Source organism: Mesocricetus auratus, unplaced genomic scaffold (genome assembly GCF_017639785.1).
Source record: "Mesocricetus auratus isolate SY011 unplaced genomic scaffold, BCM_Maur_2.0 Super-Scaffold_100026, whole genome shotgun sequence".
Classification (NCBI taxonomy): Eukaryota; Metazoa; Chordata; class Mammalia; order Rodentia; family Cricetidae; genus Mesocricetus; species Mesocricetus auratus.
This window is the reverse complement of record NW_024429207.1, coordinates 2,024,646-2,096,734: the sequence shown is the minus strand read 5'-3', so window position 1 is coordinate 2,096,734 and position 72,089 is coordinate 2,024,646.

Genomic DNA, 72,089 nt, shown 5'->3' with positions numbered 1-72,089 from the left:
ATTCAAGGAATTCTCATGGTATAGGAATTATACAACTTGATTGGTGCTCAATGTTCCATTTGCCAGGTTACAAGCTATACATAGGAAAATCATAACAAGTTAGAAATGCTCAAAAGAAAAAAATGCTTTAAGCTGTGAAACACTACATTCCTTCTTAAAGTAGAAAATTGTATACCTTTTCATTTATAAAGTTAGCATAGTTTTTTGCACAGGTTTTTTGCATTAGCACAATTGCACTGTAAAAAATGAATAAAACAAAATCAAATAGAACATAATGTAAGATTTCTATGCTTATGGCATGTAAGTAAGATCCTTCTTGATTCATGGCATTTAAATACATAAACCAAGGAGAAGAGTTTGGAAACAGCATGGTGACAATGAAAAGAAAATACCAAGTGCAAACTTTTGGAAATATGGCTTGAAATATGTAAAGTAACAGTTTATGCTCTAACTTGTTAGAGCAAAACATTTCTTTTAGTCTCAAAATAAATGACTGAAAAACTAAATCTGAGCTAGAATTTATGAATGAAATCAATACGTTGAAATTAATATGAATACATTTTCTAGCCACATTATATTACTCTGAAAGTACCAATATTTTTTCTTAGGTTGATTTTAATAGGACATTTGCTGTTTAAAAATGGATGGCAATACTACAAGCAATTAATACATTTATATTGTTTTGGTGAATTGAATGATAATGTGACATTGTTTGTGGTTTCATTTAGTATCTGATTTTAAAAAGTGACTTACTGAGTAGTAAATCATAAATACACTGTGTATTAGTTTTAGAATATATATGTCTCCATTAATCATGGGTATAATTCAACTTGCATTATATTTTTGAGTGTGTGTTCGTGTGCATGTGCACACATGCACAAAAGACTATTTTCAAGGACAGTTCTAGGTTCACATCAAGTTAAGTAGAAAACACAGAGATTATTCAAGCCCCATACATTTATAGTCTCCCTATTACCACTATCCTCACCAAGATCTTACATTTGTTTTAGCCAATAAGCCTACATTATCACATTAGTACTACCTAAGGTCCATAATTGTATGAAGATATATTCCAGATACTTTACCTTTTATAGATGAATAAAATGTATAATGATATGTATCCACAATCCAGCATCACAGAGTGTAATTTTTACTTCCATCTCTTAACTTCTATTGATTTGTTTTTAGTGCTTGTTTTACTGTCCCCGCCATATTTTGCTGGATGTAATTTGTTAGAATCTTAGTGTGTAGCTACAAGACTTATGTTTATGTCAATGTGTTACTGTGTTCAAATGAGTGAGAAGCATCTTACAGAAAAATAGCTTTAATTGATGTTATAGTTCAAGCTGGGAGAGTATGGCAGCTGAAACCTCTCAATCCATGGAGATGGGAATTAGTAAAAGAACATATTCTGGAAACAGATAATGAGCCAAGAACTTAGGTGGGAATCATAAAACGTCTAACCCGCCAAGAGCCACCCTTGGTTTCATACTTTAACATTTCCTCTTACCCAATATCAGCAATTCCTCCTCCACAAAAATGTTCTGCCTCTTTTCATACACAGCATCAGGGGAGGACCAAGTATCCCAATACCTTAACTATTAGGGTAATTTTACATCCAAAAGCAGTTGAATTTTCAGATTCCTTCCATCGGTAGGATCCATGTAAGTGGTCTCCATGTCTTTTCATTGTCTGAGAGCTTATGTGTTCATATTCTTGAAGACATTTCCATTGTCAAAAGTGATTGTATTTATCTATTACCACCTAAATACATCATTTGCTAGATTCTTTATGACCCTACACAGATTGTTTTCACAAGAAACACTGTTTAAGTCATTTGGTCAATTCCCAAATGGAATATTTCCTAAATTGTAAGCAAAATATGAAAAACTGTTAAAAGTCTTCCAGACTGGTTGTATGTTTTGACATTCAGATTAGCAATAAATTCAAGAACCTATTCTTCTGCAACCTCATCCTAATTTGAAATTATCAACTTTCTGAATAAAGGATATTGATGGGGGATGTCTTTCTGTATGTTGTGAATATATGTTTCACTTATTGGTAAATTAAGTAAATGCTTATTAGCCAGTAGCCAGACAGGAAGTATAGGTGGGGCTTCCAGATGAGGAGAATTCTGGGAGGAGGAAATGCAGATAGTCAGTCAAGAGAGAGACATCATGTGGCTACTGGGAATGTAGGATGCCTGGGCAGTCTCCAGGAAGTTAAGGCTTTGTGGAAATACATAGATTAATAGTTATAGGTTCACACTTAAGAGAGAGCTAGCCAAAAAGAAGTCTGAGCTATTGACTATACAGTTTATAATTAATATATAAGCCACTATGTGTTTATTTGGAACTAAAGGGCTGTGGAATCAGGCAGAAGAGAAACTCTGTCTTCAGGATACTCTGATGGGTGTGCACTGGTACCTCAATGACATTTTAATTTCCATTTCCCTAAGGATATACAATGTAGAACATCTTTTCACACACTCATTTTAAAGCTGTACATTTGTTTCATGAAGGATATGATAAAGTCATATGACATTTGACAATCAGGTTGTTTATTTGCTCTTGAGTTTTAAAATCATTCATGTAGTTTGAAATAGCATCATGTGTAACATAATTATACACACCTTTTCTCTCATTATGTATTGTGCCTTCTTATTCTCCTGGAAATGTTGCTCACTTATAAATGAACTATTCCTTTGTATATGAAAGTAAAATAAATTATGTTGCACTCAAAAACTTTAGATTTTGATGATTTTGGTAAAATTTTGTGTGACTCATTTCCTCTCTTCTTTTCATGTGAATGTGTATATAATTTACTATATATAATGAAAAAAATTGTACTTGTGCCATCGTATAACTCCTGTTTCTTTCTCAAATATAAATTTACTTTGATTTTGTCTTTCTTTTCTGGGCTTTCTGTCCTAGTACACTGGGCTACTTGCTTTTTTAGTTAGTTAGTTTGTTTTGTTAATACCACTCTGTCTTAATTTGTGTTTATAATAAATATTGAAATTGTGACTGTACTTTGACTTTGTTTTTCTTCTTCAATATTTCATTGGGTCTATTTTTCCTATAAAATTTATATTTAATTTGCTTTCCTATGGCAAGTAATGGATAGGAAGTTTTATTGGTACTATTTTGAATCTTTATATTGAATGGTAATCTGCATTGACACTATTGAGTCTTCTATAATATAAACTATTTCTACAATCATTGATTTCTAGATTTCTTTCATCTGAGTTTCATAGTTTTGCTCACACAAATGTGTATTTTATTATATTCATATAAAACTACTTCATTTGTGATTAATGACATTGTTTTTAACCATGTATCCCATCTTAATTTTATTTTTAAGAGTCGAAGTAATTCATTGGTATCAAATAACTCCTATATTTATGATACCAGTGAAGAAGTCACAAAAGATGACCAGATGTTATGATTACTTAGAAAATTTTAACAAATTGAAAAAGTAGGCATTGGAACACCATATTCTCTGTTCAGAATGAAAAATAGCTGTTTGTAACTTAGAGACAGAAGGAACTGCAACCAAGGACAGTTCATTGATCTGTCCTTAACAAATGTATTACAAAGACAAAAAAAAATGGGAAACGGTTATTTTATAAATATGGTTTGCTAAAGTGCAACAATTAGGTATTATGTATTCTTTTTACTAAATAAACAACAGGATAAAGAGTACAATACAACACAGACATGCTATCTGGTTGGAAGCAATTAAATTTCACAAACAAATTAAAAGCATCCTTTTGTAATCTGCAATTAAATGATAAGCAATTGGTTGACATACTCAGAAAAATGAAAGGAAGAAAACATGCAAATTAGAAATCCTATACGGAATTTATTGGACAAATAAAGAAAACTTTAAAGGGATTAAAGAATATTTTATATAAATTTGAAATCCATTGTGGAGTTAGAGTTTGTTAAAAATTAAAGTATGTCAGAACTCTCAAAGTTATTCATGAAATCTCTGAAGACCAATTATTATAAAATAATTGTTCAAGTTGTCAGAAAGTAAGTACCTAATAAAGATAATGTCCAGAAAATTATAGTTTATCTAATTTTAAATGAATTAAACATTTAAAGTCTATTCAAACTCTTCCAGATAATTTTAAAAAGTTCAAACACTTTTAGAAACCAGAATTACATGGGTTTTATTAACATAAATTTTGTATTTAGATGAAGAAGAAGAATTCTTAAAAGCTGTAGGCCATTTGATTTTTGATGTGGTCTATCTGAGCTTGTATAAATCTAGTTAAAGATAATTCATACACTGAGTAGATAAAAAATACAAATACAATTAATACAGGCAAAATATGAGCAGATGCTCTAGAGCATTAGCGTAGCAGGAGGTCTTGCATAGTAGGTATGCAAGGGACTCTACTGAAATATGGGAATATATAACAAAATAATATATGCAACCAAGTATATAACAATGAGAATATTCAAACAGTATAGCAAAAACACCTAAATAACTATAGAAAACTAATATTTCATCAATAATTAAGGTAACTATATATATATGTATATATTTCTCATCATTATCTAAGGTAACTATATATATATATACATATATTTTTACTTCTGTGACATATAATAACAATTAAAGAAAATCACTGTCGTTCAAAATATCAAGGAACAATTTACAAATATAGGTCTAAGCATGCTTATATCCAAATGAAGATGCTTTATGAAATAAAAACTTGTTGTTTCTTGAGATTACTGTAGAAAAGGTAATTGCCTTGTTTCCTAAGAGGAATTTGATCTCAAATTATGTTTTACAATGTGATCTCTTTTCTCACATAACGTTACCTTCACAAGCATTCATTGAGCTAAACACAGTTTACTCATATAGATGTTTAACAGGAGAAAAGTTATTCTGAAAGTGCCCACTCAGCAAATCACTAATTTATTTTCAGGTGTTACTAGATTTTGAGCAACTTCACAGTCTTGCTCTTTCTCACGTATTTGCCTAGCATCTTATGTTGTGCCCAAATTCTGAACCCCAAAAATCACGAAGAGGCCCATATTGACGCAAAAACAAAGCGACTTTTATTGTAGATGTTTAACGAGCTAAACCCATTAGCTGGGGCCCTTCACCTGGCCAGCATGGCTGATGGCTGGAGAAAAGATGCAGAGCAATGTCAAGGCCGGGATCTTAAAGGGCAGCATAAGGGGAGTGTCTAAGGGTATGAAAGAGTCTCAGGATTGGTGCGCTTCTAAGTTTGGACGACCTTCCCTGTGTTGATTGGTCCACAGGTTGTTATGGCCCATAGGCCCTCCCAGGGCATTAGTTATGCTCAGCAAGTCACTGCCGTGCACTGGCCATAAGCACACCCAGAGCCGTAAAGCACAGCCCTGCCAGCTAACTTCTGATTGGTTCCTTGCCACAAGGAAGTCATCTGACCTCCTAATGACCAGGACAGGAGCCACAAGGTCATGCAAGCACATGGTAGCCTGTCATGGCTGCTAAAACAGGGAGGTTGGTCACTCACTACACTTGTTCCAACAATGTATCTATAACCCTTAACAAATATTTGTGGGAATAGATATAGATTTTTTTCAACTATTGAAGATTTCCATATGCATAGTGAAATATTCTGGAATAAGATGCATGATTCTGTATGCAATTAAGGTGCTTATATAATTCATGAACATAGTCTGGAATTAATTTTATAAAATAATAGTTCTATTCATTAGAATAAGAATTTTTGTCTTTTTTATTTTTAAATTTAAATTTAAATTAGAATCAATGTTTCTTCGCATGTCAATCCCAGGTCCCTCTCCCTCCCTTCCTCCCAAACCCTCCCACCAACCCCCCATCTGCCCTCCCCCAATCCCCACTCCTTTCCCCAGGGAGGTAATCCCTTCCATGGGGAGTGTCATTTCATCCAGGGCAAGGCCTAGGCCCTCCCACAAGAGTCAAAGTTGAGAAAGCATCTCTCATTGGGATGGGAACTCAAAGTTCATTTGTATGCCAGGGATAAATACTGATCTACTACCCAAGGCCCCATAAATTGTCTAGGCCTCCTCACTGACACCCACATTCAGGGATTCTGGATCAGTCCCATGCTAGATTCCCAGTCATCAGTTTGGTGTTTAAGAGGTCCCCCTTGTTCAGGTCAGCTGTTTCTGTAGGTTAAACATGCCCAGTCTTGACCCCTATGCTCATTAGTCCTCCCTCTCTGTCACTGGGTTCCTTGAGTTCAACTTAGTGTGTAGCTGTGGGTGTCTGCCTCTGATATTTTGGTGTGAAATTTTCCAATGTGTAGTGATGTCAGAACCAAATATATTTAGATTGCAGAATTTTCAATTTTCAATTTGGGCATTAAAGGTAATAATAAATAATAAATAACAACTGAACCACCAATGCACTTTTTTTTTACTTTTTACTATTTTCTGTCTTAGACTCATCTTTTTGAATTGTGCTGATAAAAACAGCTCTAGGATTAGAACAAGATAATTTCACATTTAACCACATCTTTTACTAATTCTGAGACACATTTCCTAATCCTTCAGTGTCTCTGTGTCTTTATCTCTAAAAGTGGAGGATATAGAGTTAGGACAGAAGTTAGATGAAAACTTTTATCTTGGGCAAGGTCCATGGTACAGATAGTTGAGGGAGGTGAGTTTCAAGACTGGGGGGAGCAAGTGCACCCCCATTAGGAATGAGCAAGTGAGGAAACTTAGGCCTTAGGCGTTCTTATCTGGAGTCTTTTTGACCTACAAGAGGAAGATGCAAGTTGTCTCCCTGAAACATATGAATTTTTAAGTCTATAGAAAGAAATAGAAGTTTTAGATATATTAGTATACTGAAGTCCATACTGTAGGAAAGGAAGCAGTCTCATGCCTTGGAGTCACAATAAAAGCTTGGGAAGCCAATGATTCTGAGATAAAAGACATTCACATTTTTTGCCAGAGAGCTGGATATACATAATAGACATAATAGATGTTTAATATAATATACATAATAGATGTTTCTTATCGTGATTGGGAAGTATTTTGTCCCTACTTATAAAAAAACCAAAGGAAATTCAAGCTTTTGAGCTTGTAACTGTGATAACAGAGGCAGTCAGTGTTTTACCAACACTAGATTAATGGTTCATCAGAGTCTCATTGATTAATGCCAAAACTCTGAACTTTTGAAGTCTTACTGCATGAACGTCATCTCATCCTACCCTCCTCCTCTTGAGATCCCCCATGCCACCACCCATTCACTCCTCAGAGATTGTGAGACCTCCCATTGGGTAACATCAAAGTCTGTCACATCATTTGGGGGCTGGAACAAGGCCTTCTCCTCTGTATCTAGGCTGAGAGAGTATAGGAAGAAGGGGGGGAGGAGAACATGAGGGATCAGGAAATCTGAGACTTTTTTAAACTTGTTTGGGGGAATTTGTCAGCATGGTAAACTATGTCAGCCTTTATCAGCAGGAGACCTAATACCCTTAGAAAAATGAGGCCTGATTTTAAATATGAAATGAACTGAATAGGCTGCTTCAGTCTTGGGAGGAGCTTTTTGCTTGCTGTTGTTAATAATGAAGCCAAAATTAGTCATCAATATCATCAGAGATCTGAGAAGAATAAATTTTAGCAGGAAGTATTATCCAAATGACACAATGTATACATTAAAATTGCAGAGACTTTATGCTAGTTGGGTAGCCACCCTAGGTTCCTGTCATCTTTATGGCTTTATTGGCGTGCCGAAGTTCCAAGGCTGTGTCAGTTGCCAGCTGCTAGGTCCAGAAGATCTGAGAAAATTTCATGTGGAGAAAGGTGTCTTAGTAAGTGTAGAGTTGCCCACATCGTGGTGCCCTGAAAGTGTAGCAGGCATAGTGGCATCCCTGGAAGCTGTTCTAGGGAGATGCCGGCATGGTGGACACTCTGAAGGGCACAGTAGGAAGATGCCCGCATAGTGCACAATGTGACAGCAACAATAGGGAGATGCCGGCATGGTGGACACTCTGAAGGGCAGATGCCTGCTTAGTGCAAAATTTGACAGCAACAATAGGGAGATTCCCATATGGTTGGACAATCTGAAGGGCAAATTAGGGAGATGCCAAAATGGTCCACACTGTAAAGGGCACAGTAGGGAGATGCCCATATGTTGGCCGCCCTGAAGGGAGTAGCAGGGTCCAGAAGCCAGAGAGAGGACACTTACTGAGTAGGTGTGGAAAGATGGACAGTTAGAGTCAATGCAGGGAAAAAGCAGCTGAAGAGGTGAATTCTAGAGTTGGAAATCCAATGTAGTAGGTGGCAGAAGCCAAAAGCAACACATGATCTGTAATAGCTTAAGAGAGTCAAATTAGCACCTGGGTTTGGAGTGGCAGAGTCTCAAGGAAGGGAGTCCATTCATGCCTTTCCTATGATTTTGGCACCAGATGAATGAAGAAAAAAAGAAATAAAAGAATGAGGAGTTGGCTACTCCTAAAGTATGGAGAAGGATTTTATTATAAATATAAGGGAGAAAGCAGGCCCTGGGAGGAATCCAGACTGAACATGGCTCACAGACTAAATTGGACTACTCTTAGATGAGAGAGAGGGAGCCCAAGAGCAGAGCTGCAGGTCAAGTAGAGTGTCCTGAGCCAAGAAACTGGCCAAGAGAGCAGTATAGCCAAAATGGCTGAGTTACTAGTGACCAAACTGGGAGAAAGGCAGGAGAAACCCAGCCCAAGGGAGGGAGAGTTTTGGCATAGAGGCATGGTGAGAAGTGCTGGGAGGAGCCAAGAGTACTGAGTATAGGCTGTATCTGCTCCGATATGTTTATAGGCAACTCCATTAGTTATTGGTCCTGAGTTTCTGAGCCCTGACAATAGCATGCCTTATTTTAATGCATTTACACATGTGGTAACTACAAAAATAAATTCTGCAATTTACTACTGAGTGGCTTTGTGGAATGAGAGTTGGAGCTGATAGTATAGGATATTCCCTTAACTCTTGTTTCTTTGCTTGATTTTTCTCATGGATTTTCAATTGGAGTGAAAGATTTATATTATTTCAGAATTTTTTTAAAAAATCAGTAATTTGACTTTCTAAAACAAAAACTCCCATGTGCGTCATTTCATGTTTCTTCGAACTGAAAGAGTGCTCTTATAATTGACGCAATTTAATGAGTTTAAAAGTGTATGTGAACACTACATTGATAGTCTGAAAATATATTTTCTTGAGGAGATTCAGCGAACCTGTTGATTTGTAACACTTTTAGGAATTTCTCAAAGACAGTTGTGTGACAGTCTGTGTAACTGCTGTACTTAGAGAATAGCAAAATAAATGTCTAAATATATAGTACAACATACGTTTGATTAAGATGACATTACACCATGCATAGTGTTAGAAATTTAAGTTAACAATTTAAAATATTAGCAAGTAAAATTATGTTAATTAATCAAAAATTATTTTATAAATATTTAAAAGGTGATTAGTCTGTTTTCTCTTCTGTTATTTATCCTATAGCCATTGCTAGGCAATTTGACTATTATAATGTTTTTCAAGGAATTACAATTTAAAATTGCTTTGTTGAATATTTAATTTCCATTATTGTATCATGAAAAAAATAAATACAAAAAATCCACAACTATAATTGTAATAAGTGAAAAATCTCCCGAATCTTGCTAATTTAACTAAAGGTTTAACCTCAATAAAACTAAATTTGTACCTATAAAATGATAGAACATTGAGAAACAGTCTTTAATTAACCAACCCAAAACTGGTTTACTCTTTTTTTTAAAAACTATTGTTCCTCAGATCAAAGAGACTTGCTATATCTTTGATTAAAAAGAGAATACCTCTTCACAGATAACTAGTTTACCTTTTGAAGATTTTTTTAAGATTCAAGTGAATAATTAAAGAAATCTCCATGACAAGTATCAATTCTTCATAAAAAATTCTTAAAATATGAGCACATTAAAACTATGCATGTATAGCAGCTCATATTTATTCTTCATACTGAAATAAATTAAATTATTAAATTAGTGACTTAAGAAAGTACCAATTCCAGTATATATTTTTTTCTTTATACAAAGCAGTCTTTCTCCAAATATTTGTTGGGCATTTTCTTTACCTTAAAATGTTGCAACTCCTATCTTTAGAAACCTAGTATATAAAATAAAAGCTTCAACTTTTTATCATGTTTCCAGAGATAAGTATGTACTAAACTTAAAAGTTTTTCATTCCTGATAATGAACTTGATGTCTATAACCATCCTGGAGCCTTCATCCAGTGACTGATGGAAGCAGAGGCAAACACCCACAGTGAAACACTAAACTGAACCCATGGAACCCAGTGACAGAGAGAGAGGAGCGATGAGCAAATTGGCAAAGAATGGGCTGGCAAAACCAGCAGAGACAGCTGATATGAACATGGGAGAGCTCTTGGATCCCAGACCAACAGCCAGGAGGCCAGCATGGGACTGATGCTGACCCCCTGAATGTGAGAGTCAGTGAGGAGGCCTGGGCAACCTATGGGGCCCTGGGCAGTGGATCAGTGTTTATCAATGGCATACAAATGGATTTCATGCGTCCATAACACAAAGAGGGATGGTCTCTCATCCTGGAATCTTAGGGGAGTGCCTGGACCCTGTCCTGAGTCAAATGACAGACTCTAGATATCCCCTATGGGGAAGGAATTGGCGATAGGGTGGGAGACTGAGGGGAATGGTGAGGGGTGTGAGAGGAGGGGAGGGAGAGGGAACTGGGATTGACATGTGAAGCAAGCTATTTAAAATTAAAATAATAAAAAAGTTTAAGTATATACAACATTATTACTTCATTTATTCAGTTTCTTCTTTCAATACTGGTCTATATGATATCTTTGAATTAAATAGTTTTTACAAGTTAATACATTTCTTGCCAAAAATAGCAAAGCTTTTGCCTACAGTTTACAAAATAACGCCTTTGACACATTCTTTCTTTGTTCTTGCTAACATACAATATATAATAAGTTATACACCATATCGCTAGATGAAAAAATATGAGTTATTTGTACTTAAAGAACTGATTATATGATTCCACAACCTTTTGCATCAATTTGTAGAGTAGAATCTATTTTTGTAGAGAAAGTACACCAATTTATTATAACCATGATAATTCCTATACATGTTACCTTTGGATATGCAGTCTCTAAAGCAATAGTTGGTCTAAGCACATGACCCTTTAGACATCTGTTGTATGTCATTTATAGTTTTTCATTAAAGCAACTTACCTGAGGTTGAGCTAATGCCCCACTTCTGAGATCACTCTCCCTTCTCCAGCTTTATTTTTATCCACAGTAACATATATTTCTCACCTTTTTTATCCTGAGAATTTGACTTTAAAGAAGAACACAGAAGCGGTCAATTTGCAGAGAACAAATAACTTGGGGTAATACAGTCATACAAGGACAATCTACACCACACACTTCTCACCAAAATTTGAGAGTGACCACAATGAAATATTGTTTTCTGCAGACAAAAAGAGAAGTTTCTCATATGAGCTCACAGAGATTGTGACAGCATGCACATGAAATATACAACGTCAAATCAAATGAAATCCAAGCTTGGATGGCACAAGCAAAAAATCTCCCATTAGCGGGGAAGCTATTGGCATTGAAACAAGCTTCAAGAGAGAGAATCAACTTTCTATAAGGGTATTGCACCTGTTAGATTGACAGTACTTCCAGGATTTGGCTTCACACTTAAGATTATTTAGGCGAGACCAATTGGACTCAATGGGAATTTAAAGATAAATAAATAAAAATATTAGAATTCACAAAGGTGCATGGGTAGGAAGGTGGGCATGGATCTATGGAGGAGTTGTAGTAGGGATGATGAATATGATCAAAATAAAATTTATGATATCCTCAAAGAAAAAAATATGAATTTAAAATTTAAAAGTGCCAAGTTTAATTCATCATAGAGATTTATTTCTCATGGTCCTGAAAAGTAGGAAGTCAAAGATCAGCACGCCAAACATGGTTTGTGGTAAGGCATATTCCCTCCTGTGCTGCATCTCCCAGGAAACCAAGAAGTAAAAAAAAATTGATCCAATGTCTTCAAAGGGTAGACAAAGGAAGCATCAAACAAATGTTTATACAATATTTAATAGGAATAATAATCATACAATTTCATAATGCTGGCATATAAATGTTTAATATCAAACATATGAAAAGGAGAAAAACAGAAATTAAAAGCATGGGTAATATAACAATTGAACCATTTTTCTCAATACTCGCAGAAGTGAAGGGAAGGAGAAAGAAGTTCAAACATTTTGCTCCTAACAGCCTTCTCTCTAGTCCCCAAAACAGAGTTAAATATAAATATGACATTTTCACTCATCAGAGCAACTACGTCTTGCAGCAAATACTAACACAGAAATCTATAACTGGACAATGTTCACTGAGTGAGAGATTTTTGAATACTCAGTGTTACTACTGGGAGGCCTCCAGAAATGACCACTCAGACACAATGTAAAATCAACCAGTTAAGTCTTTATTCCAGCCAGTGGGGCTGCATTCAGTTATGCATGTCCTAAATCTAGCACCACTTGTTGAGAGCACAGAGGTTTTGGAAGGCAGAAATCAAGTGCTGGCATCTAGCCTGGCATCTACAAGGGGTGCTTCTTGTAAGCAAGAAGCTTAATAGAAGCTTTGTGTTGTTAGTGAGAGGGTGAGCTTTGTACAAGCAGGTATTTCAACAGAAGCTAAGTTATCTGGGGTATATTAAACTTTAGTTTCTAGCTAACTGGGTAATTTTCCACGTGACTCTGCATCATCAAATTCTAAATCAATCTAAAATGACCTCAGCAGGAATACAAGAAGGAGGAACCACTTCTTTGTCTTGGCCTGTCACACACAGTCCTAAATGGGATGTCTCACCAAACCTCAGCCTTCAGGGTTCAGTGAGCTATGTGGAAGAGGAGGTGGAAAGACCATTTGAGCCACGGGCAATGGATGACTCTGAAGAAACGGTGTCTTTTAAACATGTCAGAATTTTTGTAAATCAGAACATACAAGAGACTATGGCAACATGCATACAGTCTCCACAGGCTCAAATCAAACTAAGTCCCAGAACAGAGGGAGGAAGTTGACAGAAGTCCCCATCCCAAACCCAGAATCAATCTCCAATTATTATCTGCATGCAAAGGAAGAATTACCTCTCTCCAATGGAATCTCACTGGATATTTTAACTACAGAGAAGGAACCTTTTGACTTACATGGCTTTGTTTGCTCACTTTGTTTGTTGACCTTTTGTTTGTATACAAAGTTTCTGATTTTGTGTTTTATAGATTTGTGTATTTTATAGTTTCTGTATTTACAGTTTCTGTTTTATAGTTTCTGTATTTTTCTTGTTTTTTCTTATTATTATATTTGTGGTTGCTGTTTGTTTGCATGTTTGTATTACAAAGAGATAAGAAAGAAATAGAATAGAGTTGGGTGAGTGAGAAGGATCTGGGAGAATGGGTGCAGGAAACTGAGATCAGAATATATTCTATGCAGAAACATTTTTGGAAAGACAAATAAATACACAAATGAACAAAAGACTTATCAGTGTTTAAGGTCTTCAGACAGCCTAGACACCAAATGTAATATTAATAATATCCTTGGTAAGTTACAGAACTTCAGTTGTGCCCACCACCTTAATATCCTTCCTGAGATAAGATCTGTTTTAGAGGTTAAACATATTTTTCATAACCACACAAAGAGTACATTTTGTCCACCAAAATTATAAATACTTATTTATGTTTCTCAAAACTGTCACATTAAACTAACATCTTGTTGGGTGTTTAATCTCCTATATTTGAGCTATTGATCAGGTTCTCAGCTCTTACTGTAAATTTACTTTATGAGTATGGGACAATTCTACCATGTGAACTTTAAGGAATCTTTTTTTTTTTTGGTGAAAGTAAAGTTGTCTACAAAATAAGAGGGAAATTAAGACATGCCATTGAAGCTATTTCAATTGTGAGACACATTTATCATGTATAGTCTTTGGAAATAGAATAAAATGTATTTTAAAATTGATAATAGGTCTTACATTTTAGATTATTATATGCAATCTGTCTTTTACCCAAGTTCATATTGCCTCTCACAAATCCCCATTTAGCTACTAGTTTCTTAAAAGGGCTGTTGCTTCCATATACTATCTCCCCTATTCTTAACATGATATTTTGGGGAAAGCAGGCACATAGACAACATGGTTGAATGTGCAATGACCAAAAATTAATTGTGAATTAAACATAAAATTGATTCTGAGGTTTTCTGAGGAGCTCTAGCCTGTTCTTTGTTGTGCAACTCCATTGCTTCTATTTGTTGTGAACTCCTAACAGCCATACTTTTTTACTGTGCAACCATGATCCCAAGCATCTAACAAATGCTGCCTCAACACCTTCATCCCAGAGTTAAGACTATTCTATGTGAAATTAGTGTACTGACTGTACATGCAAACCTTACACTTTTACCATTTGCTATCAGAAAGCAAATACAATATTTGCCTATTCCCTAACCATCAGATTAGTCTATTATTGAACTGTATTTTGTTACAATATTTTATTTTTAAAAACTGATTAAATTTTTGATTAAGTTTCACGAATAATTGTTAAATGAATTTTGGCTTGAGGCTAGAATAGAATTTCAAAATTTACAGAAATTATCCTAAACAGCCTTTTGTATGATTAATAGTTAGCTTGTGCCTTGGTTAATTTCATAATAAATTTGGTTCATTCATACAATGGTCTTGGAAATAGGACCTTAATAAAAAAGAATTAGACTTAGGGTTTATTCAAGTTATTATACAGCAAATGTCACTAGACTTAATTTATTATTTCCTTAGTAAAAGATAAACATATCATAATTCACATTTCATCTGCAAGCTAAAACCATTAAGTTAACTGTTGTCCATGATACAGTCTAGATCTAAGCAGTAGCCAATTATTAGGGTGATATAGTGCTTGTATATAGGACTAGAGATGTAATTCAGAGGAGTGGAGAGATCACCGAGTTACTAAAGAACCATTAAACAGGCTGAAAGACCTGAGTTCCAATTCTCACCATCCAAGAACAAAGTTAGGTATTCCTTCTTGTGCTTGTTACTGAATGGATGGTAGGGAAGACAATTAGACCCTTGTAACTCACTGTCTAGCCAACACAAGTGCACACACAAAACACACAGACACAGACACACACACCATTCAAAAACACATATACACACACACACACACAACACATAGCACTCACACACACACACACACAAAGAGAATGCAGAAAAAAAAAGATAAAGGGATACTCTCTCAGCCTAGACACGCAGGGGAGGGCCTAGGCCCTGCTTTTTAAAAATGATATGACAGACTTTAAAGATTCCACATGAATGGACTTACCCTCCCTGGGGAGCAGAAATGGGATGGGATAGTGGGTCCCTCAGGTGCAGCGGGGGAGGGGAAAGAGAGAACTGGATTGTCATGTAAAAGAAACTTGTTTCTAATTTAAACTAAAAAAAACCAGATGGTATAATATAGGTTTTCAAATCTTACAAAGTTAAAATAATATCTTTTTCAAATCAAGGAACTCCTTTCAGTAGAGAATCCCTGGTGTATAGGATTGAGATTCTTTACTGTGTACCTCTGAGAAGACCTGTAAATATGCTCCTCCCCAGTTCCTAATAAGTCTTCTAGGGATAGTAAGTCTTCGGATAATTTTTTCCTCACTATTTTTAAATGGATTTTATTTCTCATAACTTTTAACAGATTGTACATGCAAATTATATCCCTGATACTTACAGCATCAAATTTATTCACGTCCCAAAACCCTAGCTGAGAGTTGAAAATCACTAATGATGATGGCAGTGGTAGACCATCAGGTGCTAATGGTCGCTTTACTTTTTTTTGTAACCCGAAAATATTATCTGTAGACTTTTGTTCTTCCAAATTTTGTTTTTCCTTTTCTCCATCAACCAAGGCCCATCTGTGGATTCAGACTTGCCTAATCGATATGAGAAAGAAGCAGGTGTGAATCTGTAGACTGGAAACTCGGGAAAGGAAAGATTGATGTGCCGATTTGTTTTTGTATACCTGCCCAAAAGCTGAGGGATGAGTGTAATCTAATGATCATAAATAATAAACACTCTCATCAGCTGGGAAGGGAGCAGGAATGGGGGCCGTCTCCATCAGAGGGAGGAGCTCCAGCTGTCGCTTCTTCCATTGTACAGAATTACAGCTAAGCCTTTTCCAGCCCATCCGTGAACTGGGAAGGAAAGGGAGTAGCTGTCTCTTCCAGAGAAGATTCCTCACTAAATCAAATTAATTCAAGTGTCTTCTCCCTCCTAGAGATGTGTAGCAACTCATATTACAAGTTATTGTACAAGGGAAAGAAACTGTTGAGGAATCCACCAAAACCACTCCAATTCTCTCTTAAAATAGTCAATCATTCTAACATAATTTTTCTTTTCCAAGTTCACCGGGATGGTGAACTCACGCTTCATTTTTTTCCTTCCCACAAATATAATCAGTTATTAATAATCCCATGCAGATTACTACTTAAATATTTATAGGAAGTGTTTGAATTACATTATTAGTCCTCAAAATGACTATTAAATACAAAAAACATCTTTCTAGATTTATAAAATACTGTGTTCAGATTGCGTTTTACAAAAACCCTTACAGACAGCTATCCAGTATATTTCATTAATTTACATTATAACAGATTCTGTAAGGAAGCAAGACCTGTGTTATTCAAGCAATTACTATCAAGTGAAGAGAAAAATCACACAGGTAATTAGAAAGAGAATATACTAAAGGCAAGTTCACTTCCCTGGCCTGTCAGTCTTTCCTATCCTATTTCACATATTTTTGTGATATATAGCTTTCTCAATAAACACGTAGCCCTCAATGTACCAGGATCTCTGTCTCCTTTTGTTTCCCTAGAAATAAGTCTTATCTTTTTCTTCTCAGATAAAGATCTCAGGAAAGAGCTCTTCCCTATAATTCATACTTAACATTTGCATATTCATGAACACTTCATTGAGAAGTGATAGCCTGCTTCTGCTTTCAAACGATATTTAATTTGCATGCTGACTGTGAACAAACCCTTGAAATGCATTATAATTAACAATACATTAACTTGTTCAAAAGCACTTGTTTATATGGCTTTCGGTAAGAACTGAAAACAGTTACTCTTCAATAAGCTACATTAAAAACACATTTGTTATAAACCTTCCTTGAACTAAGCACACCATTTTAGGACACCAGTAGTCTTATATCGTGGATTTTCCTCATTGCTCAATTGTTAGGGTATGAACAAAAATCAGTGGTCAAATATTTTGATCAAAAAGGAACTGTAGCTTTAAAAGTCACTCAACATCAAAAGGAAATGTTGGGCAGCTCCAGGATTTTTCTTTGAGGTTTAAGCAAATGGTATTTATGAAAGTCATATGTCACTTACACCATAAAGAAACAGCTGGGAATTGAAAAGGACGGAGATATCCTGTCTTCATTTCTAAATAAACTAAGCAAATAGCAATACACTTTAGTAGTAAAAAAAAGGTAGCCTTTTAGTTTACTAAGCACAGAGAATTTGCTTATCCCATAGTATTTTCATTTCAAGAAGCTTAAATTCCTTACATTCGATATTACATGTTGTTGAAACATATTTTTTTAATTTGGTGACTTTTGTAATTGTAATTGTATGTTTAAAATTAAGATGTAGTAGTTTTAAAATTTTTATGATTTGGCTTAAAAAAACAGAAACATTTACGTATTAAATGAATTTTTCATTCACAGGTAAACTAAAATTGTGACTACGTAGTTGTTTATGTAGTAAAAAGTAAGTCTTCCATTTGTCTTATATGGTCTGAATATCCACATTTGTTACAATGTAAATGGAAATAATTAAGTTTGTGCTTTCCTACTTATGACTGGAACCCAGGAGACAGTTTAGCTGTTAATGAACTTGTGAGCCTAACATGAAGACTGAAGTTCGGATACCTAGCAATCACGACAAAAGCCAGGTTGGGTGGCACCTGCAATCCTAGTGCTGGGAATTCGAAAACAGGAGATTCTTTGGGTATTTTTTTTTTTGGTCAGTTAGCTTAGTTCTAAAGGTGAGCTCCAGGTTCAGTTACAGACACTGCTCCAAAGCAGTCACATCTTCCACACAAGTAAGAATAGGTTCACAGAAATACCATGGTTCTATTTTTTTCTGTTCTTCTGTTCTTTCCTGATGTATACACTATAAACATCTTTCTGCAAGTCACTTTATCATACAAACTTATATAAGGGCTGAGTTTCATTGCATTGATAGCTTACTCTTGTTTGTTTATTTTTGTTCCTTCCTGTCTTCTTTATTTCATAGCTTTTACTCCCTTTACATGTGGTTTTACTACATGCATATATTTGTATACTAACTTTTTGCAATTGTGTAAAAACTACTTTCTCTTTTGACTTATACTATGCTGGTTTAGTTTATCTATTTGTTGTGTTATGGGTCAACAATAACATTTATATGCAAATATATTCATAATTATAAGTAAACATGATTAAAAGGCATGTAGAAAGAGGAGAGATTCTTTGGAAAATAAATTATATTTTCCTCATAATTTATTATATATGTGTATATATATATATCACTGCCCATATATTAGTATAAGCTGTATTTTAAAAAATAGGAAAGTATATTTATTTGTATGTTTATGTAAAACATTGATTAAAAGATCATTTTCTTCATCTCTTGGGTTTTTTCATTATTTTATCAGTCATGAGGATTTTTCATTGTGATTATAAAACAAAAAATCTAGTTACAAAGTTCTTTTTTGTATTTTTTAGACATGATTGCACTACATAACCAAGACTGGTATTGAAGTCATTGTTCCATATTCTGAGATCTTATCACAATTTTACTTTATAATACATGCCAGCTATTTGTGTATCTGTATTTGTAACTGAAGTCAGGTTTATAATTAAATTAAGGTCTTTTAATTTTTTTCATATAGTTTCAGCTTCTATATTAAGAACTATTATAAATCTTAATTAGTTTCTCATAAATTACTTTAATACCAAACATAGTTAAATGCTTATATTATCTTTATACAATATTTATAACATTCTCAAATATTAATAATGGCCCAAGTTATTGTAAGTTTTGTTGTTTCTTCCTAGGTGTATTGAGACCTAAATGAGAATATATACTCATACACACGCAAACAATGCTCTCTTGTCTCACATCCATAAAAGTGCTTTGTTGATTGTAACCCTTTTTTTTTTTCTTTTTTTCTTTTTTTTTTTTTTTTTTGGTGTTTTTCGAGACAGGATTTCTCTGTATTGTTTTAGAGGCTGTCCTGGAACTCGCTGTGTAGACCAGGATGGCCTCGAACTCACAGATATCTGCCTGCCTCTGCCTCCCGAATGCTGGGATTAGAGGCATGCGCCACCAACGCCCAGCTGTAACTCTTTTTAGAAATTACTTATCCACATAACTTGAATCTGAAATTGAAACTGATTTCCTTTTTTTTTTTTTTTTTTGGTCTGTTGGTTTTGTTTAGGATTTGAACATGTTTTGGTGAATTATATTTTTAGTATTCCTTTAACATAATTATAGCTTTCTTCTATAGTCAACTTATAGTAGTCAACCTTCAACCTAATAATGTATACAATGTAACTATTTCAGTGAAGCTGTGAATCAGGGAAAACGTTGCATCAGCACAGTATCTACTCACAATTTATAAGCTATATCTTTTTTCCAAGTGAGCAACATCTGCTGCTGTAACCCTATAAATAATTACTAGAATCTGAGCTTTCTTGTAAGTTAAGAAGGAAAGCTGTTTCCTCCTGGGGTATCTGAGTTATGTAGGATTTGAGGACATTCATAATGAAAATTACTTTTAGTGTTTTTGTTTTACACAGAGAAATTTTTAATGACCTCCAAATAGTTCTTCACAAATGCAGTCCTCAATACAAATGATATTTCCCATAACATCAATCAAATTCTTCAAACAATTCAAAAAGAATATTAGTATTATGACTATTATTGAAAAATTATTGTAATTGAATTGGGGTAAAATAAAAGGATTCACCTTAAATGAAAAGAATGTTTATTGTATTACCAATTCTTCAAGTAAAATACTCCTCTTGCTAAACTTAAATTTATATTTAAAAAACATTTGAAAATTAGCTGGATATGTTAGCAAACTATATGTTTTAGTATATGAAAATCTCATAAAAGTTCATTACTTATTTTATGCAATTATTTTTGCATGTAATTATTGCTTTGGGGGAAATTATTAAGATTTGGTAGTGAACCATTATTTAGGATATTAATGTTGACTGTTTTTCCACACTACTCCAATGATCTCTTGCTATCGAGTTTTATTTGTTGAGGAGGGTTACAGGTGAAGAAGTTCTACTTAAATCTTGGCCTTCAGTCCTTTCGTCACAAATGTTGCCTTGCACACCATAGATCTTCAGCAGCATCAGATCTAACAAGAAAAAAATGCAAGCCTGAAACTCACATATATTTCATTATTGAGTTTCATTTTCATATGTATATACATGTATATGTATATGTATGTACATACATACATACATACATACATATTAGTTTGCCTGACAGTTATAGGGAGGTGTTGTGTGTTTCAAACCGGTCTGCAGTGGAGAATACACAGTGGCATAATTCCTCTTTTTGTACATTCCTTCGCTGAACCAGATGTGATGACTAAATCACCCACATGTCACAGAAGCAAATGGATGGCTGTGAGGTGCCACTGCCCTTTTTAGTAAGTTACTTTCAGTTTTGGTCAAGTCTAAACAGACTGTTTTGGGTTGTGAGGAGTCAAATATGAAGCTGCATAGCTCACACAGACTTGACTTGGATCTAGACCCAGTTTTCAGTGGAATCAGGTTAAAAAGGCAGAAAAAACCGTTTCTTTCTCTGTCCTTAAGTGCCTACATTTGCTGTTTAAACTAATCATTTGCCATCAGTAATAATCAAGTTAATCAATTCTGCTTTTTTTCACCTTATTTCCCAGTTAGTTTTGTCCTTTTACATACTAAAGCATATAAAAGTTAGGCAAAAAGACTGGAAGAGCAGAATATCAGAAAATCTGCTGAAAATAGCCTCTCATAGAAACACCTCCATATATGAGATCTCAGTAATGACAACATCAGGAAGTATGCTAACATGAAAGGGGGCATTTCACAGAGTTCCACAACTAGGCAAATAACTACAGTTCAATGATTACTAAGGTAGGTCAAATTTGCTTTTTCCAGGGATGAGATCTCTAATTGGTTATCCAATACAGAGTGGTCAGCTGTGAAATCACATAAACAAAAACAATAAAAAAACAATTCAACATATACGATGTATGTATATATCTCTGTGCATGTGTATGTACAGGAGGATTTGACAAAATTTTCAAAAAAAGGGGGGCTTTCTATTTGAAATGGGCAGGCCTAGGAGAAGCTGGAGAGACAAGCGGGGCAGAAATAAGTTGTGTAATTCAATGTTAATTTAAAATATATAAACAATGGAGAAGGAAATTCAATCACCGTATAAGGGCATCTAATTTTAACACTTAAAAAATAAACATATAATCATTTTTGTAAGAAACAGCATATATTAACACTTACTATAATAACCTTGGAATAGACGTATTATTCTCTTCACAAGTCAAGTATATCTTTATATAATCTCAGAGATTACCTTGTGTTTTATATTGGAAATATTTGTATTTATAATGGTGTTACCACAAACAAAAGAAGTTAGTTAAAAAATCTTGTCTTCATTGTGTTAATCTAAATAGAACACAGGACTCCAAGCTATATTTTTCTTATTTTAACTTATATTTTCTTCTTCACTCATTTCACACGCTTCACTTATGTTAGTCATAAAAGACTGTGAGTTTTCATTTAAAGTTACATGATGTGAAAATACAGAAAAACAATTCCCCAGAATTTCAAGAGTGAATCAGAAAGCAAGGAACTTATTGAGTGGTGTTCAACATCTGGTATCTGAATAAGAATAATATTATAAAATGAAGTGAAAGCAAAGTAAACATCAGCATTAGTTTCGAAATAGCGTATTTCCATTATTTCATGAAACCTGAAGGCATAACCAGTCATAAGTAAGTAAGAAAAAAAAAGGCAGCTGTATGAAATAAAGCACACTTTAGAAGTGGCATAAGGCCATGATCTTGTGTGAGTGAAGAGCCCTTCTTATTTCACCAGCTCGATGTTCCTTCTTTGTATGAGACATTTGGTCCTGATGATTTGCAGTAATTAATGTTGATCCTTAAAATTCCATAAAAACTGCTGTGAGTTCACAGAATTAAAATATATTTTGTAAGGAGCAGGAGATATGGTCCAACATCTATGAGTGCTTCCTGCTCTTTCAGAGGATATGATTTGGCTCCCTAAACCTACGTCTGTTGGTGCACAAATGCTTGTAAATCCAGTGTTAGGGGACCCAGAAGGCTCTTTGGCTTCCAGGATATTGCACACATGTGTCATACACACACATCAATGAGAACATAAAAAATAAAATATAATTCTTAAAAAAAATAAAAAATAAAATATACTATATTGGATTAAAGTAAGATGTATATATACTAGCTGTGTAATATTTCATTATCCATACCCACCAAAACAAAGCAAAACAAGAAAAAATAATTGTAAATAAAATTATGGTATTTCATGAAAATTATATTTTTCTTTGAGCCTTACATAAAGGAACATTTGAATGCCTTATTTGATATTTAAATGTTCTGATGACTTCAATGAGGATAATAATATCTAAACTATAAAATGTCAAGTAAATAGTACAAACATGGGTACATGTTAGGTAACAAAAATTAGGTAAAATGCACAATAATGAGGGAAAAGGCAATTTTGTCATATTATTTTAGAAATCTCTGCATTATTTGTTATATTTTCCCTTATGGTCTAAGGACTACAAAAATCCAAATGTTAGACCGTTTAGATATGTTGCCAAAGAAGAATCAATTTGATATTATCGAGCATTTCCTTACATCTTCACTGAACAAAAACAATTTCTTTCAAGTCTAAGACATTTATATGAAATTCACTGCTATGATATATGTAGGGAAAAGGGGACACTCAAAGAAACACACCCTGAGCAGAGCCAAAGAAACAAAATTTGGCCCTGAAACCAGAGCCAAATCTGACCTTAATCCTATGCAGAAAACTAACCAATCCTCGAGCAGAGCTCCAGCCAATCTGAGCTCAGCACTGAAACTGGACCAATCCCTACCCTTGAAAAACTACCCCGCACCCAAGAATCAAGAATCCCTATATAAACCCTATGTATGTTCAGCTTGGCTGGTCCAGCTGCTTCCTTCCAATAAACCTCTTCGGATGAGCTTTGGGTGAAAAATCTTCTTTTGCATCAGCTAAGGAGCAAAAGCCGACCCTAGGCAGTTCAGAGCAGAGCCAGCAGGGCTGTAACACTTGCCCGGGAAACCTTCCCTTGGCAGCTCTCAGCTCTCTGCTTATAGCTCTCCAGGAACAGAAATGAACTGTAGGAGCAGAGAAGAACTGTAGCAACTTTGCCTGAGAACAAACCTCCTGCTGAGCAAAACAGCTTCACTGGGCAAACATCCCCAGCTGGAAGACCCTGTTCTGCCAGAGCTGAGCAGACACACTGAGGCAAGCATTTCCCTGAGGCAAGGCTGTAAGGAGCTATGCTTACTGCCACCTGTGGTGGTCCCTGGCTCCAGAGCTCCAGGATACCTTTCCACCTGAGCTGTGTAACACTCAGTATCCTTGGCTCTGGAGCTCCAGGATACTTTTCCACCTGAGCTGTGTAACACTCAGTATTCTGTGACTCCTGAGTGCCAGAATACCTGACCCACTCCAGTTCCATCCTGTCGCAAGCTGAAACACTTACAATATATGTTCCAGAAACCTGAATTTGGGCATTATTGTATCTAACAATATCTTTAAAATCTAACTGAAAGTATAGTGAAATATACCCTGAATAGGTTGAAAAATATACATATAAATATTTTAATTTGATTACCATAAAAATGATCATCAAATACAAGATTCAGTCTGAAAAATTTAAAGTACACTCACTTTATGTAAACTATCAAAGTAACTTGATTACCGCACATTATTGCAGCGCCTGCACCACAAGCAACCCCGAGGTATTAGGAAAAGAAAGACCAGACGTCCATTTGCTTGTACTAAGAGAATGCCTGTGCTGCCTTCATTGCCAGGAGAGTGTGTGTGTATCAGTCTTTATTGCAAGTTCTAAGAGGTCTCTCTCTTGTAGGAGGGAGCAGTCTTATATATACAGGCTTACAGCACAGTGGAGAAACCCTAGGTGGAAGAGAGCCTGTTTTCTTCATGCTAGATGTTGATGTGAGTGGGGCAATGTGGGGGCAGTAAGCCAGGACTAAAAAACAGAATGCACCTGTGGCTATCAGCTGAGAAACACCTCAGAGATCCTGTGTAGGCTAGGCCCCAACACATTATCTTAAAATTATACAAACCAACAACCTGTTTACTATAAGTCAGATTTGATATATGAAATAAATTTCCAGAATCACTTTTCAACTTCTATTTATAAGCATTTATTTATTTGACTTTTCACTTATTTTTTTATTTAGTTTACATACCAAACTCAGATTCCCCTTCCCTTCTCTACTCCCAGTCCCTCTCTCACTTCCCATCTGTCCCCAATCCACTTCTATTCCTCTGTCTCCATTCAGGAAGGGGCAGGCCTCTTATCAACTTGAACAAAGCATTAACCAACAGTAAGCATTTAGTTTATCAGTTTTATTATTTAAATTAAAAACAATCTTGATTCACATACCAATTCTAGTTTCCTCTTCCTCTTGTCCTCCCATGCTTCCTCATTGACCCCCATTCCACCCCCAACTATTCCCCAGGGAGGTTGAGGCCTCCAGTAAGGGATCACCAAAGTCATACACATCATATGGGGCAGGACCTAGACCCTCCCCAATGTATCTAGCAGAGAGCATATCCCTCTATGGGAAATGGACTCCCAAAGTCCACTGGTGCACTAGGGGTAAATACTGATTAGAATGTCAGAGGCCCCATAGTCTTCACAGGCCTCCCAACTGACACCAATGCTCAGGGGGGCCTGGTTCAGTCATATGGTGGTTCCCAGCTGTCATTCTGGTGTCAGCAAGCTCCTACTTGCTCAGGTCAGATGTTTCTATGGGTTTCCCAAGCATGATCTTGACCACTTTGCTCATTACTCCTTCCTCTCTATAACTTGATTCCAGGAGTTCAACTCAGTGCTTGGCTGTGAATCTCTGCTTCTGTTTCCATCAGCTAATGGCATTTAAGATAGTCATCAATCTCATTATAGGAGAAGGGCATTTAAGATAGCCTCTATATGATTGGTTAGATTCTTAGTTGGAGTCATCCTTGTAGATTTATGGATATTTCCTTAGTGCGAGATTTCTCTTTAAATCTATAATGGCTCCCTGTATTACAGCATCTCTTTTCTTGCTCTACTTCTCTATTTTTCCCCCAACTTGATCTCCCTGATCCCTCAGGTTCTAATCCCCCTTCGCTCCTCCTCTTTCTCCTACTTCCCTCCCCACTCTCCTCATTCTCCCAGGAGACCTTGTCCCTTCGCCCTTCTCTGGGGAACCATGTATCCCTACCTTAGGGTCTTCCTTGTTTCTAAGCTTCTCTGGGGTTGTGGATTGTAGTCTGGTTATCCTCTGCTCTATGTCAAAATCCACATATGAGTCAGTACATACCATGTTTGTCCTTCTGTGTCTTGGTTAGCTCACTCAGAATGGCTTTGTGGGAAACAAAAAGCACACGATATCCAAAACAACACTGTACAATAACAGAACTTCCAGAGGCATCACCATCACTAACTTCAATTTCTACTCTATAGCCATAGTAATAAGGATAGATTGGTATTTGTATAAAAACAGACAGGTAGACCAATGGAATTTAGTTGAAGTCCCTGATATTAGTCCACACATCTATGAACCCCTGATATTTTTTTATGAAGAAACTAAAATTATACAACGGAAAAATAAAGTATCTTCAACAAATGGTGCTGGCATAACTGCATGCTGACATGTAGATTGCAGAAAGATCCATATCTATCCCCATGCACAAAAGTTAAGTCCAAATTAATCAAAGACTGCAACATAAATTAAGCCACACTGAACCACTTAGAAGAGAAAGTGGGAAGTACCCTTGAGTGAATTGGTATAGGTGACCACTTCCTGAACATAACACCAGTAGCACAGACACTGAGGTTGACAATTAATAAATGGACCTCCTGAAACTGAGAAACTTTTGTAAGGCAAAGGACACAGTCAACAAGACAAAATCACAGCCCATAAAAAGGGAAAAGATCTTCACCAACCCCACACTTAGCTCCTTTTGAGTGCAATACTTCTAGCATTCCTAGGATTCTATAAAATTATAAGGTAACTCTTACATGTTTGAGTAAAACTTTAAAGATGTAACAGTGCTTCCTAGCATAGTTTTAGGAACTAACCCATATATTTTGCCTTTAAGTACTGCTGTAGTTTTAATATAATGCATTTTTTGTGTAACATTTCCTGAAGAAATTTTAACAAATATCTATTCAACTCAAGAAGGGAGCCAGGAACAGAACAAGAATGGTCTGATTGTAGTGTATCTTGAAGAAAAAATGAAGTTATTCTGAGTACTTATTCATCATCTATGCTTCCTATATATAAGTACAACAAACTCATTTAATTATCAATCTAATCTTGGATTGCAATCTTCTTTAACTTTTTATTATTGAAATTATAATATAATTATAAAATTTATCCTTCTCTTCACACCCTCCATATACCCTTCGCCATTTTCCCTCAAATTTCAGCCCTCTTTTTTCATTAATACATGTATTTGAATATATCTATATATTTCCAGATAAAACCTGTTTCGTCCATATTTTTATTTATATGTATGATTTCAGGTTTGATCATTTGTCACAGGAGGATCAATTGGTTCACTCTTCCCTGGGGAAAGCACTTCACCTGTTTCTAGCTTTGCTCAGTTGCCTGTAGATCTTTGTATACAGTGAGGATTCATGCTTCTTTCCAATCAAATTTTACATGCTCATTGGTGTCATAATTTTCAGTTCATATTTGGAAAGTCATTCATGATGGTGAGAATTTACAGTTATAGATTCTGATGCTATAAGGGGGCACAGTCCCATAGCAAATTTCATAGTTCTATGGCTCTTACATTCTTTCCACCGCCTTTCCAAAATGTACCCTGAACCTTGGATGTGGCAGCCTTTATAGATGCAACTTTCATACTGATCTTCACAACTCTGTACTCTGATTGGTTGTAGTTTTCTCTAATTGTCTCTTCTTGTGGCAAAGAGAGTGTCTTTGAGGGCTGAAGACAACATTCCTCTGTTGACATAAGGACAAATGTTTATGTGGGATTATGCTGGGTTAGTAAATTAACAATTATAGGTCTTCCTTCAATAATTGCAATTTCACTATCAGAATGTATTTACATAGGTTTCTAATAGAAGGCATATTTTTCCTCTTATAGATCTGGTCATAAGTCAAAATAGAGCACAAGTGGTCACCACAAAGGTAGGTGTACCACTACTTCACTCATGGGTGATATCATGTTGGTTGTCATAAGTGTCATACTGGATAGGACTGTTGGTTGAATTCCACCTTTGGAATATTACATATTGTCTTGTCTTCTTCTACCACAAGCTAGTCTTCATGAAGGGGACATTCAAGTTAGTTTTTGTTCAGGCTTTCTGGGCCTTGTTTCTGAAAGGCATGGTGTCTTCTGCAATCGACATTTACCTCCAACCTCTTTGGAGTAACCAAGGGATTCCAAAGCATCAATAGGATGCATTTTTAATAGTGTGTAAGACAGGTCTGTCCCACAACTCCAAAGAACTTCTCATATGTGGTGTTGGTGTTTTGTTAGGTGGCTTTTGGCTCATGGAAGGAATGCCAAGATGAGAACAGTCCATTATATATATATATATATGTGTGTGTGTGTGTGTGTGTGTGTGTGTGTGTGTGTGTATCACCAAGTGTATTATAATTAATTAACTATTTGCCTAATGTAAATAACATGTAATACATATAGTATCTTGAAGAAACTTACAAAATAAAGTTATGTAAATCAAAGTAAAAATATTTCTTAGACTAGTTATCTCAATTTACAAAATTTAGTCAATAATCTCTGTGATAAATCACCCACATTTAATTTGCTCAATGTCTTCACTAACTTAGCATTATTTCATAGAAAAAGAAAAATAGATACAGTTTTGCTAAGACTACAAACAGTTGTTATCAGTTTTGATGCAGGAAAGAATCAGGAAACAACAGGCCTTTTTATAATAGGCATTTATTTTTCATGAAAACATTTGTAACCATCTCTACCAGCTGGATGAACAGCAAAAACGTTCCTATAGAAAACTCTACTGATTTTTTTAAAGAAATGTTTCTTATCACCTCAGAAGCAATTTCTTTCTAGATGTGTTCACTTTATAGTGTCTTTAAACTATTGGAATCCATTACAATTTTGATCTCACAGTAAAATATGAACCACAACCACTTCAACACTGTGAGGAGAGTTGTAAGAAGATAGTTTATAAATGAGGATATACTGTCAGAAACTTCAATAAAGGCACTGAAAGTTATATTTTTAAAGGAGAGTGTTTCAAATTATTTTGAACAATGTTTCCCACACAGGAGAGACTTTCTTCTCTGTAGACTCAATGTAGGTTTAAGAATCAGCTTAACAATGATAAGAAGCACAGTGATGGGGAAATATCTCTTGACTCAGCTATGAAGGAATTATTGAAGGAAAACATGTCAGCACTCAGATTCTATAAACCTCTGGCATGTAACAGATTTAAATTTTGTTACAAAACATCATAAGTTTTAGTCAGCAAAATTTTAAGAAATATGGAACTCTTTGCTGAAGTTTAAGTATGAACATAAACCTAAATTGTGGATAGAAAATAAAATGGGTTCCTAAAAATATAATAGTTAGTCTGTATAATAGGAGAGAATTTACAGGTCCAAGGGAAATGGGTGAAGGGTTTGAAGGGAAGAATGGAGTATGATATGGAAATGATGCTATAGAACTAATAACCCTATAGATGGCCGAGCATTATATATAGTACAAGAATATGTAGAAAGTTGTTAGAGTAAGGTTTTAAAAAAATAGTCAAAGGTAGACAAGACATCTCAGAATGTATAGGAATTTGCAATGGAGCTTTATAACCTTAATTCAAACCCTGGAAACCTTCGAAGTAGAAGACAAACTTCATCTCTCTTATGATGTCCTCTCAGCTGCACAAGCATTCCATGGTATGGATGTTTCCACACACATACACACCAGCACACTCATGGAACACCACCCAGGCACATAATAAAACATGACTCTTCAAGTGCTTTATTAGCACTTTATTAGCAGCATTTTATCTTTGGTAGAAAGATAATTAAATTTTGGATGAAACTATGCTTTGCTTGTTGGATCTTCACAATGTGGAATAAATGTAGTTATGATTAAAGATTCTATCCAAGTCTAGGAAGGCTCTTATTTCAGGCTCTGAGTTAACTGAGGTATTTATTTGCAGTTTTGGGTTTACACAGGTAAAGAATAAGACTTAGGATAAGCGGACCAAGATTTTAACTTACTCAGAAACATGAGTATCATTTTGAATTTGAAATGGTTTACTTTTTCTGTTGGTGCTTTGAAGAATCATAACCAAGGGCCAAGTTAACAATATGAGGTAATAAAATAAAGCAGTAGAAATTTGAGAAAGTATGTACAAAATCATGAATACTAGAAAAATGGAAATTATAAGAAGTCTATTAAGTCTATGTAGAAAATGGCATAAATTGCAAATGGTCATCTAGTATAATTAGATCACTTTCCAATTAAAGAAGAGAAAATGGAATAACACAACACAAAACCAGGACTAAAAAAAGTAATGTGACTACTCAAAGAGTACTGAGAAGCCATTATTAAAAGCTGATAAAGTAACTATATAATGTTACTTCAAATACAAAAGTCAATTGTGAATTAAATAATGTAATGAAGAATGATTTAAATAATTTATTTTCTCGGAGAATTTTTAAGACTATACTCATTCATGATCTTGGAGATTATTAATGCAGATATTTGGGCTCCTCAGATGTTATCATTGTTTGATTTATTCTAGTCCTTTAATGGTGAAATAAATGGACCAATGAGTTTCATTAGCATGAATTATATAATTTACATCTAAATGCAAAATTTTGATAGCATACATAAGTGATCATAAAAATTAATCTGGGAAATTGCTACAGCTTATAAAAACTTTTAGAGAAATGGCAAGATACAAGCTTAATTTTTAAAAATAGACCTTCTATATATAAATGAAAAAAGGATTGAGAAAGAAATCAGAGACAACAATATCTTTCACAATAACCTCCAATAATAGAAAATATCTTGGTGTAACTCTAACCAAGCAAGTAAAAGTCTCAAGTGATAAAAATGTCAAGTTTTTGAAGAAAGAAATTGTAGAATATACCAGAAGATGGAATGATCTCCTACACATATGGATTGGTAAGACTGACATTGTAAAAACAGCCATCCTACCAAAAGCAATCTACAGATTTAATGCAATCCCCATCAAAATTCCAGCATAGTTCTTCACAAATATTGAAGCGACAATTTTAAACTTCATACCAAAAAAATAAGAAACCCAGAATATCTAAAACAATCTTGTAATACAAAACAATTTTCAGAGATGTTACCATTCCTGATTTCAAGCACTAATACCAAGCTATAATAATTAAAAACACATGTTAATGAGCATTCTTCCCAACATCCTGATCCCAGAGCCTCATCAGTCCCAAATGAACATGCAGTATGCTATATTAATTATGAATGTGTTGGCCATTTGCTATGGTTTTTTGTTGGCTAGCTCTGACTTAATTACTAACCAATAACTGCTAATCTGAGTATTTCCATGTGGTTTTCTCTTACTGAAGGAAGGGTCCACACCTCTTACTCCTCTGGAATCCCACATGGTGACGGACTATGCCTCTGTTTCCCAGAATCCTCTTCTACTCCTAGGTCCACCTATCTTGCTTCCACATTGGCCAAAAGCTCTTTGTTTATTAAACAATAAGACAAACATATACACAGCAGGACTTACCCCATCATGCATGGTATTGGAGTAAAAATAGACAGGCTGATTAATGTATTCAAATCAAATACCCAGACATAAAGCCAAACACATACAGAAACTGGTCTTTGATAAAGAAGGCAAAAATATGCACTAGAAAAAAAGACAGCATCTTCAATAAATGGTCTTGGTCTAACTGGATATCTGCATATAGAAAAATGCTAATAGATCCATATGTATTACCTCACACAGAATTCAATTCCAATAAATCAAAGACCTCAACATAAAACCAGAAATACTGAACCTGATTGATGCTGCAGCGATAAACGGCACACTTACTGAAAGTAAAACTAAGTATTTATTGTAGAAATTACTCACAAGAGACCAAACAAGTAACTCAGATGAGCCGAGTAGTTTTCCACCGCCAAACTGGAAGATGAAAGCTGGAAAAAGAGACCGAGACTTCCGTTGTTCAGTCTTTTATACCTTCCCCCGTAATGGCCCTAGCCATGCCCAAAAGTGGGCCTGGCTAGTGCTATGTCAGTATACGTCTTTATGTCCATCCGTATACGTCTTTACTCATGCCTAAAGTGGGTGTGGTTAGCAGTGTGGTAAACTGCTCTTTTATTACCTCATCTGTATGCACCTCTAGTAAGTCACATGGTTAATGGTGGCATTGTTTTCCTCCTACACCTGATAGGAGAGAAATGGGTAATAACCTCTAATGAATTGGCACAGGAAACAACTTTTAAACAGAACACCAAAAACAGAGGTACTAACACCAAAAATTAATAAATGGGACTTTATGAAATTGGAAGCCTTCAGTAAGGCAAAGGTTTCTGTGGGGACACCAGACCTTGAGCAGAAACCCACTTTCCCTTCGGCCTGGGAGCAGGCAGCTGTGAGATAATGTTTACTAAAAACAATTCAGTGCTATAAAGCTCTTGATAGAGCTCAGATAAGGGCTTGCTCACTGAAATACCATGACTTTGACATCCCCTAAGGCTAGATGTCTCTTCCTGTTTCCCTGCTGTGTCTCCCCGATTCTGGGCCTGGAGATTAAACCACCAGCCAGGAGGGTGAGAAGTCTAGAAAGAATTGTATGGAGATGGATGACAGAAGTCCTTAAAAAGGGAAGCTCTTTTTTCCTGGAGAGACTTCTCCTGAGACTTCTCTCTCCGAAGCGGTCTTGGAATCTCCTCCTAAAGCTGACTTGGGAAGCATAAAGTTTTTCTTAAAGCAACCGACCGGTCTCTGTGTCATCTATCCCGACAACCTCGCTACATTCTCGGATGCAGGCTGCACAGCAGGTGCGACAGGTTTCCACTAATCAGACAACATGGCAGCCTTACAGAATAAGAAATGATTGTTACCAAATAAAGAACCCAAGAAAGTAGACATTTAAAAAAACCAAATAATCTAATTAAAAATGGGGTACAGGTCTATACAATTTCTCAATAGAGGGATCTCAAATGGCTCAGAACCATTTAAAGAAATGTCAACATCCTTAGCCTTCAGGGAAATAAAAATTACATGGAAATCCAATATTATACCTGCCATAATGGCTAATGTCAGTAACACGAATGACAGTTTATTGTAGTGAGGATGTTGCAATGGGAACCTCCCTCCATTGCTAGTAAGAGTGCAAGCTTTTACATATACTTTGAAAATCAGTATGTCAGTTTCTCAGAAAATTTGGAATTGGTCTACCTCAACACCCATTTATACCATTCTTGGTCATATACAAAAGGGAATCCTACCACAATTGTACTTGGTCAACCTGACAATTGTGACTTTAATCATAATACCCAGAAACTAGAAAGCATATAGATGTCCCTCAACAGAAGAATGAATAAACAAAATGTGTTACATTTATACATTAGAGTTTTATTCAGATGTTTAAAAAAGAAGTCATATCATGAAATTTGCAGCAAATGGATCAAACTAGAAAAGGGGTATTGTCCTTAGTGTGGTAACCCAGAGATTGCAAGACAAGTACAGTATTTATTCCCTTATAAGTAGATATTAGTCATTAAGTAAATGACAAGCAAGCTGTGGTCTGTAGACTGAGAGGTAATGTAAAGAGGAATGATCTAGTAGGTAACATGGATCTCACTAAGAAGGGGAAATAGAATAGATGTTACAGGTATACTGGGGGGTGGGTTGTGACTGGAGTATGAGAGAAAGATGGAGGGAGGTTGGATGAAGGATATGAGTACAGGGAGAGACAGCTGGAATTGAGGGGGGCTTTGTGAGGTAGTGTAGAAATGTACTGGAGTGGAAACTCTCTGGATTCTATGAAAGTGATCCTAATGAGGACTCCTAGTAAAGACGGAAACAGAGACTCAACTGGCCATCCATTTTATCCAGTCAAGGTTTCCAAGTAGAGGGGCTGAGTAACATTCTATTGGGGTGCTGACCAGCAACAGGTAAGCACTATAGCAATTTTTAAATGTTTTTTCACAATTTCAAATGTAATATTATTTGATAATAATAACACCATATCATTCTCTTTTCATCCACTCTTCCTACATCATCCCATCTATCCAAATTCTCCTCTACTGTCATTTTTAAAAAATTTTATTTGCAGACTAACTAAACATTTTTGAAACTTTTGCCAGTATTCTCAATTAAAGCAATCATCACCAATTACATGAGCTTATAAACAATAAAACATGAATGACTAAGTGTAGTAACACTATACAGGAAAGTGTTTTACAGTTTCCCATTTAGGACTGTTTTGAGAAGAATATATACAAACTATCCTCGTTATCTGATGGTTCTATGCAATTCACTACTCACTAAAGTTCCTACACAATTCTCAGATTAATACGGATAGTACTTCTATAGCCATTTAGCGTCATGCTGGCCAGTATTTTTATGACTGATACAACAAAGTATTATAAACTAGATAGGTAATTAAACAGCAGTCTTTTAATTCTAGATGCCAGAAGGTCCAATATTAAGGTTTCAGGAGATTAGCTGCCAAACAGGGATTTCTTCCCAGTTCATACACATGCAATGTCTCCTTGCATCCAATGACTAGAGTCCGGGGTCTTTCTTGTGATACATTTGTAATGATGGTAGTTTCACTCATGAGAATACATTTTTTCAGGTTATAGTCACCTACTGAAGCTTCCAGTTCCAAATACAACCTACCTGGAGATTATGATTTCAACTTGTAGATTTCTGAAGCAGATAATATTTGGTCTACAGAGCTTAGATATAAGTGAAAATCTGACTCATGCAATAAAAAGATGACCAGGTGGATTGAAAAGTGGGATAATACCCCTTACTCATACCATGTCATTTTAAAGTACACCTTTTGTTTTACATTTAGGGATGTGTTTTCCTAGGTTTCTCTTTGTTGATAATTTTGCTATTTCAAATGGTCCCCCAATTTGTGGTTGAATTGCTATCAAGAATTTGTCATTTCAAGAAAACATTGATGTGCCTTAAAGAAATGTATACAATCTAGCTTTTGTTAGTAAGAGTTAGAGACTCTTGGCTGTGGTTAAGTACTAATATAATAATATGGTTTAAATAAGTTATTCATACAGGAGCAAATAAGAAAAAACTTCACATTACGTGTTGATAAAAATATGACCAGAAGTTTACAGAAATCTGAAACTGCCAATCTCTCCTGAGAAAAAGTTTAGTAGTCATTAATTCAAGTTCATTTTAATTTGATAAAAACTAATTGCCAGAGGCTGCAGAGATGGCTTAGTGTTTGAGAACACTGGCTGTTTCAATTACCAGCACACACAGTTGTCTATAACTCCAGTGACAGGGGATCCAATACTCTCACACAGATATACATGTAGGCAAACACTAAGGCACACAAAAAAATTATTTTAAAAAATAAAATAATTGCCTTGTAAATAGTAAACATACATGCATGTGTAAACACACACACACATATTCACCCGTATGTATTTTATAATGATGTACAAATGCTTTTTAATCTCTGTTATGTAAGAGTAATGAAAATGGAAAATCAAAAATCATGTCTTCTATACACTACATACCAAGATCTGAAAAGCATAAGACAAATTAAAAACTTATTTATAACATGGGACCACAAAAAATAATGATCAGAAACTTCAGTTTATTTCCAAAGAACAAATAGCTAGGAATCTGCACTGTTTTAGGAACAGAGATATAGCTGAATGATTTTTGAGCTTGGGTGATTTTATTACAGAATGCTGCCAAAAAATGAAATATCAATTCACAAATTTAGACTCACATTTTATGATCAAAGTAAAATTTGAGATAACTTCAAGTTGAATGACTTTTCTCCAATTTCTTAATTGACATTTTTGTAATAATAATAAAAAAACCTAGTTTGGTTCTAATTTATTGTTTCTGGATTGAAGTTCTCTTTAAACCTCCTCTCATTTTGTATTCTCTTTCATAAACTTTTCAATTCTTAATTCCAATATTTAAGTTATTTTCTCTACTTTTCTTGTTCAAAAATCAAATTCTGCAGCTGTTTATAAATCCTCTGCAGGTGCCACTGATAGATAATTATTCCCTGTGGGTTTCTAGTCCAATCCCACCAGCTTCATTTATTGCATACAATTACATCTATTCTACTTTTAAAATGTTTTCTGTTTTGTTTTGGTTCTGGTAGACTTACAAGAAACACCATTATATCAATTTTCAGCTAACATCTGTGGATAAAAAGCATTATAATACAAAGGAAATGTCTTTAGGGTACAGCGCAACATTATGTTTCTTTCTTCACTGCCTAAATAGCACTGCACTCAGTTCATTGTTTTAAATTTTTGGGAGAGAAAACGAAAGCAAGAACACTTATTTTGCCACGATACAACGTGAAAGAGTGTGGTTTGCCCTTGACATATGGTAGGCAAGATAGGAATGAAGAATGATGATTTTTGTGTACAAAGTTGTCACCAGTAAAAGAAGTTGTAGCTTTAGCTCATTCTTTTCTCTCTTTTCTTCTTTTCATTTCTTTCTCTCATCCTCTTTTACATAGAAACAAAGGATAAATAAACCTCTTCACTTTTTGTTTATTTATTTTATCATTTCTCCTTCCTTCTCTCTTCCAAGTCCCTTCCCCCACCTCCCCAGTGCACTTCTCCTCTTTCATTTCTGTTCAGAAAATGCAGGCTTCCTATGGATATCAGCCAGCCCTGGTATTTCAAGTAGCAGTGAGACCAGGAAGTCTCTTCTTCTACTAAGGCTGGATGAAGCAATGCCTTAAGAGGAATGTGTCCCAAAAGCAGGGAACAGAGTCAGAAACAACCCTTATTTGTCTTCTTAAAAACCAGGTATGTGATGTATTAAGTGTGTTGCTTGAAAATGATGATTAATTTCAACTCCCAGCATGGAAAGCTTTTCCAGTGATTAGTACTGGAGTTCATGTTAAACTTCCAAAGGAAAAGGAGCAATTATTTAAGCCCTACATGTTTCACAAAAGCTGTGTTTGTTGTGTGTGTTTTGTTTCTTATCACAATCTAGGTGTGTGTGTGTGTGTGTGTGTGCACATGTTTTATTTTCTACTACAATCTATATATTTTTATTTAAATTTTATCCTAGATGAATACTGAGTAAGAAACACACTGAAATTATGAGAGTAATGTCTACAATTCTGAGAATTGTGTAACAGGGTCCAAGGACATTTTTATCACAAAATATTTGAATAATCAGCACTACAAAATGATTTCCTTGATTTCAGAATGGAAGACAATGAGTGGCATTACTATGAAAAGCATCAAATTAGTCTGAATGGAAGTCAGAATAGGAAGGAGATAGAGATAGGCTAGTCTGTTATGGTACGGCAAAACATAATATTGGTAGCAATTAAGAATCTACAAATAGCTGACCTGACAAGGGTTAACTCTTGAATCCCCCAGGCTGATGCCTGGGAATCCAGCATGGGACTGATCAAGACCCCCCTGATTGTGAGTGTCAGTGAGGAGGCCTAGGTAATCTATTGAGCCTTGGGCAGTACATCAGTATTTATCCCGAGTATACACATGGACTATGGACTTTGGACTCCCATCCAACAATGTGAGATGCACTCTCACCCTGAACTCTTGGGGGAGGGTCTAGGCCCTGCCCTGGATGAAATGACAGATTATGGACACCCCCAAGGAGGGCCTCACCCTCCCTGGGGAAATGAGGGGATATTGGGGGGGTTGGGGGAGGGCACGGGAGGAGGGGAGGGAAACGGAGAGGGACCTGGAACTGATTTGTGAAGCAACCTTGTTTCTAATCTAAATTTAAATTTAAAAATAAATAAAAAAATTTTTTAAATCTACAAATACAGGTGACAATTCATCTTTTCTTACTAAAACACATATGTTATCCTAGGTTATTCTAGAAAAAATTCACTGCTTAAACCATCTATTATTTATTGGAGGGCTTAAAAATTCAATTGGCATTGGTTTACAATTAGTATTTTGCTTGGTGGATGGAAAAAAAAGGTTATTTTATGGTGAAAATATTTGATATCCATGAAAGAACTGTAGATAATCTGAGATGAAAAGCAATATGTGGCTTTTCCAGTACCAATGGCACAGTCTTGCTTTATGCTAATGTAATACAAGCTAGAGTCATTGGAGAGGAGGGAACCGCAGTTGACAAAATGACCCCATAAGTTCAGGCTACAGACAAGACTGTAGAATATTTTCACAGTTAGTGATTAATCAAGGAATACTTTATAATCTCTGTTATATAAGAATAATGAAAATGGAAAATCAAAAATCATGTCTTCTATGCAGTAAATACCAAAATTTGAAAAGCATAAGACAAATTAAAAACAGAGGAGGTGGTGGTGCCATCACTGGGCTGGTGGTTTTGGGTTCTGTAAGAAAGAAGGGTGAGCATGTTCTGTGGAACAAGTCAGCAAGCAGCACTGCTTCCAAGTATGTTGGTGGTGGTATTTCATCACTGCACTAGTCATCCTAAAATCACCAAATAGGCTGAGAAAAGTGAAGGAGAAGCAGGGGAAATGGTGGGAGCTGTCTTAATGAGGAAACATTCTGTGTAGGGAACACAGAAGATAGGAGTACACTTCTTGAATCTCGGGGTGACAGAGTATACAATACAAATGGAATTTTTCTACTTGTGGGAAAAAATTAAGTTCTTCATTTGAAAATCTGAGAGACATAGAGACAAAAGCATTGTGGCATAATTAGTACTTCTGCTAATTGGCACATCAATGAAAGAGATACCCAAAAACAGATGTAAAAGAAATATCCATGACTATGGCCAGGCTGGAAAAAAAATAACAGCTGGTGGTGTGTTTAAAAGGCAGTGGCATTCATCCCTGCTCTCAGAAGGAAGCTTGCATGGTAAAATACAGGGTCACAGAGTTCACACTGCAGCAATTGCTTTCTCAACAAATATGTCAGTTGTCTGAAGAACAACTAAATGTCCATTCAATAAGAGTAACTGGTTGGATACCAATGTCTGGAACCTGATGTAAGATTAAGCAAAAGATTCACTAATCTGAAGAAATAATTAATAAAGGAATTATGGGAAATACTGAAAAACTAGAAGTGTTAAAATGACTTCCATGTTACTATCTAATACATTTTCATTTTGCAAGATTGATAACTATAAGAAAACATGCTATCACAGGGTGGCGGTGTTTTATTTTATTTTTATTTGTGAATTATTTTTTAATTTTAGATGCAATCTTATTTTTCATATCAATCCCCCAACTCCCTCATCCTCCCATCCTGTCATGCCCCCCAAAATCCTCCACAATCCACCCCTCACCCAATCTCAGGGATAGTGAGGCCCTCCATGGGGGACTATCAAAGTCCTTCACATAATTTGGGTGAGGGACTAGGCCCACTTTTTTGTATCTGAGCTGAAATGATATCCCTTCATAGGGAATGGACCCCAAAAGTCCATTTGTGCACTAGGGACAAACACTGGCTCCACTGTTAGAGGTCTCATAGACTGCCCAGGCCTTCCAGCTGGCACCCACATTCAAAGACTTGGTTCGGCCCAATGCTGGTTCCCCAGCTTTACAAGTAGGGTCTCTATGCTCACTAGGTCAGGTCAACTGTCTCTGTGGGCTCCTCCAGCATGGTCGTGGCTTCTTTGCTCATCCTTCGTCCTTCTCCATTACTGGATTCTAGGAGTATGGCTCAATGTTTAGCTGTGGGTGCCTGCTTCTCTTTTGATCAGCTACTGGCTGAAGGCTCTAGGAATGGCAACCAACGTAGTCATCAATCTCATTATAGGGGAAGGCCATGAAAGGCGGCCTCTCCACCACTGCCCATATTCTTCGTTGGTGTTATCCCGGTGATCCCCTACCATTTCCTCTGAGCCAGACCTGTGTCCAAACCTATACTGTCTCCCTCTATCAAGGCATCTCCTTTCTTGCGATCCTCTATTCCTCCTCCCTGCCCTTCTCACCCTCTCCATTTCCCACCTCCCTCTCTCCAGTGCTCCCAATTTGCTCAGAGTTTCTTGTCCCCCTGCCCTTCTTCAGGGAACCATGTGTTCTTTTCTTGGAGTCCTACCTATATCCTAGTTTCTTTGGTAGTATGGACTGTAGGCTATCAGGGTAGTGGTTTAAATGAGAATGGCCTTCTCCTTGGCTCAAGTATTTGAATATTTGGTTCCCTGTACTTGAAACTATTTGGGAAGGAATAGGAGGAATGTCTTTGTCAGAAGAGATGTGTCAAAGAGGTTAAGATTTGAGACTTCAAAGAACTCCTGTAATCCCAGTTAGCTCTCTTGCTTCATTGTGTTTCAAGATAAGAGCACTCAGCCACTGCTCCAGTGTGCTGCCTGCCTGCCTCCTGTCATGATACTTGCAATGACCCTCATGGATTTTAGTCCTCTAAAACTGTAAGCACCAAATAAAATACTCCTTTGTATGTTGCCTTCATCATTAGTGTCTTATCATATCAATAAAATAGCAGCTAAGACACATGAGTAAAGAGCTGAAACATGTTAACTTTGTTTTGCATCAGAGAGATGTATATATTAACATTTTCTGTCTTAATTATCCCAATTATTGCCTCAAGTGGAATTTAAAGTTTAACTTAGCATTCTTTTAGTATTTCATAAATGTTTTATGTAATCCATTTGCTATTTATTTTTATGATTTATTTAAGGAGTATCACATTTGGTTTTCTCTGATTTCCTCTCTTGTTATTTTTTCTTCTATTTAAAAAAAAACACTTTATTCTCCTGCCTCTATTTTGTTATCACCTTACAAAATATTGTGTGACAAGATAATTTGCAAGCAATGGCTTTTGAACTTTTGTTCTTTATGTATTTTCAAGTTTGTAATCTCCCAATAAAGACAATTTACTAATAATTGGTTCTATCTTACCAAATTAAATATTGTCATGGAGTCATAACGATTTCCTATATCATGACATTCAGAATCTGTAATTAGCTGCTGTGGATAATTTCAAGTGAGCACTGCCACCTGGTAGAAATTTATGAAAATATTTGTTAGCATCTAGGAGGTGATTTAAAGATTCAACATTAATTAAGTTTGTAAAATTCACACCTACTATTTAGCACTTGATAGCTGTTTTAATAAATACATTAGCAACGTAAAACAAAATGGGCTAGATCTAGAAAAAACTGACATTAAATTAACCCAGTTAGGTAAAATACAAGTTATTTCTTCAGGAAAAACATGTCACCCTTTGCTACATGTCCATCTATTGATGGACATAGAGTGGAAGGTTATTTTTGAAGAAAGGTAGAAGTGTTGATAATCTAATAGCAATATTGTAATTTAATATAATAGGATATAAAAAGCTCTAAGAATTTATCTAATTTGAAAGAAAAAAATACAAAATACTTTGCTTGTGGTTTGGATGTAGATATTAATAAATTACCATTACTATTGAGTAAATCACAAGAATATTCTGGATAAGTCACTATTAAGTGTTCTGATGTTAAAATTCAAATAAATTGAAGCTTAGATATAAGTAAGACATGAGACCCTCCTCTATTATTAAGTATTATTGGGTGAAAGAAGAAATCTTCCATTGGTGATATTAACAATGGTCCACAGCTGCCTTGGGTGATTAATGTTTATAATGTGTGTTAATATGATAAAATTAATCCAAAAAGAAGATAGCAAGTCTGTCTTTCCCTGGAATTCTCAACAGGCAGGCTATGGCTGTATTCCTGTTCTCTGCCTAAATGGCTAAAAGCAGAGCTCCAGAACCAAGCCACAGCTCCATGATAAACCCGTTGAGTGCAGGGTAATTCTAGAGGTGGAAAAGGATCACTCCATAAAAACACATCTTCTGTGGAATATTCCTTTACATTGTGTGAAGATGTGTCACTATGTTTGGTTTAATAAAAAGCTAAATGGCCAATAGCTAGGCAGGAAGTACAGCAGAGACTTCTGGACAGAGAGAGCTCTGGGAAAAAGAAAGGAACAGTTCCCAGGCAGATGCACAATAAGAAGGATGGACAATATGGAGGTGAGATAATGAGCACATGGAAGAATGTAGATTAAAAAATATGGGATAATTTAAGTTATAAGAGATATTGGGACAAACCTAAGCTAAAACCAAGCTTTCATAATTAACAATAAGTCTCTGTGTCACTTTTTTGTGAACTGGCAGCCCAAAGAAAAATCTGTCTACACATGGCCCCTTCTGATAGTTGGAACAGAGTAAATAATGGAAAGAAATGTTGGAAATTAATAAAAGTAGCTACAAGAAACCACATAAATATCAAATGAAACAATATACAAACATCTCTGATAAAAAGTAGAGAGAAATCCAACTCTCAAGACAAATAGATTATGAAATTCTGGTTGCTATTTGGAATTGGCTTTTGATTTCTTTACTTTTAATTTGCTAGACTGTCAAAGGTTCAACTTGAGACCTTAAATGCTTGATTCAATGGCATTGATCAACACACCTAGCTGGTGCCAACATACAGATCTTTGGGCTATCTTCGATTTTAGTGCTTTACTGAGACACACTTCAAATACAAAAACTGTACATTTAAGGCATAGATTTGGAAGTCTTAATATATAACATAACCACATATATACATATATAATAATAACAACAAATCAAGTTAATTAACACTTCTGTCACCTCACTTAGTTACCATTTTGCATGTGGGTGTAGTGATAACACTTAAGATTTACTATTTTAACAAAGTTTCAAGAATTTATTTTGCTACTATTAGCCATATACGTTATGTGGCAGTGATGATCATTTGGACTAGTGACCTTTTCAGTGAATGTTTGAAAATAATCTTCTACTTTTTGCTTCTGGGCTCAACATTTCATGCCTGTCAGGGACATTCAGTTAGTGTAAATTAGAGAAAAAGCAACGATCTCAGCATAGATGAACAAAAATATAAGAAGATGAAGAACAGTAGGGAGGAATTCAAAGTCGACTCTGTGGCCTCATTTATATAGAATTATCTTCATTCTTTCTTTCAGGCAGTAAATATTATCTTCCATTCAGAATCAGACTTTTGCTTATGAGAGAATCTTGATTACTGACGCCCAGCCTGCACTGCAGATCAGAATGTATGAGTGTATACCTGAATTATTTGGAGCTGCTACTTCTCCTATCATGTATTTCAGCTTCATAGAACAAATGGTTTCCATTTATTTATTCGTAATGCAATATCTTTATTGGCTATGGATATAGATTTATATAAATAGATGAAATTAAAATATATTCCAGGATTAATCTTCAATATATAAACATTACTTGTTATTACATCTGTGAAGTCAATCTAAATCTATATTAACTCATTTTTATCAAACTGATACTGAAATAAAATTGCATATTAGTTTAAAAAAACTTACAAGTTAGCTATAGTAATACAGTGCATCTAAAGAAATTTTTCATAATAAATGAACAAATTTTTTAAGACTTGTTACTTAAAATAGTGATAATTATTTAGAAAGTGAAGAGCTTTATAGAAAAATAAAAGAATACTAAATGTGAAGGATTTCACCATTACTGGATCTGGTTTCAAAAAGATATTATCTGAGTGTCGACTGTCACAGTGTGAATGATATCATTACAAATTATCTGAAAGAGATAAATTATACAGCTTGCAATTAAACAGGATAGTGACAGTTTAGCTCATGTGGATATACCTTAATTTTCAAACCAAAGAATTCAGTATTGGAAGTAGGTATTTCAACACACAGAAGAAACTTTAATTCTCTTATTTTATATATCTCCCTGCCCCACTCAACTCAATATTTTTATCAATACCCAATGAATAAGTGAACTCAAATATCACAATTTATATCATAAATACATGCAGTTCTTATGTGTTGAAATACAGAAAATTTCTAGATAACTCACTTTTATTTTGACATTTTATCTTTTTTTTATTTATTCTCTAACAGGCACCCAGTTTTAATGAATAGAAGCAGTTTTGTATACCACTGGTGTGTGTAATAATGGATGTGATTTTATGTAGTTTTACAACATCTATCAAAGTTTAATATCTATATAACCTTTGACCCATATTCCCCATGTCTTTTTTTCTTTAATTTATTAGAAACAAGTTTGCTTCACATGTCAATCCCATATCCCACTCCCTTCCCTCCTCCCCTAACCCCTACCCAATCCCCACTCCACTCTCCAAGGAGGGTGAGGCCCTTCATGGGTCATCTCGAAAGCCTGTCATATGAGCTGGGACAGGGCCTAGGCCCTCCCCCTGTGTCCAGGCTGAGAGAGCATCCCTCCATGTGGTATGGACTCCCAAAGTCCATCTGGATGACAAGGTTAAATGCTGATGTATTGCCAGAGGCCCCAAAGAATGCTGAGGCCTCCTCACTGACACCCATGTTCAGGAGGTCTGGATCAGTCCCATGCTGGCCTCTCAGTCATCAGTCTGGGGTCTATGGGCTCCCCCTTGTTCAAGTCAGCTTTTTCAGTAGGTTTCACCTGTCAAGTCCTAACCCCTTTGCTCATCATCCCTGCCTCTCTGCAACTGGTTTCCAGGAGTTCATCTATGTGTTTAGCTGTGGGTATCTGTCTCTGCTTCTTTCAGCCACTGGATGAAGGCCCTAGGATGGTAATCAATCACATTATCAGGGAAGGGCATTTAAGATAGCCTCTCCACTATTGGTTAGATTATCAGTTGGTGTCATCCTTGTAGGCCATTGCATATCTCATTATCTTCAAACATATAATATCTCATTCTACTATAGTATCTCTCAATCCCTCATCCTTCTTGTGGGAACACCAGACCTTGAACAGAGACCCACTTCCCCTTCTGCCTGGGAGTAGGCAGCTGTAAGACAATGTTTACTAAAAACATGTTTACTAAAAACAATACAATGCCTGGGGGCATTAAGTTCCTGGAAAAGGCCTGCCCGCAGAAACCACCCTGAGCTCGACCTTGTCCAAAGACTAACCGACTCTTCTGCCACGCCCAGATCAGTTTCTGGGGTCAGAGAGAGAACCAGCCAGGGTAGAGAGGAGAGCAGAAGCTTCTCTGGTGGGAGCCTTTCTTGGGAAGTTTTCTTGAACCTTTTTGGGGCCTGCTTAAAGTTTTCTTTACATCGTTGAACAAGTCTCTGTGTTGTCAATCCCCGACACCCTCCGCACGTTCTCGGACACAGGCCGCGCAGCAGACGCGACACTTCTCTCCTCTATTCTTCCCCGACTCAACTTTCCTGCTTCCCCATGACCTACTCTCCCCTCCTTTTCATTGCCTCTTTTCTCCCAGCTTCCTCACCTCCCCCTCCCAGTGATCTCAGTAATACATGCGCGCGCACACACACACACACACACACACACACACACACACACACAGCCATGCCATGTTCAAAAGACAATATTCCATAGCATTCCTTCATATCCCTAGCTTTTAAATTTTTACATCTCCCCTTTATGATATTTACTAATCCATGCAAGGAAGAAGACATGATATAGTTGTCCCATTTAGGGTCTAGTACATTATAGTCATTTATCTACACATTGACAAATAGTTTAACTCAGGGTTTTACTGATTATCTTAGGTATGTTAGAATGGAGAAATTTACTTATGCATTCATTTCTCCCCTCACTTGATGGTTACTGAAATATTTCATGTATATGTTCTATTGAAAGTAATATCACATATTCCTCCACTTACCTATGGATAATATATATGTAAAAAGTACAAAAACTCAAATTGTTGGATCACAGTGTTTTCTCATTTCTCTAAATAGATGCAGTGAATTTTCTTTACAAATTCTACTAATTTAACTTGTCCAGTAACAATAATATAGCCAGACATTTGTTTTCATTATAAAATCTTTATCTTAAAATATTAGACAAGATCGGGCGTGTTCAGTGTGGTATGGATGAAGACTATAAAATCATTATAAGGTAGTCATTCTTCTTGACTGTTTCAAATCACCCAAATTTCTAAGCATGGCAAGGTTAAAATCACCCATTTGCCCTGCTGTAAACTAAGGATAATAATAAATTTCTAAAGCAAAACAAACAATTAAAAAGTATTTTGTTACCATAGCAATCTAAAATTTTCAGACTTGAGGAAAACTGTGGTTAGTATAAATAATAAAATTAAACACAAAAAGAATAACATGTTATTACTGCATGAATTTAAATTTAATATCATTGATTAAACCCAGGTAATTTTAATAACCCATTTTGTCCCATATAAAACTATAAATATTTGAAATAAAAGAAAAGACATTTATAAAGGCAATATTTCATATAAACTTCTCTAAAGGGATAAGGAAAAACTTAAATATTAACAATTTTCAATAAAAATAGTTATATAAGGAAAATTATTCTGATGAAGTTATCAGGCAAGAAATTCCAAGCATTTAAGTAGTTCTACTAAAAGTATGGCACAAAGTGAAACTCCCTCAATGAAGTTTGGTCACATACATACACACACACACACACAGACACACACACACACACACACACAGCTATAGTTTGGTATAATTTCATTTAGTGTTTTAATAATTTCACAAAATATTTAGTATCAAAATGAAAATATAGATGAAAATGAGGTGTTTGAACACAGAACTGAAAACCTAGAAAAGCTATGGTGCCTTAGTGAAATCCCTTGCCCCTTAATGACCGAGTGAGGCTTTCAGAATTTGACAGTAGAAATGGATATGAAACCTATGACAACATTACTAAGTATCAAAGCCCATTGCTATTGACTCTATTCCATCTTCACTTAAGGTCAGATATTCAAACTTATTCTTGCTCCTCAATGTTAAATGACAGGATGTTTTGGCCTAAGGTGTCTACTCAATGTCTTGACACTCAATACAAAATTAAAGGATGTTTGAATTAGGGCATGGTGAACTAATTTTTTCGGTATTGGGAAGGTAATTATGTTTGTCCTTTCTTGTATCATGGTATAGGCTCAATGACTGACACTGTGCTCAGAAAATAGCCATTTATAGAGGGAAGGACAAAAATTAGCCACAAGGGTCTAAAAGGAATTTTACTTTTTAAAATTAAGGAACACTAGCCGGGCAGTGGTGGCGCACAACTTTAATCCCAGCACTCAGGAGGCAGAGGCAGGCAGATCTCTGTGAGTTCGAGGCCGGGCTGGACCGACAGCCTCCAAAACAATACAGAGAAACCCTGTCTCATAGAAAGCAAAAAAAAAAAAAAAAAAAAAAAGAGAGAGGAACACTAAGTCTTTATTTTACATTGTCTCATTCCCTGTCTCTACTTCTCTTCTAAGTCTCCATGTCTCTTTTTTATTCATTCTTCCTATCTTCAGACAGATTCATTTTTTAAGAAATATTGCCATAAGAACATTCCTGACAAATGTGACTTGAAACAGTCAATTTTTGCTGATAGCTTGAAGAAGCTGATTACATTGTCTTAGCAGACACAATATGTAGAGTGAAATGCTTGAGTTCAGTTTTCTTCCTCCTTTTCATCAATTCTGGTAGTTATAATGGCTTCTCACCTGGAAATCATGCACAAAATCACCTACAACTTTATCTTCAAGGCATTTCTAGGTGCTATCCCATTGAAAATTACTATAAATTACTACAGGAGGATAAAGCCATCTGCTCTTCTTATGTGCATCCAGTAAGGGCATTACTGGAACCCAGTCTTGTTGGCATTGTGCCTTTAGATTTCCAACCTTAGAAAATTAGTTACTATTTATTAAAATAGCTAGTTTGCAATACTTTTTAATGGCATCACAAACAAACACACATGCTATTGTAGAAACTTTTTAAAATTATTGCTAACACATTTATATGTTCCATGAGATCTTCATAAATAGAAAATTGTCAAATATAATTCATTAATATTGCTGTAGTGCATAGAATAATTTAATCTCATCGACATCCTAGAATATTCCTTTTAATATGTTTAAGGAACAGGAATTTTCTTTCCAGAGCAGTGAGTTGAAATAGATATGTTGGAAGGATATGATAAACCATACCTAAAAACTCACAGTTCTACAAAGAATTATAGACAAAAATGTAAGAATTTGCATTGCATAGAAAGGAAAAGATATTTAGTTTCTCGTGTTTTAAATGATACAGATGAAAAAATAATGGGTCAGTATTACATGTATGATCTAGGATCAAATTAGTGAAACAAAATTGCATTTCTTTAAAAGAGTAGGAAACATATGATATCATCCATTGGAACTTTAGAAGATGCTATTCTTGTATTATATACAAAACAATAATGACATGAAGAGATGACACATAGGTAAAGCATTTGCCATTAGAGCTGACTCTCTGAGTTTAAACCCTAGGATCCATATAGAAGGAAAGAAATCATTCTGACTAATTGTACTCTAATCTCTGTATGTATGTTATAGCAAGACCCCTTCTAACACACAAACACACACACACACACACACACACACACACACAGCTACATTAAAAAGAACAATGGAAGCAAAGTAAAATCCTGAGGTAGAAATCAATCAGAAAATAGAAAAATTAAAATAAAAATGCCCAGGATCATAATTCTGAAGCAAAGTTCTTCAATATACTTACTACAACTTGTCTTAAAAAATGAAAAGTGGGCCCTTGTGACATAGTGCTCAGTCAGTAACACATTTGTTGGGCTAGTAGAGTACCTGGGTTAAAAACTACCCAACTAACTCATGGAAAAAGCTGAGTGCAAGGACTGCTTTGTATCTCCGTGCTGGCAAGGGAGGAACCGCAGGATCTCTGAAAGTTGTTCACAAGGAAACCTAGATGAACATACTTCTCAGTCCAGCCCACACTTTATGTACAAGTGCACACAAGTAAACACACACACACACACACACACAGGAGATTCAACAGTAGCTTACCATGAGGCCTGTAACACCCTTCCTATCTTTGCATATTGATGATATCTTTAATAAAGAAGCATAACATTAAAACCTATGCAATGAAGATATTTGTGGAGAAATTCATGCAGAAGTTTGAGTTAGTTGGGTAGGTATTTTGATAAACCAACCTGACAAAATGGTAAAAAATTGCACTGATTTGTGCTAAGATGGATGGTAGAGGCGCTGGGCTTGCACGGACCTTCATGAGTATCAACCATTTTTTTTGAAGAACAATGAATTCATGTTTAACATTTTTGTTAAATGATAAAAGCCAAGAGCACAAGGATTCCTGAAATAGCAGCACAGGACTTTTACAAAAGAGCCTGAGAACAAGGATTCCATCTTCTCCACAAACAGAGCTCTACAGGGAAGGAAGGCAGAATTTTTAAAATGTGTTTTTGATCTCTTTGAAAGTTACCCAACTGATATCACATTTTACAGATATGGCAAGCAGATATCTCAGTCATTCATAAACTTCCCTGTGTGTTCCATAAAACATTCTTCTACCTACAGACTGCATTTTCCTTTGTCCAAGTTCTGCATATCATTTGTATTTTTACCAGTTAGGATTTCTGTAAAGGTCTGTCTTTTGCATAAAGAAACTTCTTAATGAGGGATGAAAACTAGGCTTAGCTGCAGTATAGGGATATAAAATTAGAATGCAATTGGAAATATACCAGTTTCAGTAAGTGTCAGTAGAAGGTTCTCCTGTAGGTTCCATGACACCACAAATTTGAGAGATCTTTTAAAAAACCCCACAAACAAATACCAAACTACAACAGTGCATACGTTTCTAAGAGACAATAGTTATTTTAATATGACATTTATATCTTTCTATACTTTAAAATATCTCTAGATGATTTATGACTAATGTAACCTCACTACTACTAAAACAATTGTTCTGTAAGTTTAAACAAAAAGGATAAGAACAAAAGTCCATATAGTTTCATCTAAGATGCAGTTTCTCAAAAAATATTATTTGTTGGCGTTGGGTCAAATATGCAGATGAGTCATCTGAAGTGTGTTGGATACATTATTGTTATTGTGAGAGATTCCTGAGGGGAGCAATTTACAAGGAGAAAAGTGATCCACTTATCATTTCCCAGGTTCCAGCCCAGTGTCCAATCTTTTTATTGCTTTTGTTTGAGGGGAAGCATAATATCATATAAGTAAGGATGCTTAACTAACTGATTGTCTGGAATAAGAGAAATAGAAATACCAGAAAGGGCATACTCCACAAAATAAAGTATACTTATAAGACAAACACTCTCAAAGACCATTTTTCACCAGACATCCCCATCCACAGCTCTAGAACTTCTGATAGTCTATTCTCATTTGCAATCCATTAATGGATCAATCAATTGATTTGGTCAGAGCCAATGTGATGTAAATATCTAAGAAAACAGACTCAGATATATCCACAGAAGTGTTTTTCAGTAGTCTTCTAGATTTTTGGCAATGTAATCTTATTGATAGTCAATATGGACAATTCCAAGAGAAATACATAGTACATCACATATATGTGCATACAAATGATATAAATGCACAGTGTATAGTCATAAACACATCTAGACATAAACACATAAACATATGTTTCCAAATGATCTGTTAGAAATCAATGTTTTCATTTTTTCTTAAATTTTACACTATTGGAACAGGAAATATCTTTTTCAAAATACAGTTCTAACCTAAATCACAAAAATAACCTGTGATTAAGTACCGATAATTTAATATCTTCTGTGCTTTTTATTTTTTATAAAAGTGGAAAGCAATAGTTTTACCTTACAAACATTTTTTCAGAAGGATAAAATTCCTTATTTTTATAGTAATAAATAAATGAAAAGAAAAATGCCAGAATTAGGGTAAAACTCATTTATCACAGATTTTTCTAAAACATCTTTGTTTTCATTCATCTGTCAAGTCACTCTGACTGAAAACAAGTCTTTGTAACTCTTTGTTACCACTGAAATCCAGAGTACTTATTTTAGATTCTCAGAGTCTACCTCCCACAAAGAAATCATCAGATACTGAACTTCTTGGTTAGTATAAAGATGAAGCATTTTCTTGATTTGTATGAATTATTATGTACTTTTCATAACAAAGCAGGATGTCATGTGCTTTTATAATGAAATTGTAGTGTTTAGCTCTATGGAAATAATAGCCTTTCCGTGTATAAAAGCAGGGCTGTACACAGGAAATGAGAGTTTGAAGTTCAATCCTGTCTTTGTCATTTGCTAACACAGAGACCATGGATAACATCCATTACTTTTTTTCTCACTTGCTAAATGAGAATTAGGGTATTTTGTACATAATGCTGTTAGGGAAAGTATTGTAACTCATACAAAGCGCTAAGCTTTCCCTCAATGCCTAATTTTGCTTCTTCCTCTCCTGATTATCAGGGGTAAATTTTTGATCATACTGCACTGCATTATTCCTCAGATGACTACAGCTTTACTAAGACCATACTGGCCATATTTTTACAGGGGATAAAAATGGAATTAAATAATAGGAGCATTACTGAAGGACTGATGATTCCCTACTTTCCTCTCCCAATTCTTATAGCTAAGTAATTTGCTAAATAAACATACTAAAAACTGATAAAAGTAATACTTCAGTATTATTGAACAGAGATGTAACTGAACAGAGAAGCAAGAAATGTTATTTGAGTTAAGGATGTCATAGGAAACTAAGTTGTTCTCCACAGTTGCACCTTCGTTCTGAGATAAGCTGACAGCATGAGGTCTCTCTGGGGAATCTGAAGTATAAACCAAATAGAAAGCCCATACTTATACAATCTGCAGGCTTTAGCAATTTAGTTTGGAGATGCAGCCCCTCCTATAGGAGAGTGAGTCTCAACAGTCTCATTTGAGCTTTCAGCTAGAGAATAGCAGATCCGTATTTAGCCACAGATCTCTCCTAGTTAGTGAAAATACATGCCAACAGGGATGGTCTTCTATTTAATCTTCAAAATCAGAATAAAATAATATTTAAAACTTGTGTTCCTAATATTTAGGCACAGTAACCCCAAACTAGATGGAAAAAAGAATTAATTTGTGTTCTGTGGAAAATAAATTAACACACACATAAACTCATCTCTCTGAATGATATTACACCTGGGCTATATTTTCTAACATAATTTTAAAAACATGTAAAAGTTTTTTGACAATTTTAATCAGGAAATATTAGCATCATTTTATATTTTCTATGATACATATATGCACACGTTTGACATTTACACTAAGAGATATCTTTCATCATATTAATACATTGCTATGTAAAATAGGTAATAGAGGACAACGTAATCTCTGATTTGAAACCCAAATTAACAGTGTGATAGACTTTATGAGTTACTTTAAAAATTTACTGAAAACCTATAAAGCATACATATGCCTTAATAGTCAGGTATTATTATTTCTGATATGAAAATGGCTTCAATTAGAAATCCCTTCACTTTAAATTAAGGATATAAATCTTTCCATAAAAATACCCCGCTATCACATAAATTATCAAATTCAAAATTTGAAGAAAACTTGTAGGCTTACCATACTTCGGACTAGATAAAGCTTCAAATTCATCTCATCTAGATATGCTAAATAATACCAATTCATTTGCCAATATGGTAATTCTATATGAAATTTGAAAGTACTTTTTTTCTAAGTGACAGGAAACAATGGTGTGAGTGCTTAACAGCAACCATGAACTTGATGATATTGAATTTATCTCCAAAGGAAAGAACAATCAAATGAATTCACAAGTGCCTTAGATTTATCTCAGATGCATTTTTATTATTGTGAGGAGAATAAAATAAAATTAATTTAATATAAAACTTTCCCAGACTATTAACAATGATGCATTTATATTTTCCAGACTGTGGTCAATCTGAGGATTTTACGCATCTCCTTCCCCTTAAGAAAAGTACAGATGGGAAGTAGCTGTCCCTCTGGCATCATCAGGTAAACAGGCCAGCTTCCCGGCCTGTGTTCCAGAGCCTGCAGATCGCCTGGGAACTGCACAGAGCTCCCAATCCCGGCAGGAGCATCAGGTAAACAGGCCAGCTTCCCGGCCTGTGTTCCAGAGCCTGCAGATCGCCTGGGAACTGCACAGAGCTCCCAATCCCGGCGGGAGCATCAGGTAAACAGGCCAGCTTCCCAGCCTGTGTTCCAGAGCCTGCAGATCGCCTGGGAACTGCACAGAGCTCCCAATCCCAGCGGGAGCCAAGCACCCCAGACTCCAGATCTTCTCTCCCACCAAAGAGACCAGGAAACTACAGGAGCCAGGGAGACCAGGGGAGTAGCTGTTCCGGATCAGGTACAACAGGACCCAGCATAGGGTCCAGGGGACCAGGTAGGAGGCTAAGCGCCCCAGATTCCTGTTCTTCTTCTCTACCCACGGACCAGCATTTGGACAAGGCATAGAAGAACCACCAGATTACTGGACTTACTAGCACCCACCAAAAGGGAACTCTGGTCCCCAGACCAGGAAGGGGCTCTTTCTGCACCCACTAAAAGAAGAGATGGGAAAGAGACAATACAAAAACACAGTCAGCAACAGAAAAACAAATATGACACCGCCAGATTCTAGAGACTCCACACCAGCAAGACCCCAATATTCCAACGCGAAGGAAGCAGAAGAGAACGACCTTAAAAGCACTTTCATGAAAATGATAGAGGCCCTAAAAGAGGATATTGGAAAATCCCTCAAAGAAATGGAAGAAAAACAAACCAAAAAATGCAAGAATTGGAATGCGGATCGATCCATGTTTATCGCCATGCACAAAACTTAAGTCCAAATGGATCAAAGACCTCAACAAAAACCCAGCCACACTGAACCTCTTAGAAGAGAAAGTGGGTGGTACCCTTGAAAGAATTGGTACAGGAGACAGCTTCCTGAACATAACACCAGTAGCACAGACAGTGAGATCAACAATTAATAAATGGGACCTACTGAAACTGAGAAGCTTCTGTAAGGCAAAGGACACAGTCAGCAAGACAAAAAGGCAGCCCACAGAATGGGAAAAAATATTCACTAATCCCACATCTGACAGAGGGTTGATCTCCAAAATTTACAAAGAACTCAAGAAGCAAGTCTCCAAAACAGCAAAGGACCCAATTAAGAAGTGGGCTGCAGAACTAAATAGAGAGTTTTCAATAGAGGAGTCTAAAATGGCTGAGAGGCACTTGAGAAAGTGTGCAACATCCTTACCCATCCGGGAAATGCAAATCAAAGCAACTCTGAGATACCATCTCACTCCTGTCAGAATGGCTAAAATCAAAAACACCAATGACAATTTATGCTGGAGAGGATGTGGTGAAAGGGGGACACTCCTCCATTGCTGGTGGGAGCAGCATATGAATAACAAGAGCTGAAGTACATTCACTCTTATTAACAACATCTGGGAGGAGCACAAAAGCACATTCCAAGAACAATTCTGTGTTTTGAGGCAACTGAACAGGCACAAGACCCTTGACTCCTTTCCTTGGAGTTTTCTAACAAGCACTTGGAGTTCTCACACAACTCCAATCTTTGACTAAATTATTTATGTCTTTAAGATTAAAAGATATCAATCATTTATTATTTACAACCTAAGAGAAGAAAATAATTTGAATTCTTGTGATTCATTTATAAATTCAAACTGTATATTAGGTAAATGAAGTACACTATAAGCATGTGTATGTAATATATAGTATCTCATTATTCATATACAATGATTACATGGGAAAGAATAATACAGATAATCACATAAGTTATAAATGTTAAAAACTGAAATGTACTAAGAAACTTTTCAATGTCTGTGCTTGTTCCTATTGAATATTACTACACAGTTTACACTTCGGTTTTCTTCAATTAGTTGTCACTGAAGGATATTCTTCAAGAGAAAATGCAAAGGAATTTAACATGGCATTATAACCTTCTACCTAGTTCTCTCACGTGTGTGAGTGTGTGTGTGTGTGTGTGTGTGTGTGTGTTGTGAATGTGGCATATGTGTATTGTAGTCCAAAACTTACCATCAGGTGTTTTCCTCTGTAAATTTCCCAGAGTGTCTTTTGCTGAACATGGAACTCAACAGTCCAGTCTTCCCTGCATCACCTATCATCCACACAGGGATGAAATTATAGATGACAAGCTTGCAGTCATGCCTGACCTGTCTTTCTATTTGGATTCTGTAGATGAGATTTGGTCTCAGATCCTCATATTTGTGCAGGCAGCATGTTTACTGATCCATTTTAGCCCACTGTGGTTTCTTTGACACAGAAGAGAACATCTTGTTTGCCTAGCAAGTTAATTATATATTCTCTCTCTCTCTCTCTCTCTCTCTCTCTCTCTCTCTCTCTCTCTCTCTCTCTCTCTCTCTCTCTCTCTCTCTTTCTCTCTCTCTCTGTCTCTCTCACTGCAGGGACTCTACAGTCATTTCTGTTGGCTTAGGGCTTAAATATCTCCTAAATTAACCTAAGAGATAGTTTGTATTTTTCTGAAAATCAGCCTTCCAGACAAGAAATTTGAGGGTTTAGCATAGAATAATCATGTGATTACAAGTATTCCACTGGCTGGTGTGAAACATCCCACATTAAATAAATAGATAAGGTCATGGATATGTTTTATGACCTAGAAGTAGTAGTAGTAGTATTTCAAACCCAAAATGAATTTTAGTGTTTTCATTAATTAATAAGCTTATCTCTTCAAAGGTTTCTTTTACTGAAAAATATTTTAAAACAAAATTAAAGTATTTGTGATTTTTATGTGTATTGTATGTTGTACAGCCTACACTCATCATATTTATAGGGAAAATTTTCCAACTTATCTTTTTACCAAAACACATTATCTCATCAACTTTTAGTACTTGGCTTCAAGCAGAACTATCAGTAATAACAATAGTTTTTTAAAGTGTTGCAACAATTCTTTGACAAAGTGTATAACTAAACATTAGGCATAACACATATTCTTAAATCCATGGTTTCTCAAAAGAATACATCATTTTCATTTTCTAATTTTTTTCCTCCCTCTATAACAGTAATTCTTGTAACAGACCCATCTTATTTAAAATTATAGCTCTTTCTTTCTTCTATGATATAATTTTAGAAAAACACAGCTTTAATTTAATAGTATACTACAACCAAGCCGAATAATGTGTTTCCATAGTAGTATAAGTTCTTACAAAAATTACTATTTCACATATGTATTATAGCTGCTCATTCCATACTCTTGTATCCTCTCTTTTCCTTTCTCTCTAGAAGCATGGTGGTCCACCTAAAGCTCATTGCTAATTTGCCTAGCTATGATCTTAGTGTAAATTATGTGACTAAGTGCCTTTACCATTTTGTAATATATTCAAAGAATTGCAGTATAAAACTAGTCTTAGATATTTAGGCAGTAGTTAAAGACATTTGCCACATACCTGAATTTCATTCCCACCATTCAAAAAGGAGAAAAGAATAAACAAACTCCCATACATTACCCTCTGATTTCCACACAGGTACTAATATGCACACGAGTTTAGAAACACACACACAATTAGCAAGTATATATCAATACAAAAAGCAAAAGGAAACATTTAAAACAGAATCAGTTATGAGATTTTACTTCTCTGCTAATTTCATAAAATTTTACATTTCATGCAATGAAGTACTCTTTTCTTATCAGAACTGATTGTGCCTGCAGGACATGCCTCTCCAAAATGCCCTGCTCTCGGATCCCTCCAATCTTCTCTTTATTTGCTGGACATCCCACAATAAGAGGACTTCAGAGGTGTTTCACAAGTCCTATTACTGAATATTTTTTATAATGTAAGACACTTTCAACATTTCTTCCTCATTACAAAAATGATGCATATAAAGGCCACGGGACTCACACTTTGTAGAGTGACTGCTTTCTTTAGGAGTGTAACTCACCATTCCTTTTCTTGTATCTTGCCCATAAGCAATAATGAAAATACATTTGTTGTATCAGCTTATTTATTTAATACAGTTCTATCTCCTCAGTCAGAATAGATGCTGCTTGGATAGATGCTTCATTCACGGTTGCTTTCATGAAAGATTGCTACCTCTTGACACATAGTCAATTACTATAGAGTAGAAAATAAATAGACCAGAGCCCATTCCATTTGAAGACTTCATAGTCCAAAGTTTTGAACCAAAATTAAAGGTGACCATTTGGTTTTGAATTTTATATCAAAGTCCTTGTAACAAAGGAAAATAATTTATATCTCTTTTACTGACTATTATCATTTCTCATCTGCCAGAAAGTTTAAGTAACTAAGTACAAAATATGAATTATCTTAAAAGTGCCAAAGTCATCTACATGATACGCATATATAAACAGATTATAATAAAATATAAAACTTTATGCTGTCTCTTCAAAAAATTAAAGGGGGAATAAAGTCAAAGAAAAATATTGAATATTGATATCTACAACAAATGAAACATTTTCTTTTATGTTCTATAACTTAAAATTTGAAATCTTTACAGTAACTTAGAAAAGGGACATTGGGAATACTTCCTCATGTGATAATCTTACTTCACAAAGGTGGTCATCCAATTTCTGCTGGAAGATTTTAGTAATGGAGAAATCACAATGTTAGAAAGGAAGCAATCCTATTATCTGACAGTTACAATTATCAGAATTATATTTCTTTCTCTGCCATGCTGACTCTGACTTTTTATGGTTTTGTTCTTGGGTCATGCTATACTTAAATTTAAACAGGAAATATTTGGATATAATATATATTTATCATATTATTTGCAGTATTTTAAGTGAAGTTATATTTCCCTAACTTTTCACTTGTTGGATCAGCTTATAGAATTTGAAAGTATTTGGAACAAACCATACACATCCCCTTTTATACTATATTAACACCTGCATACTATTGACTTTTCCAGTATTCTTTGGAAACACTGTACTAATAAATATACCAATGCAAACTAGCAATTGATATGACCAATAATGTAATGAAATAACAACTGCGACAGCACTAAAAATTAAAGTCACATGTTATATACCCGTCCAAAAATGAAATCAGTTTATTGTAAATTTAGAATACATGATAGCACATTTCACTACCTAATTGCATATTTACACACTGAAAAAGATGGCACAATGTCAGGAAAGACTTGTGTAATCAGTTCACCTAATTTAACATAAGTGAGTCTGAAATAAAAGTAAGATGTAGAAAGGGAGAGATATGGTACAGCTAAACAATGTAATAACTTGATTAAGCTCTGAGATGTAATCCCAAGAAATGCAGAAAGATTCAGATCCATATCTATCACCCTACACAAATTTTTTTTCCAAATGGATGAAAGACCTGGACAAAAAAAAACCCTAAAACATTGAACTGGTAGAAGAACACATAAGCACTAACCTGTGAAATGTAAGCACAAGAAAATGAACTCTCTGAACAGGATTCCATTAACTCAGATTATAAGGCCAATAATTGATGAATGGGACTTCACAAAACTCAAAGATTCTTTGCAGTAAAGGATGCTAATCAATCAAGCGAAGATAAGGCCTGCACAGTGTGGAAAATCCTTGCCAACTACAGAGGATTAACTTAAAAAACACATCAACAACAAAAAAAAACCAGTTAAGATAACAAGTGACCCAATTTGCAAAATAGGCTAAGAATCTGGATAGAGTTTTCAAAAACAGCAACAAAAATGGCTAACAAAGATGTAAGAGTTCACAATCATTAGCATTGAGAGAAATGAACAGTAGAACTTTTGAGATTTATTCTTAACCCAGTCAGGATGACAAAGATCAAGAAAACAGCTGACAATATATGCTGGTGAGTTTATGGGAAAGGGGAACATTTATTCAGTCTTGGTATGTTTACAAACTGGTCCAGCCACTATAGAAATGAGTGTGTAAAATTCTCAAAGTGCTAAAGCAGATTTACCATATGACCTAACTATATCAATCTGTAGTATATTCGCAAAGGATTTGACAACCTACCCAATCGCTACAATCTCAAGAATGTTCATTGCTGCGCTATTCATAGTAGCTGGCAAATGGAACAACCTAAATACCCATCAACTGATAGTGAAAATGTGGTATATATGCACCATGCAATCCTATTTATATGCAAAGAAAAGAATTCATAAACTTTATAAGTAAATGGACAGAAGTAGAAATTATTATAATGAGTGAGGTAACATGTACCCAGAAAGACAAACACTAAATCTTCTTTGTTATTTGTTTATCATAGTTGTGAAGGACTTAGACGTGAATATGTAAGCTGGAATAATCAAAGAAAATAAAGGATTGAGGGTGTGCTAAGGGGGTCAATAATGTGCATTAGAGAGGACATTAGTAGGATACAGATATTAGAGATGACGAAATTGGAAAATCGTGGGGATTTTATATGAGGAGGGAAGGGGGTAGGTAATAGAGAGGGAGAATAAAGGAAGAGGAATGAATAACGCTGGAATTCTTGGTATGAATTTTAGACCACTTGGGATGACAATGCTCCCCTAATAACCATAATTTACTTAACAAAATCCCCAAGTCTTCCCATGGAAATCTTTCTTCAAGTTGTTGGGCTTAAATATCCAAGAGACTTGTCAAACAACATAGGCTTTTGTTGTTGCCCTTGGTTGCTCCCAGAGCTTGAATGTAAGATGCTATTACTAAAGAGATTTCAAACGTTAGATATAGGACTTTGAGACATTGAGTGAGAACTACCTTTGGAACATCTTTCCTGAGGAATAACTGTCATCATCTTGAAGATGCAGTGCAAGCTCCCAACAAAGGAAAGCATCCATTATCCAATATTCCCACATGCTGTTACCCTATGAACCATAGTAATCATCAGCATAGAAAGATACTCCAAGGCATGCTCTGGTGGCATCTTGGTCTTAAGTGTGTGCAAGAGGTACCCAATTGTACTTAAGAGAAGCTGAGTAGTGTTTAATTTAAGTCTAATATTGTAAACTGAGCAAAATTGCTGTGGTCGTTGGGGTCATACATCCTAAAGAAGTATATGACCTCAGCCACCACTACAACCCTCACTTCCCTAAGCCACTGTTCTCTCTAATTATATTCTAAATGCATACTCTTTTACCCACAAATTACTGTAGCTCTCATGCCTCATCAAAGAAACTTTCAGTTGCTAAACACAGAGGTCATTACAGAAGAGGGATGATCTCTCAGCCTGGACTCTTGGGGGAGGACCTAGGCCCTGCCCTGAATGAAATGACAGACTCTGGAGATCCTCCATGATGGCCTTCACCACCCCCCCTGGGATCAGAGTGTGGATTGCATGGGAGGCTGGGGGGCCTGGTGGGGAGGAGGGGAGGGAGAGGGAGCTGGGATTGTCGTGAAGCAAGCTTGTTTCTAATTTAAATTGAAAAAACGAAATTCTAAACTGGTCAATTGATAAAGTTACAACATAACCTCAACACCAAAGCTCAGCAAGTAACATGGACAGAAGCCGATGCCCTTTTAAGAGCCAGAGGATGAGAAACTCTGTTTTGAAATAGCATCTTCTATATATAACAAGGAAGATGAAACCTGAGAATGCAGTCACATCAAAAAGACCTGCAGGGTGACAACACCAGTTGAAATCCCAAAGTGAATGGGGGAAATATCATAAGGTATGAGACCTAGATGAAGAGAGGTAACAGTTAATGACTGCTGAGAGAGGCAGATTTGATCTCCTCCAGGGAGGAACACTGTCATTAGGTTATCCTATCTCAAGTAGTCCATCCTGAACACATAGAAGTATGAGCATCATTAAATGTACTCATCTGCATATAAGTAACATTTAAATGAACTCAGAAAGTTGTATTTATATATTTATGAATTGTGAAGGTGCAAGGATGGATAAGAGGCTTAGAGGGAGGAAAGGGAAGGGGATATGATATAATTATATTTTAATTAAAATTTCTTAAAATACTGAAAAAGAAAGCAAATCTGGTTTTTATTTAAAGTGTTATTGCAAACATAACCCTGATAACTGTTTTACTTTGATTAATGTTCAAAATGAAAGTTGATATAGATGAGAAATTAATGTTCTAAAACTTGCAAAACTATATTAATAGAAAAGTTATCTAAAACTAAATATATAAATAAGAAGTGAATTTTTAATTGAAATATGAAGACTCAAAATTAGCTTTAACTTTAAGAAAATATTTCTAAATATTTATAACTCTCACATTTTGCCATTCTTCCATCCTTCCCAAGTTTTAATCCACTTAATACATGATGATAAGTTCACTTGTCACAAAGCCTGATGACCTGAGTTGAATCTCCAGAACCCAGATGGAGAAAACAGTACCTCTAGCATCCACACTCACCATCATTTGTGCACACACACATATAAACATACAAACAGCCAAATAAGTAATTGATCTTTTAAATGAGTAATCATTTTAAACATTCTCAAGGAAAAGCTTTGTGTGGAACTTTGTATCTTCATGCTCATGCTTGGGCAGATTATTACAGCTCTAAATGCTATCAAAATTATTATGCACTTATTTGAGTAAACAAAAACTCAGCAAGATCATGTATTACATATTATATATATTATATACAATATTGTATAATTAAATATTTATATAATATTATATATAATACATATAATAAATACTCACTTATAACTCATCATTTATATAGCATATATACTTTTAAATAAGAACTATGCATTACAAAAATACAGCACAACTATATTTTGAAGGCTCGTTAATTTTGAACTTCTACAGAACATATATTAATGGAAGTAATTGTTGAAGTATAATTGTGTTCCATCACAAGCAATAAGAAAATGTGAGTACATAATCATCCTGCCAAGCCTATGAAATTACATTCCAGAACATCATTGGGAAGCATTTGATATCTCAAAACTGAAAGATAAAATTCTTTGTGTTTGTGTGTGTGTGTTAGTCGGTCTTTGTCTATTCTAGTTAAAGTCTCTTTTCATCAGAATCACCTTTCCTTTTGCCTCATTATTTGGGAAGAAGTTTTGTCCTCAGAATTGCTCTCTGTCTTTGTCATCCTGGCATACACCCTTCTTCATTACCTTCAATCTGTGAGCAGAAATGTATTAGAGCCACCTGAGCCAGTGTTTTTGATGGATAGTTCCTCACAGAATCTGAGAAAGTACTGATTTATCAGAGAATTTGTTGGTTTATCAGAACATCTAGTTTCACTTTCCTCAAACTTATATTTCTGTTTTATACTGTTCTTTAAGAGTTTTTACAATTAAGAGCTGTTGTATTCTGAAACTATTCTTACCGAGTCTTGAAAGCCAACACTTGTTTCACACTACTGTGAGTTAAATTAATATTAAGTTGCTTTCTCCCTTACATACCATAAAAAGAAGGTTTATCTGACATCCTAAATTATTTGATAACTAGTATGTTTTACTGATAATTGTTATCTGTTTTCTAATTCCCTTCCCTCAGTGAGTTACTTTCTGTATTTTGTTAAGTATTACACTCTTAATTTAAAATCTTATGACCATAAATTGTTGAGAAAATGTCATTATGTGACTTGTGATGTAATATTTTAGTATAATAGTTTTAGAGGTAACTATTATTTATAAGACAAAAGCAAATATTATAAATATTGGACCTGAATATTTATTTCATTATATACTTATATTATCTACCATACAAATCACAAGCTCTCAGAAAAGCTTCTTTATTCAGTATATTGAAATCATCATTTACTTTAAAAGTCATAAAAATTTTTAAGAAAAATATCATTTTTGCTTAAGTACTCTTAAAATTAAAGAGTAAAAGGTGATAATATTAATTTCTAGAATTGATAAAAATTTCCAGTAGCAAAAAGAAAGCTGGGAGAGTTATGACCCTGTATACACACACACAGACACACACACACACACACACACACACACATATATATATATATACACTGATACGCAGGCCTGATACAGTTATCACATACAAAACAATGGAGAAAGATAGTGTTATACCTTGAATTTAAATATCACTCTAAGAAGACTCAAGCAGGTCATAGTGCTTTATGAAGGGTTCTAAAGTTTCAGCATCTGGGATGTAGATGAAGGAAAACAGGTCACTGGGGCTTTAGCCTTGTGAGCTCTATCTTTTCCATTTGGTTTCTCTTTTCCCTCTGTCTCCTCTCTGTTTCTGGAAACTCTAAGGGGAATTTCCTCCTCCTCCATCATGTACATCTGCCATCATGATGCTCTCCAAATACATGAACAGCTTTAGAAATGTCAGAAACCATGGCAAACTAAGTTCATATTCTCTGAAGTTGTTCATACCATGTAATTGGAGAGTGGCAAAAGTCTCGCTATCCTAATGTTGGGGCAGCAAAATAGAAGACATTAATAAGTGACAATGCTTACAAATGACAGTAGTAGGAGAAGTAACTGGAAAACAGGAAGTTGGAATAGTAAGAAGGATTTTACAGAAGTGTTGGTATGTGGGTCCCTATGAATATGCCATTTAGTCACATTCAAAACAAATGAAACATACAAGCACAGAATCGCACAAACTCATGTGTGTACATATCCTATGTTTAAATCTATGCACACCCTAGTTTTTGTTCATTTAATAGGTTGGTTGTTTTTAAAGAAGTTTAACTATTATTAATATTTTACACACACACACATCAAAATGAAGGTAAATAAGATGTACAGCAATTCAGTAGACCACAGGCAACTGAAAAGGAATCACACCCCTAATGAAAACTGATTCTTTCTACCCAGGAGCTTTGAACTGCCAATGTTCCTCAGCTACAGATGGAACTTCTTGAACATTCTCTCAATCTATGATGGACCTTTGCTTGGCTTCTTGTTGTGTACTTACATCTTAAGCAGATGTTCTGGTTAGGATTTCTATCGCTCTGATAAAACACTATGACCAAAACGAAAGTTGGAGTGGAATGGGTGTATCTGACTCACATACACTTTCATATCATTGTCCAACACTGAAGGAAGTCAGGACAGGGACTCAAATGGGACAGGCGCCTGTAGGCAGGAGTTGATGCAGGAGCTGTGGAGAGTGCTGCTAACTGGCTTGTTCTTCATGTCTTTCCTGATTTCGTATATAACCCAAGAATAGGGCTTGTACCACCCAAACTGGACTGGGTCCTCCCTCATCGATCAATAATTTAGAAAATACCCTTCAGCTGGATCTTATGATGGCGTTTTCTCAATTGAGGTTTTCTGTTTTCAGATAACTGTAGCTTGTGTCAAGATGACATAAGGCATAAGGTTAGCCAACACAGCGGTAATCACAGCAGCTGAGTTCAGTAACACACTCATGTTCATAAGACACTGTTACTTGGCAGTCCTCCTCAACTTCTGATACTACAATCTCTCTCTCCTCTCTTGTACAATGGTCTTTGAGCCTTGGGAGAAGTGTGTTGTTATCTCATTTAGGGAGAAACACTCCATAGTTGTTTGTTCTTTCATTTCTGACTAGGGGGTGGGTCCTCATAATAATCTCTTCCTACTGTAAAAGCAAGCTTATATGATGAACATTGAAATCTATGGGTAGGAGGTAAAGCACTTAGAAAATACGTCTCAAGAAGCCCCAGAAGTCAAGCATACACATAATGTTATACTGAGCAAACAGGTTATATTTAGGGACACATTTGCATTTACATATACATATTTACATGAAATAATATTCACTGAAAAACAGCCGTGAATTTGAAGGAGAGCTGGGAGACTTGTATGGGAGGCTTTGAAGGAGGAAAATGAAGGAAGAAATACTGTAATTCCATTGTAATCTCAAGAATGAAATGAAAAGGTTCTACTTAGTAAAATAATAGGAGTATGTTATTTCCAAGAATCTATACAGTTGTGGGTTCTTGAGCAGGTTTACATATCAGGTATGGTTTATGTCTTTAGATTATGCAAGAAGGAAGAACACAGATGTCTATAAATATTAAACTAAACAAGCGAAAAAAGTACTTTTACAGCGAAATATTATGAAATAAAATGTAAACAAGAAAACAAAAGTATATGAAAACAAAAGCAGGTGCTGCATAGAGCACACTGGTAGGAGAAACTTTAACAAATGTAATGTGATATATATATATATATATTGGTTTGAAGAAGAAGATTCCCCATAGTTTTGTATATTTGAGTGTTTGTTTCCCGAAGAATTAGGAGGTGTGACCTTTGTAGAAGATGTGATTTACTACAGGGGCACTTTGAGGTTTCAGAAAGCCCATCACACACTGCTTGCCCTAATGTGTGTGTATTTGTCAGTCTGTATGTCTGTATCCCTGTCTGTCTGTCTCCTGGCTGTGGATTAAGATGCAAGCTTTCAACTACTGCTTTAGTGCCATGCCTGCCTGCCACCATGGTGGCTGCTATGGATAATCATGGCCTAACTCATGAAAAATGAAGTAAGCCCCCAAATAAATTATTTCTTTTTAAAGCTGCCTTTTTTTGACATTTATTTAAACCAACAGAAGAGTAACTAAGACACTATATAATTGCAAATGTTATTTTCTCCCCATTGACAGTGAGGAGAATTTTTAATACAGTGTCTCAAACTGAAGTCCAACATGGCTTAGGATTTGCTATTTGTTCGAAGCTGATCTCTAATTCCAAGCAATCCTTCTGTCTCAACTTCCTGAATACTGGGATTACAGAAGTAAGCGCTTATATGTTACATTTAATTTTTATTTAATTAAATTACCTATTTAACACTCACAGCACAGTTTCCCCTCCCTCATCTCCTATTCCTTCCTGATACTCCCCTCACAAACATACTCCTCCTCTGTTTCTGCCCAGAAAGGGAGGGTATGGCATCCCACCACAGGGAATAGGTTCCAAAGGATGTGTGGAGGAAAGGGGAGAGGAGAGAGAGGGGAGAGGGAGAACTGCAGTTGGAATGTAAAATGAAATTTAAAGATATATTAGTAAAAATAATATGAAGACGTTAGAAACAGGAAACTTGTGTGTAGTTAAGTAAGTGTATGTTTTAACATTACAAGAAGGTCCAAATATGTCCTCTGTAATCGGTAATCATTTTAGTATTCAGTCTGTGGCCCCAGTGCATTTAAATAATGAGAGATGAGCCTTGAGTAGAGAAAGTCGAGGCCAGAGAGTATATTAGAACATCCATAATATTTTTATATAATTTTTATTTAAACTAAAAACAATCTTGTTTTACATACCAATCTCAGTGCCCTCTCAATCCAGTCCTCCAAATCCCCTACCAAATTTCTATTCTACCACCCATCCACTCCTCAGGGAAGGGGAGGCCTCCCATGGCAGATCATCAAAGTCTGTCACATCACTTGGGGCAGGGCTTAGGCCCTCCCCAGTCTGTATAGACCAAGAGAGTGTTCCTCCGTAGGAAAGGGGCTCCCAAAATCCTGAGCAAATTTGGAACATCAGGAAGTGGGGATTGTAGAAGAAAAACAAGGGAAGAAGGGAAGGAAAGAGGAGAACATGAGGGATCAGGAAGATCGAGTTCAGGGACGAATAGACACAGAGAACAAGAAAAGAGATACCTTAGTAGAGGGAGCCATAATAGGTTTAAAGATAAATCTGACACTAGGAAAATGTCCAGGGTTTCACAAAGATGACCCCAGTTAAGAATCTAAGCAATGGTGAGTGAGGAGGCCTGGGCAACCTATGGGGCCCTGGGCAGTGGATCAGTGTTTATCCCTGGCATACAAAAAGACTTCGTGTGTCCATAACACAAAGAGATATGCTCTCTCAGCCTGGACTCTTAGGGGAGTGCCTGGACCCTGCCCTGAGTGAAATGACAGACTCTAGATATCCCCTATGTGGAAGGAAGTGGGGATAGGGTGGAAGGCTGGGGGGATGTTGGGGGAGTGCGGGAGGAGGGGAGGGAGAGGGAGCTGGGATTGATATGTGAAACAAGCTATTAAAATTAAAAAAATAAAAAAAGAATCTAAGCAATAGTGGAGAGGCTACCTTAAATGCTGTTTCCCTGTAATAAGATTGATGACCACCTTAAATGTCATCATAGAGCTTTCATCCAGTAGCTGACAGAAACAAAAGCAGATTCACAGCTAAACACTGAGCTGAACTCCTGGAATCCAGTTGTAGAGAGGGAGGAGTGATGAGCAAAGGGGTCAAGACCATTCTGGGTAAACCACAGAAACACCTGACCTGTGCAAGTTGAGGAACCAGCATAGGATCAAACCAGGTCCCCTGAATGTAGGCGTAAGTTAGGAGGCCTGGACAGTTTATGGGGCATCTGGAAGTGGCAACAAAATCTTAAAATACAAAATCTGAAATCTTTTAGAGCCCCAATATGTTCACAATGGGAAAATCCCACCCTACAAATCAATGTTTCATGTACACTCTTGTTCAAAATACTGTGTGGGATAACATCATATATATATGATGTATGGGAAACATGAGAATTTGAATTTTAGATACAGGTCGCATCATAGGCTATGTCATGATGTGCATATACCAATAAAAAGTGCAATTCTGATTAGAAATCACAACCTGTAGTAATTAAAGAGAAAACTTTAAAGAACACTCCATGAAGCAAGTACAACATATTTTCTGTGCCTTCTGCCTTAGACATTCACCTTTCTGTGTAGCAGCGTGAAATGTATGTAAAGATCATGAGGTATGCCCCCCTACAGAATTACAAAATGCATTGCTTTTAGGGTATTTTCTCCTTTCTGTGATCTTTTATACACTTTTAATTCAATCACATTCAATTATCGAACTAAGCTATCTCAAAATAAAAGTCACAGCAAGGGGTTCTGACTTAGTGTTTCACTGCTTAGTAAGAGTTTGAATTCTTAAAAGTGACAGCAATTATAGCAGGCTTGGGAGTTATTAAAATAAATAAGTCATGCTCACTATCCTTGAAATCATGACCTCCTGAAGGTGGAAACCAAACGATTACTCAAAAATGCTTATAGAAAGATGGCAATGCATCATGTGTTGGAATAAATATTAAGAACCTAAAAGCTAAAAATGTATTGACCCAAAGAAAAGCTCAAAGCACAGACTTACTTTTCTCTTTTTGTTATTGTCTGTATGTCAAAGTTAAAATTTTACTCCTGGAATAAATTAAACTGGATTTGGGCCATCAATGGCTATGCTCTTCAGCATTCAGGAGTCCCAAAACATGTACATAGTGGCATCTTACTGAGTTGTATGTAGATGGTCTTATGAAATAATTCTTTGATATCTCTGCCATTTTTAACTGTTCCTTCTTGGAATTTATCTTCACTTGGCTATTGGTTTAGAAAAAAATTTGCTTGTCAATATTTGACCATATATAGGTTTTAGTAAAGATCTCCCATGGAGATTGATTGTACTTTTCCAGTGAAGTCCTTCAAGCATGTTTACTTAGAATTAGTTTCAAGGGGATTTTTTTTCCAAACTACCTTCCCATCTTGATTTGTGTGGAGTTTGCATTAGCTACTGCAGACTATTATCAAATGGGGCCTCTGATGCCTGAAAATAGAAAGAGTTATCTGTAATTAACTCTATTTTGCAGGTAAAAACTTGTAAATTAGCTAAGTTTTTAAAATACCAAATGTTCTCACATGGATGTTTTACAAAATCAACAACAAAAAACTTCAGTCAGTACCTGAGGCTAAGGGAAATAAAGGTACAGAAAAAGATGGGAGAATAGCAAAGACTGTCAGCTAATTAAAAATTGTTCAGTTTTATCTCATTAAACTAGCCAAACATATGAATCCAGGTAGCAATCATAAATACTAGTAAATTCAATAAAAAGGTAGTCCCTTCAAATTTGATTTTTATTATACACAATTCACATAATCTCTGGCCCCAAAATAGAAAACGTAGGAACCAAATATAAGTTAAAAGAAACATCTTCATGGAAAGGACCTAACTGCTGTCCTGAAAAATCACATACTAATGAAAATTTATATTTTGTGACTTAATAAGATTGATATCTTTGAAAAATCAAATAAATACTGTTTGATTTATAGTTGTTAATCAATTTCCCCTTACCTTAATTTCAAGCTTAGTGAACCAGGGTCTCTGAATGTGGCTGTCAGTTGATGGGCCTGGGCAGTCTATGGGGCCTCTGGAAGTGGAACCAGTATTTATCCCTAGTTCACCAGTAGACTTTGGGAGCCCATTCCCCAAGGAGGGATACTCTCTCAGCCTAGATACACAGGGGAAGGCCTAGGCTCTGTCCCAAATGATAAGACAGATTTGATGCTCCCCCATGGAAGGCCTCACCCTCCCTGGGGAGTGGATGGGACATGGGATGGGGGTATGGGGGCAAAAGAGAATGGGAAGGAGAGGGAACTGGGATTGATATGTAAAATAAGATGGCTTCTAATTTAAATAAAAATTTATTTAGAAAGTTAGATTAATATTACCAAATTATGAAAACCAGAAAGACACCCAAGTGTATTTCTAGACAGACATTTTACATTTTATTCATGGGCTGATATAAAATTTCACATTTGTATACCAGTAATAAATCCTGTGTACAATGACATCCGACCACATGTGAGGGAAAAGTCGCTTCCTACATTAAAGCTAACTTATTATAAAACTCACACTGTCACGATCTGTTCATAGGAAAGTAGTGGAAACTTTCTCCAAGCTTTGCCCCTAGACTTTAACACTAGTGTAACGCCAAGAAAATAAAATGCAGACCACCTTTTGGCTCATCAGTTTTTATCAGTTTTTGTGCAGATAATATGTAAAATATGTAACACAGTCAAACTTTCACCAATGTGGCACAAAAAAGAAAAAAATCCAAAATGATGCTTTAGATAACAGCATATTTATGTAGAATCAAAATTCTGTTTCCTCATTAGACAAATAGGTCAGGCCTTGTTATATGAAAAGTACAATTCTAGGTGATGATATCAGTGAAATTTAGCAGTTTCTGGGAAGGACACAGACAGGAGACAATCACCCTGGTGGAGTCCTGTATCTAGATGTGTCTGTCATGGCATATGCAGAGTTTATACATACATTTCTGGTGTGATCAAGCCCAGGGGCTTAGGGTAGTAGGTGAATAAATAAGGGCATTTAGAAATTTGAATACTTGGAAAGTTGCGTAGGATTTACAACTAGAAATGCCTGCGTTTGAATCTTGGCAGTAGTTTTAATTATTGGCTATATGAATCCAAACAAGTTTCCTGAAGCTGTCAAAGTACTAGTGTACTAGTTTTTGTGAGAGATACAGAAGATTGAACCTAGGACATTATGCATGTTGGGTAACCTCTGTACCTCTGAGCTAGGTCATTAGCCCTCCTGTTAATCTTTGTTTTGAGACAACTTTATACTAGTTTGCACAGCAGGGACTGCAGATCAAACTATGTAGCCCAGGCATGCTCTGAAATTGTGATTCCCTGACTCTTACACAGCCAGATTTGCAGGCATATCTAAAGTTGTTTAAAAGGGGTAAACTATGAAACCTCCCACAGAATAATTTTATGTGTTATTTTAAATTGCCAATGAATATCCTAACAAGAGCCCATTTGTCAATCTGCAGGGGCTGTAGACAATAACCACTAGAACACTGCACTACTTCTAGGAAGAACTCATAGCTTGTAATAACTTCAGACACTTTATCATCATTTGTTTTTAATATCAATGGAAAGTCATTTCTGCTACTCATTTTTAAATCTCTAAATCTATCGGTATTCAAAAGCAATATTTTCTAACATAAGCAAGTATATTAAGACAATTGTCTTTCCAAAGGAGAGAACCTAAAAATTAGATGTGGCATTTGTTAACTCAAGCTACTGCACTGAATTTAATCTTCTAGTAAAGTTGGGTTTTTATGGATGACTTCATAGTAGGTAAAATCATAATTAATAATAATTCTCAGCTCTCATTTTGTGAAAATTACCAATCAAATTGGAAAACAACCTCAGGTTATTTAAAGGTGAGGAACTGAAAGCAAAATATAAAAACAGTTCAATAATGCAAGATTCAAATGTATTTTAGCTAACCTTGTTCTAAAGACAAAGTATAAACTATGTTTCTTCTCTGCTGTAAATGAACGAAGCCATTCACTTCATTACCTCCAACAGAGAGTAATAATTCTCCGGAACCCCTGTAGTCATTTATTTTATCATCTCTGTGTAACTTCACATGAACATTCCCTCTTGCAAGAGGAACCGTAACCAGATCACTCGTTCTCTGTGGAGAATCAGGATTTCAAATGAATGTTAGAAATTCATCTCGCCATTTGCCTATAAGCAATTTTGAAGTAGAAAACAGCATATTTACCACACCTGGTGAGCGTCTAATTACTATGGTCTATGTTCATCATTTGCATGCATTTGTCATTTTAATTAATTACTCAAGGCTCAATTCAATCCCTTTGCTACATTATAAAATTCCCCTTGATTTAAATATGTGTAATTGTTACCTTAAAGTAGCAGCCTTTGTGGAATTGCTGGTTTTCATGCAATCACAGAATATTATATAAAAGCCATCCTGATGTGGAGTTTAGGTTGATTCCATTTAGAATCATTATGCCCTTCTTTCCTCTGCGGCTATGAACTTAGATAATCTAGTATATGTTCATAAACTAATTTTTAAGAGCCTGCCTTTAGTAACAACTTTCATCTTTAATATCATTATAAGTTCTCAAAAGGGATTTTTATTGTGTTATATTAATAGGCATTTCAAGCATATATTAGAGACTGATTTGGTGTTCAGTCTTATTTGCCTGAAGGCAGATCAATCAGAGGGATACCAAGATTAGTTTTCAAATGTTAGGTAAACATCCTCAATTATTTATTCGATTTATTTTTATTTTTTATTGTTAGAGATTTTTCGTATATGCATATAATGATTAAATCCATATCCTATTACCTCTCCTTCAAATCCTCCTATATCCCCTGCTACCAACACTGCTCATCACTCCCAACTTCATGAACTCTTTATCCACTTAGTGCTGTGCCCATAAGCGGGTGAGTATAGGCAGTGGTTCTCACCCTGCTTAATGCTGTCGCCCTTTCGTACAGTTCCTCATGTTCTAGTGATCCCCAAACATAAAATCATTTTGCTGCTACTTCATAGCTGTTATTTTTCTAATCTTATGACTCACGTTGTAAACATCTTGGTTTTCCAGTGGTCCTCAGCCAACAACTCAATTACATGTAACAGAATCCTAATACTGGAAGTTTCATTTGGTGACAAAAGATGGTCATTTGTGACTCTGTCTCCAATATCCAGCAGTTTCCTTCACATATATATGAAGGTATCTACTATGTTTCCATACTACCCTTAAATACCCCTTAATTTAGGATGTATCTCCCCATATTTCCCCCCCATCAATCCTCTTTCCCTTCCCACCCCCTGCTCTATCTCCTATTCCTGGAGAAACAAATAGATCTCTTTAGGAAAAGGAAAGAGAATATATGCTGATCTTCTTAAGCACTGATGATTTCTCACCTCCACATAACCAGCATCAATTGTGCAAGTAAAGCAAAGTTGTCCTACATTTTCTGTAAATTCAAGTTTTGATGAAGTATGGAGCTACCCATATTAATGGGTGTAAGGGAAATATTTAGAATGTAACTAGATTATGCTGGTCTAGCAAAGTGGTAGTAATTAATAGATTCTCTTCTAGGATCCATAACCTCACTTGCCCCAGAAAGTTGGCAGTGTTTCTAGTACTAGTAATGCTGATTGAGCCTCAGGTCAAATTAGACATCCTTTGGTTACTACTGACATATGAGTAACACTTAATTACCTTTATGGATATCTTGTCAAATTGAACA